The following is a 72,089-nucleotide window of genomic DNA, read 5'->3' as shown; positions in this document are numbered from 1 at the left end:
AAAGCTGAAAAGAAATTGTTAGAACAGCACAGAAGTCAACTCAGAAATTTAAAATGGCAAACCGAGAAACCTGTTCCTACCTGATTTCCCAGTATATTTCTTGGGAAATAATTTATGGGAAATTTAAGACATTCACATTTGGTTTGTAAAAGCAAAGTCTATGCATGCAATTGCAATTTAGATTAGCATCTGGAAATACAGAAACCTCTAATTTGTGGTATAGATTTCCAAACAATGCCATAGTACATCAGTAATTTCAGTCAGGGAAATGTGAGCCTTTGCTGAAAATCTAATACATGATGGGTAAGTACCCTGTCTAACTCAGTAGTACCTTCAGAGAGTATGGGAGGTGTTCTGCCTGTAAATGTACATTCTCAGCCTAAGTGCCTCTGCACTGAGGTCTCTCAGAGAGAATTGGCAAAATATTTAATAGGACTTTCTTCTTCCAAAAACACACACGCCGAGGTATTTTAAAGTGCAACAATAGTGAGTGTACAGGATTCCACACTGCAGCTTTTCGATAATTTTTTCAAACCAGTTATGAAAGTACAAGTCAACAGAGCCAAACTTTTTAAAAGATACATATTTATTCATAAATGGCATACTTGTAAGCATCTGCTAAAATATAGTCACAAGTAATTCTATCCATTTCTCTGATTCCTGTCCTATTTCTGAGATATGAGATAAGAGAGAAGTGCTTCTAACTATGGTTGGATTTTGCCTAGGTTCCTGTGGCTGTAAGAATGAGAGAGTACTTATGTTAAAGTCAGGTTCCTCATACTGCAGAGAAATGGGGTTGCTCCAGGGGCCATTCGATTTTTCTACTGGCTTACCTAGTCTCCAAACTGCCCAGTTTTTTTCCTTAGTTAAGAACTTTAAAACCTAGCACATAGCTCAAGTAGACTCTTTCATATACTAATTTTTGGACATTATACTAGTATCTGCACAGCAAGAGACTCATGACTACCCATCAGAATGAAATTAGGCAGGCTATAGTAATCTTACTTACAGATCCCTTCTGTGACCAGGAATTGCTCCATCCATCTCCACTCTCAGAGAAGCTTGAATTCCATATGTCAGCAAAGCCGTAGCACATTTCCAGTTTTCCTATTCATCCTCAGCACCACAGGCAAGGGAAAGTAATTTCATGAGAATGCCTGGATAAAGAGTAGTCACAAAATTCTAAATCCCTTGCTTCCTGCATCTATGGTGTTCTGATATGGAATTAATGCCATGTTTAAGCTGGTCTAAGTACTCCCTGACCACCTTACTGCCTCTGACTTCCTTACAAAGCAGGATGATGAATGGTACCAGCACTAATTAAAACAGGTCCATTCAGAGAACGCATTCAGTTCTGATCAGTCAAAAATATATCTCTACCTAGCAGATCCCTCTCTGCAGTGGTCACTTATTATGGGTGGCAGCTATTTCCTTGTGACTGTGTATGTTTTAAAATCAGGCCCTCTTCTGTACCAGTAGAGCAACTACACAGGAAAAATGCAAGATACTAGTATTTTTTAACTTTGCTTTTTGAGTCAGAGGAAATGCCAAATACTTTATCATCAACAGAACTATTTTTCAGAGGTGGAACCTGGTTATAATAAGAGACCTCTCCTACACTTCAGGTAAGAATAAAGGCCAGCTGCCATGTGGTCTCACCACATACCTCTTGAAGGGGTAGTGTCACGCTGGTGACATTCTCCTGTGAGTCTACTGGCGGAGCTGGGTGGCAGAAGAGAAAAAGGCATTGTAAGCTGTCCACCATAAAGACTCCAGAAGTCATGTTTTACATAGTCATGAAGGCCTGGTCAAGTTTTTACTCATGGTCCTCTAAAAATGAGTGGGGAAAGGAGGTGTAAAATGGGAAACAACCACTTCTTTGGAATTACCAAATCCTTTCATAGACAAATGAGCAACAGTGAAGCCAGCAGTTCCCAGCAATAATAGTTTCAGGAGAGATACATCCCCAAATTGCACTTATTCAGAAAATGCACTTAATATTTGGGTGGCTCTGGGTAAGAGGAGACAAGTTCTGAAATATGAATATCAGACAACAAAATCCCACAGGCATCTCAGAATATTCAGACACTGCTGATCCCTTTCTGGGACCCTGGAATGGGGAGAGCTTAAGGACAGAGCTCTTAACTTATACAGTGACTGGGACATAACCATCATCTTGCAAAGACAATGATAAGAAACCTTGAAGAACCTTTTTCTGTTACCCCAAACCATTGTGCAGACCTAGACATGACAATGTGAAACAGATTTCAGCAAATAATTTTTCCTTAGTTTTCCTCTATTACAATACAAAACATTATTTATGATCCTTCTAAATATAGAATTAATTGCAAGAACCATTAAAATTGTAAGGACAGACTTCAAGCCAGTGCTATTGTACATATAACACACATATTAATCATTTATTGTGTCTGGTGGTTGCTTTTAGCATCATGGACAGCCATAGCAAATACCAACTGCAAGTCAAAGAATTTGGAAAATATATATTAAGCAATTTAAGCAATTCAGAAATCTTACTTTTTTTCTAAAGCTACAAAAGAAGTCTGAAACCTTATGGTCGAGCTATGAAAGTGATAACAAAAGAGGTGATGGCAGTTACAGAACACTGCTGCTGCTGTGTATACCAGAACTTCAATTTGAACCTTGAAACTAATTGACTATGCATAATATTCACCTATCTTCCAGTTGCTCTCCTGTACGGTACCTAGTTACAAACAACTCTGACACGCAGTAACAACCCACATATTGCTGTTGCAAATAGATACACCCACATTAATGTAGAACATGAGACAACTCCTTTTATGTTGCACAACCTACTTTCCAGTTTCCTGGTGTGGACCATTTAGGGTTAGAAGCATTTTTTAATGGAAACATACAGAACTGGATATTACAGTCTTGTTTTAAAGCATGTGTTCTGGACTTAACAGCAAGAAATTCTGGGGCTTATTGATTTGGAATGATGGAAACAAGGTGGTTGGGTTTTGATGTCTGTAAGGTACCAATATGATGTTGTGGAAAAAAAAGACCATGCAATTTAGGAGTATATCAGATGAAGTATTTCCACTAGACATAAGCAACTTTTGTTCAATATAGATGAATCTTGAGAAGAACAGCTGCAGAAATGGATTCATAGAATAATTTATAGAGTGTAGAAGCTCTAACAGAAGGAAAACAGAAAAATGTGGCTGTTGTATTGAAGGAATATAATCTCAAGCACCCATTCATGTAAATTGTTTCTGACTAAACACAGGCTCAAAACAGAGATTGATGAGCATTGTCTCTAAGAGAACCTTTGGTAGCAGCTGTGAGAACAGAGGTAGTATTAGATCTAGATATTATCAAATATCTATATATATAAATAATAATCCAATCTGTTTGGGAAATTATAACTCAGCTACAATAGCAGAGTACTTGACTCAGTAACAAAAGGGATTTTTTTTAGTCCTTTATCTATCACATTACAGTTGAGCAGTTGGATTAGGTATACATCCTGTGCTAGATAATGGAATTTAACATAAAAGGACTAATTAAAACTCCTCAAGAGAGCTTCTACATTTGACATTAGCCAAAGTTTCTGACTCTGTATACATGCAACATTTACCCATATAGTGCAGAGCTACGAAAGAGGACAAACTGACAGCATGGCCAGTGGTCCTGCTCAGTGCAGTTTGCAATTATAAGCAAACAAACACCACAAGAGGAGCTCTCCTGCTGAGAAGGGCAAGCCCTTGCCAAGGCCTACATGAACTATCTGTCTAATCCCGCAGGGGGGTCTTATGCTCGTATTCAAAAATTTTGCAGCCTTTTCACAGAACTGCTGTGCAGATTCTACAGTTTGAGCATTTTGCAATAAAAGATATTCTTGCAAGCTCAGTAAGACTTATTATGCTTGACAAAGTACAAACAATTCTATAAAATTCTCAGTAAAACCAGGCTTCAGGGTTCTCAAATTTGTGATATCACAGTCCTGCAATGTGTGAGAGGTGAGATTCTTTTATTTTACTCTACTTTACGTGTTCTTTTACAAGACTGAAAGATTAAAAAGACAAAAGCAAACCCCATTCAAAAAAATAACTGTTCACCGATAGTACATCTAAGACTATTTCCAAGAAATCTTTTACAAAATCTTTTCAGCTAAAAGCTGAAAAGGAGAGATTTATTTGTCACAAGGTTGGTAGTTGGCTGAATTTCATGCAGTTAGTAGTGCACCATTTGAGGAATAAGATCTCAAATTCTGAGAAAGACTCATCCTCTGCATCCATATTTCTCATAAGTATCCTGCTACGAACCTATGCCACAGTTATGGAAATTCACCAAGAGCGATGAAAAACAGGCACTCAGACTCTAGTGTTCCATACAGGAAGGAAACAAACACACTGAAAATCCTTTTACAACCCATAAGCTCTACACAACTGCAGGTTCTTGGCTTCTACAAGAAGTTTTGTTGAAAACATCCTAATAACACCAAAAGGAAATTGATGAGCTAAGTGAATTCTGAAGCATTTTATCTGAAGTTCTTAGCTAAGAAGCATCATTCACAGTTGAAATGTTTTATGAACAAAACTTTTGTTTGGATATAGCTTTTCTTATAGCTAATGCATCTGTTCTACTTCATACACCTCTCAGCATGGATATATGTGAAGTAATAAGTTTACATCTGTTCCTGAGAAACTTGGCTTCTGAAATGTGAGCAAAATCTGTTCTAAAGGAAGGAGAGAAAACATAGAGAGGTGGAAAGAATTACTTTACTGTTTCTTTTTCTGCCTCTTTATCATTTTCTTGGAGTAGATTGGATTCATAGAAAAATGGAGAACATGCATATGGAAATGAATTTGCTTGTGTTGTTTACAACATTTAGATAGCCTTATGATGACTTGTTAGTGTATTATAGCTAGTATATAAACCCTAAGCAACCCAAGAGCCAATACTGAGCTCTACAGGGAAAATAAAACACTTCCCAGTTATCCTTGAAGATTCAGAAGAGACTGCTCAGGTTGTGAACAAGTTTGACAGCAGAGATAAAACAGACACAGCTAGTAGCTGGGAACCTGAGGTCTGTACTAATGATATGTCAAAAATAGTGTAAAGTTTTCCCTGCAGGTGGTCAGGCAGATGAAACGCTATAAATTAGCAAAAAAGAATTCTTTTTTGAGCCTTAACATCTCATGTGGAAGTAATTTTCTTCAAGGAGAACTGTGCAGCAGTAAAGTTGGAATGGCATGTCCAAAAGCCTTTTTGTCACCTCTCTACACATCTGCATTTTATGCAAGAAATATTCCCTATGACAAACATGACTAGCCTCTTTATATCACTGATATTCTAGTATCCTAGCTGATTTCTTAATTAACTGAATTTTAAATCTAGTTTTTAAAGCAAACTTACCAAACATGGAGGAATTAGAAGGGGTGCTTGTTTGGTTTTTTTTTAAATGGACAGTTCCTAATCATTATAGCTTCTTGCAACCTCCAGTCAAGTATGCATTATTGCTGTTCTGTGCATCTCATAGATTGTTTAAAGATGTTACTTTAGGTCAAATTGAAAATAGAGTGACTCTTTAAAAAAAAAAATTAAATGGAGTTGTAAGATTTGATAAAACATGGCAACCTTTTCCTTTCACCTCAGTTTTACAGCTACTCAGATGTAGTTATTAATTGATCTCTTTCTCTGGCCTTTAATAAAGTGTGGCTCTATTATGTGCCTGAAAGAATAGTTCTTAGAATAATTTCCAGTTTCTTTTAACTTTAAAACAAGTTCTGATTAATTAACAGTTGCTTTACATAATTTCTTAGACTGTGTTTTTGTTTTACAACAATAAACTTTTCTTTAAATAGATGGATGCTAACACATCACACATTCTTGAAACCCTCTATTACAGTGGATTTACCTAAATTAAATCCAGCTTCAATTCAGTAACAGCTACCAAGTGGTGTAACACTTTCATTATTTTGTATTGAGGTTTTAAACTTCTCTTCTTTACATGCTTAGAATTGTTCTGTGCAATTTTTACCTAATGTTCAGTTTATGGCTGGAAACACTGAGCTTAGGAGCAAGCCTCTTTTGCATTAACATAAAATATGAGACATTTAATCCCATAACATATTTAATTGCTACTCGTGGAAAAAGCAATACAATTGTTTAATTTTTGTTTTTGTAAATACCTATTTGCTAAATTAAATACTTCAGTGTGCTTTTATAGAGCACACTGGCTCAAGTCACCTCAGACTTCCAAATGAAAATGGCATTATCCTACATTCTGAGACTGATCCAATAAATTTGAGAGGGTGGTTGCTTTTTAAAACATCCAAGTACTCTGAAGTCTTACCTATTCCAGCAGAGCGAAACCAGTGATGAGAAACATTATGGACTCTGGGAAAGAGACAGGAAACTCAGCAGAGAAAGACACAGGTCTCTGCACTGAGGTAGCCAAGACAGTGTACCTCTGATTTTGCCTGACTCTAACCATCTCTCAGTCATCTGAGCCCATGGGTGCCCCAACACTGCGTCTGCAATGACTTATACACAAGCAGTGTCAGAACCTGGGTTTGTTCTGTGAAGTTTCATGGTTTCTAGATCTGCCCAGATCTAGGTCTTTCTATATGTTCCCAGTCCTGGGAGCTGGGGCAGAAATAACCCCAGTGTTAGGTAACATGTATAGAGGTGTCCCCTTCGTCTTCCTGACTCTGAAAATGCAGAGTTTTATCCCCAGCAGGACATACTGGAGCTGAAGAGAAATTAGGGTGTTGTGCTGCAGCTAGAGAATATGTGAATTGCCACTGATTCTGGGCAAAAATGAATAACAAAGGCTAATGTCTTCTTTACCTCCACAAAATACTTTCCCCAAGAAATCAGTGTCTGACATAAGTCCGGGGTTGAGATTTGCTCTGACCTAGAGCAATATAAGTATTCCAGGAAGAGGAACTAGTATATCCTGCCATTCAGAGTGAGGCTCCATGGTGGCTGAATGGCTCTTTGTAGCCCTTCATCCTCAGTCCAAAGTCTAGCCAAATCCTCCAAGGTTAATAACAGATGGGAGCCCCTGTCGTACCTACTGAACTAAGTGTTAAAAAAAGTAAAACCAAACATTTCACACTGGAAATCAGAACAACATCAGTGCAAAAAAAAATTGCAAAAAAAAATTACAAAAAAAGTAGAAATGCCCAGTGAAAATCACTTATTCAAGGAAGCAATAATTCTTAGCAGCCTCAGAGACTACAGAAGAGAAGTACTGGTACATCCAGATCCATCATGTTCCCTCTGTCTTCTGTATCTGTAGGATGGAATCATTGTGTGCAAATGAGAACAGCAAGAAGAGCTGTGCAGCTGGTGTGTGCCACATCCCTGAGGATATTCTCGTCTCCACATAAAGAACTGGTAACACTTGCTGTGACACTTACAGAACACTACTATAAAACAGGCTTCCCAGAGGGAAGAGGCAAGAACAGACACAATATTGGTTATTAGTAAGCATCCATAACTGAACTGGAAAAATGTTCTGTTTTGTTTTGCTCATTTAAAAGTCATTCAGTGTTGGTGAAGACACTGTGGAGATTACACAACGTAATTTCCCTCAACATTCAGGAAAAAGGGATCTGAATGTTCAACATCTCACTCCACCTTACGGAAAATTATGAGTCTAAGCACAAAAATGCACAAAAGGATAGTGAGAGTTCTCACACACCCTTAAGGATCACATCAATACCTTAAGGTCTACTGTATGAGAGGAGTTACCCAAAGAAAAATGACATCTGTAATTGTTAAAAGTGGGGGTGAGTCACTGTGAATTCCCCAGAAATTTCTGTATGACAAAGCCAGTCACTGACCCTGGTCTACCTCACACTTTATACTTGTAGGATCCTTGTGGCTTATGACTAATCTACCTGTAAAGAAGTAATAATGAGGGTTCGTCTACTCAGATTATAAGTATACTTGCCATGTTTACAGTATCCAAATCTGTTGCTACACAGTCACTAAGGAGGAGGTCCTTCCATGTAATTCTACTTGCAGAAGGCTGATATGACAGAAAAACACCACCAGATTTATGATAGAAACCAACAGGCACACTGATTGTCACTGATATCTCTCTTCTCTCATGAACATAGAGTATCCTCAGAAAGCACTGGAAAACCAGCTGACTATACAGGCAAAAAAATGCCTGCACAATAATGTTCTGCTGAATTGAGCCTTGACAAATGTTGGCTGCCTATATCTGCCTCTCAAGTGCATCTGTTTCCTTTCAAGAATTCAGATGTAATAAAAGTCAAATATGTCTTGTTCCAGTGTCTTATGTACTGTAGTGCCTTAGTCTTAGTAGTGCTAAGAACTTACCATTTACAACTCTGTAACCTTTTACCTAAGCCACTGAGGCAGCATTTCCAAGGCCTCTGTGTCAAAAGTTTTCCCATCCTATTATACCCTTATTATTGCTCTCACAGCCTTTCGCTTGCAAATCCGGATGGTGTTGTTATGACAGGTTCTCTTGTTCAATACCATGGGCATCACTGGCATGATAATCCTCCCTCTCCTAGCTCCCCCCTTTCATTCCCTTTTTTATTACATATATATATACACACATACACATAAAAATATATATATACATATATTAGAAAAATCCAAAGCACGGTGCACAGTTAAGTAGTTAAGAGTCATCTATGTATTCAAAAAAATATTATCCAATTTTTTATGTGCAGAGAAGCGTAAAAACTACTCAGTGTGCAACAGTGATGCCTAAACAGCATACTTCAGTCAACATTAATAACATTCTAATTGGGAACAACCCAGAGGGAGTTTGTGTGGATCCTAATGAAAAATACACATAGCATTAGGGGAAAGATGTCAAAAACTCACCAGAAACATCATCATCATCACAGCCTGCTGCACTTCAGAGAACCCTCAGAGGAGGATACTTGTCTGGGACCCTCTCCCTGCTATTCCCAGCTAGACTGGATAGAGTTTTTCCTTTTCTGTTTTTTAATTTTCTGTCTTTCTCTTCTTTTGAAGAGAGCATTTTTAACTGGAATATCCACCAAATGTGAACTGCCCCCATCTACAAACCTTGATTAACATGTCTCAACACCCTCCCTGTAACAGTCTCCTGGGCTACTCCTAAGTAGTACTGCTACAGTTACATGAAAGGTGTGTTTCTTGATCTCCAGCAGCAGTAGTATCTCTGTACACCTGCAGGTATGTATAATTCATAGACATTTATTTATGCTTGCAAGCACGTTATGCAAGGTGGTGAAAGAAAATCATAATATTCTTTTGGGGCATCTGTCTGTTTCAGTATGTCAGCATTGATGTTTCAAGAAGAAATCCTTCTTTGAAACATTTGGAATTTTCTCGTGTCCTCTTTTGTCTCTTCTAACTTTATCTCAAATGTGTAAAACAATTGACATCATATGTAATGCAGAACTTTTTTTTGTTTGCTGTGGTAGTCTTGTGAAAGTGAGTAAAATATGCATTCCTAAAATTTCCCACAGCCACGTATCCCTCTCTCTGCCCTAAAAAACTAAGTTCACTTTCTGTCTTCAAAGTTGTGGTTTTGCAGTGTTGCACAATTGCTGTGGGTTACAAAGGGTTTTCCCCTGGAGTTAGAAAGTGGTAACCCCCCAAGGGATACTGTTCTTGGTGTAGGGCCAATCAGAAGCTACAATTCGCTACTGTGAAAATCAACATATTACAACAGGCTGGAAAAGAAGAGGGATGACGTCGTTGAAGAAGAAGAGTAGCCGTGTTTTGAGACCATGAGGAGAGAGAGGCCAGGGAGCCCTGCTGGGGGCCAAGGCCCCCCAGCCCCTGGCTGGGGCTGCAGAAACTTGGAACAGTGTTAAACTGGGCCAAGTACTGTGGCCAAAAGTTGGGGGAAGTTTCTTCGCTGTGAGTGGACAGCCGAAGAAACTCAAACTGCAGTATGAGCAGCACTGAACAGAGACCTGTGGCTGAAAGCCAAGAAGATAACAAGCAGCAAAGATGGCATGGAACCAAGCTGAGAGACGCACAGCTGCCCGATGGAGAGAGAGAGAACCAAGCTCAGTAGAGACTGTTTGGGGTGAGACTGGCTTTATTTCCCCAAACCTTTTGAGACCTCTTTTTGGAAGGAGGAGGTGGACTTCCACTTGAAGGGAGTCCTGAAATGCAGAGACATCCTGGAGCTGGACCAGGACGACCAGAAGGAATGTGGGGGAAAGTGGCCTCCCTTTCCCCCCCCCCTTCACCATGCTGGCAGTTTGAGACGGATGCTTGGGGCAAAAACTGAACTGAAAGCCCTAAATGTTCTGACTCAGGAGGAGCGTGAATCCCCTGAGGAAGGGACTGTCATGATATGACCATGGTGAGGCGAGCCTTGTCCCTGCTTTCGCAGTCCACGAGAGAAAGACCTTCGGCTGGAGCCAAAGGACCAAGGGGTGAGAGAAAACTCCTGCATTGTAATGAAGAGAGAGAGAGAGATTTTCCAGCTACGACAGAGTGAATCTGCTGCTTGGAAGAGAAAAGATTGTGCTGCCTTGAGAGTGATTCTCTTCTTTTCTTTCTGAACTTTTATTTGGAGGCAAAGGAGGGATTTGATCTGTATATATATATATATATTGTTTTACCACAGGAGAGATAGTTAGAATTGTTGTATATAATGTATTATAGTATTTTTTGTGTAGTAATAAATTGTAATAAAATTCCCTTCCTCCATGCTGAGTTGTGTCATGTCTGAAAACCCTCTCACACTGAAACAAATTATGGGAGGCGGGCTTGGAAATTGGAAATTGGATTTTTGGGGCTCTCAAACCGCGACAACAATGAAACACTGAACAAGTATCTGAAGAGCTATGTTGTCTTGCTTACAGGTGACTGAAAACAACACATTCAAGCCCAATATATCAAATGCAAGTCCCACATGATGGGATGACCGCTGGAGGTAGTGGTCATCATCTGTTCAGGTTGCTACTCGTAATGATAGATCCCAACAATAGATCCTTGTCCTACAGAAATCTTCCCTTGCAGTGAGCTTTGTGCCGCAGGCTGGGTCACTACTGCTCTGTCTTTAAGACAGAGGTAAACTACAGTGGAAGGGCAGATTGAGTGGCTCCTAGCCCTTCATCTCTGTCAGTCACCTGTGTTCAATTGATAGCAGCACCCAGAAACAAGGAAGGTGGAAAGACTGAAATCACGAAGTGTTTTACCTGGGTATATGCAGCTGAGTCTCCACTATGAACACGACTGCAGCATGCCAACAGACACAAGAGACCTAAGTCTGAGGGTCAAAATCAAGCTGAAACCACAGTGAGGAGTCTCCTAACATGTACACAGTACCAGGAATAATGAGAAGGTCTTAGCAATAATATTTCTGGCAGTCATAGGAGAATCTACTACATATGCCTGGGAAAAGTCATTACAGCATCCTACCTACAAGCCTTTTTTTTCCACTGAATGTTTTTCTAAAATAATTTAGATGTAAATGAAATTGGCCTAAAAGTCTGGTAATATCTTGCCACTTCAGTGGTTCTCTCTGTGAGAAAAAGCATTGCTTCCTCAGCTGCTCCAGGGAAAGCAATGGTCACATAATGCATACTATTTGATTTAATAGACACAGAGGAATTGATTATCTTTCAGAAAAAGACCAGCTAAAAAATAGGGCAGAGGATAGGATTTCCACTATAAAGTCTTAGCTTAATTTAGTAGATTCCAAAGTAGTCAGTCATATATGAAGAATATAGAATTCTTTCAGATTTTCTCTGTGATTTCTCTGAGGCAAAGCTAAGACACTTGTTGTAAGTAAATGAGCTGTGCTTCATTTTAGATACATATACAAGAGAGGCAATTTAAGGTTAGATTTCTGAAAGATCTCTCTCTGTGGGAAAGGCCGTATTGTAATGCATCCTTCCCTGCCCCCTGTAGTATTTCATAAATCCTTCTCTGCAGGAAACTGTGTGTTTCAGCTGTCACATTCCAACACCTCTTAACTGCTACAAATTTTAACTCGATGATGATATACCCAGTCTTAACTATTCCTTTAATAGCAAAGCATATTTTATTACTCTCATATCTAAATATCAGATTTATAAATGTCATTTTTCAACAATGAGAGAAATAACATTGCATTTATGTTATGAAAATAATTTTATAGGGTTGTGGGTTTTGGGTTTTTGCCCAAAGGGATGGAAAACCAAGCCAAATAATATGATACAGAAGGCAGTTTCACAGAAAAAGCACTCCCCAAAATGTTCATAGCACCTCTTATTGTTTGATAATGTATCAAAACTTGATGAAGAAAGTATTGCTACACAATAGAAAAAATTCAGGTATATGGCTACTATAGATTATATTTTAAAATATACATCTGTGAATTTGAATAAGCCATACTTTAGCAAACAACAGATACACATAAAGCTGTCTTTTCAGGACCTTGGAATCTTTGAAACCTATTGCCTAAACCAGAGTTCACGTTGAAGACCTCATTCTGTCGCAAAGTAACCAAATCTATCAGAGTAGAATTATAAATTGCTACATTTCTGTTCCTAAGGATCAGTTTTCTCCCCTTCTTGGCCTACTCCTGTGAGTCCAGCTATATTTGAGAAATGCTCCAATTTAAAATCAACCTGAGTCATGGACACACAGAGTAGGAATCAAAGAAATATTCTTGCTGCTCAAAACAGAGAAGAGCAGCACACAAGAGATGTATCCCTCCTTCAGGCTGTTACCTCTGCCCTAACCTGGCTCATTTTACCTCTATTGCAGGGCTCAGATTTTCCTGGGAACGTTGTTCTCTTCTAGGGTTCCCTGACTATTTGCACTAGGCAGGTATCAGGAAGAGTAACCTCCTTACTTCAGTCCATAAGCTCCTTTTCTTAGGACCATTTTATTAATTTCAGTAACAGCTATAGTCAAACTGTGTCCACAACAGAAATATAAACCTCCTGCTTGCCGACAGGAAGTACTGCAAGTCCCCACTGCTCCCTGGCATGCAGTCACTGAAACTGTTGGCAAGAAATCCTGCTTAAGGCTTCAATCTCAAAGGACTTCAACTGCCTTAGTCTCTTTTGCTTCCCCCTTCTCAAAAGAGAAAACAAGAAAACGCAAACATATGAAAAAAAACCAAACCCACGACCAAAAAAAAAAAAAAACAACAAACCCCCAATGAAACAAAAAACCCTTCTAAACTAAGGTGGTGTGCCTGTGAAGGAGACATTGAATGCTGGTGGACAGAATAGACATTGTCATTGCACCCCTGTTCCTGTCCCACAACCTGAAACCCAATTCAGCTTCTCGCTATTTCACCTTCATCCCACAATTCAAATAAGGGGACATAAGAATTACTTGCCTCACTAGTAATGCTCTGAACTGTGTTATGAGCCTAGTTTATGCAGAGGTGTTGGATTGTTGTGGTCTTAGATGATTGTTTTAGAAAGTCAGCAGTATGACATGCTACACTTTCTCTGAGGGACAGCACTGAAAGGATAAGATGTGACCACATGTTTATATCAGGCTATCCTGAGGGCTCTGAACTTCCTTTAAAAGCAAGGTAGTTATTAAAAATAAAAATGAGGAGAGAAAAAACTATCTACCATTCTGTCAGACATATCAGCACATCTTTCGTCACAATGTTCCTCTCAGAGAAAAATGCACGGGTGGACAGCTGAGAAAGTCCTCTGTAAGAATGTGGCTTTCAGAAATCTTTTAAGAAATCATTTTCTCTTGGTCACCTTTTCTTTCCTTCTTTTTATTTCTTCTTCTTTGCCTTTTCCCAATCTTACATTTCCCATGTATTTAAAAGAGAGACCTTCTACACAAGCATAGTCTGCGCAGATGTCAAGAAAGCAGTCTGTGGTCCATCGTCATCTGCATTTTCAGGTCCTTTAACCTGTCTTTGGTGAATTTGGGAAAGATGCATAAACTCAGAGGACATTTTTACAAAAGAGTGCTGTAATTACAATTTAACTCAGAACATCAGTAATTTTTGTTTCATGTGTGGAGAACAGTTTATTACCCATCTTCTTCTTAGAAGATTTACCTAATTTGCTGAGGCAAACCAGCCAAGTATAAAATCAAATTATTTAAGGAAAATTATAGGATAATAAGGTAGTAGTCATTAGTATAGTGATCACTGTAATGTGCAGAATATTACATATTTTGTGTTTTATTGCAGAAAATACAGCAATATGCTTGCAGAATTTTCTAGTGGCAGAAATATGCTGGTCATGTATTTCTCTTTCCAAAGTAAATTTCCCTTTTAAACCTCTTTTACAAGGAAAGTTCTAAACCTGATTGCATCAAAAGGCATCAATTTACAGAACAAATCTTAAGTAACTATCTCCTGTGACTCATTCTGAAAGGAGTGAAAATCAGCAGAAGTCAACAAGAGGGATTCTGACAACATTTTGTGTGCTTTACATCATTACCTGTACATCCCAATAGATAGAGAGTCTGATCTGGAGTAACCCTTCAAAGGATCAGTGAGCCATCATCATCACAATGAAGTGAAAGACTAATTTTTGGAAACTTACTCCAGTGGAATATTTGATTGATGCCATTTATAGTACGAAAGGATCTTCTTAACCTATTTGCCTTGTACATGACATTAACTAAGTAATGGGCAGGGACATCATAGAAACAATGTGTACATGTGTACATCACAGAGATGTGTCATGTCTCTCTGGGGGACTGTCTTACTTCAAAGAACAGTTTTTAAAGTGTTCACAGAACAATAATTATATAATTAAGTATGTAAGAGCATTTAAAACACAACCATTACTTAGGCTGACCTTGTAAGGTTGAACACATGTAAAACAATCCTGGATGAGAGTTATGAATTCAATTCTTACATAGGTGTTGGGGTTTTTTTAATTGACTGATGTGTCACTTTCAATTTTTCTATTTTGAAATGAAGTACACTAAAAGTACACCAAAAAAGTACACAAAAAGGCGTAAGAGTTACCACTGAGTACCTCAAGACAAAACTCCCATTCCTGCAATTTGTTCTAGAGATATCATGAGATGTCTCTTCTTATGGCTTGCAAAAGTGCTTGTACAAAGATGTACACATGCATAGACAAACTACCCCGTTAGGAGTCTTAATACAGAGGAACTTTCAGTTAGACTTGTAAGCCACATGTAAACTACTTTATCCTTCTCCTAAAGTCTTTACAGAGTTATGGCAAAAGGGTCAATTTTCAGCCACAGATGCCCTTGTTGGCGGTATTCTTTAAATAAAACCATTCACCTCCTGAACTTCTCCATCTGTAGTACTAAACAGAAAACTCACACATGCACATAATATCTTACTATTTTCACCTAACTGATTCTACTCTTCATGTAAATATGTCAATTCCGGTGTGTTTTTCATCTTTTTAATAATCACAGGACAATTTTTTTGTTATGAAGTCAAAACTGGAGCAAATGTTGGAAATTTTTTCACAGTGTGCATTAAGGTTTTGGGAAATGTTATTGAATAACTATGTTTTAATTAATCATGGATTTACTAAGTAATATTTATTAATGTTTCTCATACCTCTTCAAACATGTTTAAATTAGGAAGCCTTTTCTCCACAGCACACTGAATTTCATTGCATTTATTCTGCTTATAACATAATCAGAAACTTTATCATCATTGCCAGACAGATCTCACAGACTTCACAGGGATTAAAGCTTTCCTGAGAGGGTTAGAATTACTTGTGTGAAAATACTTTGCTCTTTTGTGCTTACGACTTAATTTCCTGATCCCATAGATTAAAAGATTTATGTGTCAATATCTAATCCTAACATCCTGATCTACAGAGTTTCCTCCCTCTGGAAAATTTTCAGAACCTGAGAAATACTTGACCTAATTAGTTTTTTAAAAAATTGACAGTATGTGATCTGATCCCCTTTATCATTATCAATTATTGCAAATACTTCATAAATACAAATATATGTGTATACACACATATACATCTAGTTTATTTATACATTTATTTAACACACACATATATATATATAAGCAAAATATGTATGTAGATACATTTCCCAATGTTTTCCTTAAATTTGTCTCATCACTGTACCTGGAATTTTCTTTCACTTACTTTACCTGTCTTATCTGCTGAGTAATTTCCCTCTTTTTCATCTCAATGCTGAAAGAAAAGTCTACACTGAAAGAGCTAGAAGAGTGCCTTCATCATCATGTTCCTCTCTTTGTCTCCCCTGCCTGAGCTGTGTGTGAAACACACAGGGATGCCATGTTTGTCCTTATCTTCTATACAAAGATATTTCCTTATCTTCTATAAAAAAAACCAAACCAAAACAAACAAGGGTGGATGAAGTGTAGCAGCAACATAGAATCTCCTTAAGCCTCTCAGAAGCATCATACCTACCTCATATCACAAAACAATTAGGAGATGAGAGATGGCAAGAGCCAACACTGATTTTTTAATAACATGTTGTGATTCATTGGGCTACAGAAGATGTGAAATACACTGCCCAGACAGTCAATAAATAGAACTAGATAAAGTACAGCATGAAGATAATTTCTAAATAGAATTTTAAGCCATCATTGTTTATCATTTTGCCAGCTACAGACTCTAATGTCTTTGGGGCCTCTCTGGAACAACTTCAGGAATCAATCAACAGCTATCCATTAAAAATTGTCTTTTATTTATAAATAAAATTTACATGGATTATTCACAAGTCACAGAAAAATAGTAAATATCAGAAATTCAGTCCTGACCTTGCCTTATGCAAGATCTTCCCAAATAACAGACTTTCTTTTTCCTCTCCTCATCTGTTTCATGTTTGTTGATATTTTTAAGACTGTATCCTCAGTGTTTGATCTCCAAACACACATAAACTAAACCAGTTAGGAAACCCTACTGACAGGAAACTTGAATGCATCAAAACACGAGTCAGTTCCATCTCTAACTCAACAAAAAGGTTTCCCTTGATATCATAAAATGTACAATTAGTCCAAGAAGCAGCTATTACCATCCTGGCTCTTCCCCTGCATGCTCACAATAGCACAGCAATTAAATCTGCCTTTCCTCATCAGTCATTCGTGCACACTAGACATTTAGATACTTATTACTGAAATAATTCACCAATTCATTTTCAAAGTCAGCAGCAAACGTGAAAGCAAAAGAAAGGTGGGAGGGGGAGGGAAGGGAAGGGAGTGGAGCAGAGTAGGTCATAAGTTACATGGTGTGGGTATGTGATATCTGCAGATTTCTATTACCATTTGTATGCTCTTACTTTTCAGTGTCACAGTAACCTGACAGAAAGCTGAGAAAGTTGACCTTATTTTTCAACATGAGAAAGACCTGCCAGAAGCACTTCTGACTGCCAGGTCACTGTTTAATTTGTTCCCTCCTCCAATGTGGAAAAAGCTTGGTAATATTTTTTGTTCACAGTGTCTATCTTATTTTCTTTCTGTAAGCAGCATATGAAAAGGGAAAGGAAGAATTTGTAGTCTGGACTGACCAGGTAGAATGAGACATGTTAAATTACTTTAAAATACAACATTTTGCAAGTGCTACAGTGAAGGTCACAAGACAAAAGGTACTTTTCAGCAAGACAAACTTGACAGAAGATGCAAAATTATGTAGTGCTACAACTTTCATTTCTTTAATAATTTTATACTTTTGGAAACAAAAAGCATATGTAAAAAGTAAGACTTCTACTCTACTGACAGACTCAAATGCACTAGTTTCTTCTATTTCAATGTTAAGTGCCATAATTACATTTATTGCTCTATGCTGACTTACACAATGCTGGATAGTGTCCCATTAGAATTACAGGCAGCTGCAGTCCTGCTCAAAACAGGTGAGAGAGGGGAATGGGGACAGCGATGGGCTCAGTATGATGTAAAAAAATGATGAAATCAGTGTTTTACCTAAGGCAGCATGAGCTAAATAGAAGCAAATAAAGGCATAGCCTAGATGTGCTCCAAAGCTGAGACGAAGAGGCTGCAGAGGAAGGGAGGGCTGGAATAAACTGATAGTCCACATAAAACAGGGGAAGTCCAGCCTGAACTGTTTTTTTGTTATCCTATCATAAGTGTGTTAAATGTAGCTGCTTCTACTCACTAAAGTCTCTAGCAGTTCTCCATCTGCAGAATTTTTTGCCCATAAAGTTAATTTTGGGAGACTTCAGGGTATTATAAGTGCCCAAACATATGTTATAATAAATAAATAAATGGGTTTTTTACTAACTAAACCAAGAGCACAGCTCCTTCTACATTTTCAGGGGTTTGACCCAAAATTTCATAGTATCCTCCGTGCCCTAACTCAGGCACACTGCATTGGTAAGGAAAATGCATATTTTATAAGCTGTAATTCAGTTAGCTATCAGATAGATTTCTAATGATGACTACATAACAGGGAAGATTGCTAGAAGAAAGATTTAGAAATAAAACTTTGTATTCATAGTCAGGGAACTGGATACTTGGCTCTTCTGCCTTTATCTACCGTCTCACACTGGAAGTGTTGAAAATCACACAGGCAATTTTCATTTTAAAATGATACTGTAACAAGTGTGCTGCCATTTACAATTTAGAGGAACTCTGGAGACATCCCCAGCTAATGGTGGAGATTGAACCAGCCTCTTGCAATGTCAGCAATCATAAACACACATGGGGAACTAAGCTATCCTTGCATGTCCAGCCTCTCCATTGGTTTTCCAAGCTGAATAGATGTTGAGCAGAGCTGACCTAACCAGCTTTTTCAGAAGACACTAATGAAAGCATACTTTAGAAATTGAAATACTGTGAAAAGAAATCCTGTGGAGAAGTTTCTATGATCTTCAAGCAATTATGAACAAATACTTGTACCTACAGAAAATAAATTACTTGATTAGCTTCTATATTGAAAAGGTAGTTACTGGGTCATGCTGTCACTGCAGTAGAAAAGAGAGATGGTGCACTGGTAGGCAGCAACCTTTGGGTACAATACAGAACGGAAGATGGCAAAATTACCTCTTATAAATGCTGGCTTTGAACAGGAGCCTGGATGTTTGGGTAAAATTCTGCTTTTACTGTTATTAAGGCACTAATGGATTTTAAAACTCCTAAGAAGTCTTATATGAACAGAATAGCACAGATGTGCATCAGTGAAAGATTCTAGTGCTGCTTTCTTGGAGTTCAGTCTCAAAGCGGTTACTTGCTATGAATTTTAAAGTAGTTCAGAAAGCAAGAATTCCATCCATTATCTCTTAAGAGCATCTCATCTGCAAGCAGGCATTACCAATATCATTACCAATCTAATGCTATTCTTCAATAGCTTGCCTAAATTTATTTTGAGGGCTGTTCCTGGGTTTTATTGGTTTTATGTTGTTGTTTTTTGTTGTTGAGGTTTTTTGGGAGTTCCTTTTTTGTTGTTTTACTATTTATGTTCTCCTCCATTAATTTAGACAATGAATTTATGTTTATATGCACTAGGTTGGATGTCATCACATGGAGGGATAGTCACAAATGCTAGGGAAGATAGATGCCTCCTCTGGTGCATGAAGATAAACTTCCCCCAGCAAGTAGTAAGTACATAATGCTAATTTGACTGGACTCTGTAAAAGTTCATCTTCTCCGTTTGACTATAGTAAGATCCTATGTAGATTAGGCTTCCTAAACTAAAATACTTTCTAATATAGTCCATATTTCCTAGAGACCTTCATAATCATCTTAAGAACAATTGCCTTTTTAAAAAATAATTTTCTGTATAAGTCAGCTCTACTTTACATTTGATCTTTTCCTGTAACTGTTCAGCTGTATCTAAAAGCCTCCTCAATTGACAAGTAACACAGGTGATGCTCCTTGTGTTACACTAAGATAGGATGTATCGGTATTTACACTTCAGATATGCCACTGCTTTAACCTTGTACTCATATTCACCATTAAATTAGCAGACAATATGCATTCTAGTTTTACTTTAGAATAGCTACCTTTCAGGTGCTGCAATTTCATTGATGTTTTTCATTGAGTACATTTTCCAAGAAGTACATGCTTCCATTTGCCACATCTATTTCTGTACAGGAGTTACATAACTGCTTTTAACTTGCCACGTATTTCTATGTTAGTTATATCTGTGAATTAACTATTACGGGAAAAGACAAATGAGCATAACTAAAAAGCAATTACCTCAAAGTAGTTCACATGCTAAGTTTATCTGATAGCTTACCTCCCAGTAAAGTATTCATTTTTCACTACTCTGAATTGGATTATTTTACTGAGTTTAAAAATACTTGCTTATTTGTGTTTTTCATCAATTTCTGTCTTTTTTTTTCCCCAGAAAAAAGTTGTGTTTGGTCCAGTTACATCTATTGAAGGCCCAATTGATTTGCTACTCTATTATTTCTCTTCCATTAAAGCATGTTTGTGCATTATTTTTTGCTAATGACACTTCTAGGAAGTAACTATCAAAACAATTTGATCAGTTTAAATAATTAGGAACATGAGTTAAGGCAATTCTACTACCTTAGTCCTCACTCTATTATGGATGGATGATCCCAAACAAAAAGTGGTCATTCAAAGCATTCTTCAGAACCCAGTTTTAGAAATGCAAATAAAATGGAAAAAATCTGTTCATTTGTATAGTGCTGAGACAGACTAGCAGCTCCATAGCAACCCTTTTCCTAAGTCCTGTGCAGAGAAAAAGGACCTGTTAAGCACGAATCTGTACAAAGGATCAAATTAGTCTTTAGCTGGCTGCAAGACAACGGAGATGAAAATCTGCCTGAGGTATGTTTCAAGCTTTCCAAAAGCAGCAGCTACGGATGTGCACTTATAACCACCCACGACTGCTTGTATTTTTTCACTGAACATCTATGGCCTATATTACAGACGAGGTTAAATTATTCAACTTCATGGTCAGTTTTGGTGTTACAATTGAGAAAATCTATGTTAACAAACTGGCTGAGAGAAGACAGCTTTTGGCTTCCCGAGAAGGATAACTAATGACAGAAAATCGAGTAAAAGACTGGTTGCCTTATAGTGGGAGCTGTTTTAGTTATACTGATGGCAAATAATCAATAATCATAAGACACAGATATACATTAACAATTATTCATTCACTGTTAAGTAAATCTGTTGCACTTACCTCTGAGGAACATAAAACTTTTTTCTAGAGCACTAACATGTTTAATTTGAAACTAACATTATTCTTGTATGCTACCTGATTATCTGAAGTACCTTCATGCAATGGTAAAGGTTTCAAATTCTTGATTAAGTTCATTTTTGTGTACTCTTGATTACTCCACTATTCATTCTCTCCTGTCAGAAAATCATTAACTTTTACTTATATATTAAGTCATTATTTGTTTAGTATCCTGTACAAAGCCTTTGTACAGTTTGCTGTACAAAGCCAGCAAAAACTGTCACAGTTTGAAAACTGAAGTGTAAAAATGGATGTAAAGTTGGCCATCTCTACCTGTCTCTTAATTTTCCATTTGAGTAAGAGACAGATACACATTATTATTTTTCCTTTATAGCTCATAATTATTCGGGATTGGGAAATATAACAATTTTAAAGTTTTATTATAAAAATTACTCAATGAGTTCTGATCCTGTGAGGACACCTAGTGAGCAATTCCATATAGAAACAAAACAGTAAATATTCCTACAACATACATGATGAACAGACATTTTAGTGTAGATAGATAATATTCTATTTGCATTACAGCAACTTCTAAAGCTAGGCAATATTTGCAATAGGCTCCTTATATGCTTTTTTATAAGCATACAGAAAAAAGAAATCTATGTCCTAAAAGTTTACACTCTCAGGAAAAATTAGCTCACACATTTTCACAGGCAGTTATACAGACTCTGGTAATGTAACTTTTACATCCTGTTTGCAATATTTATCCTGTTATTATTCCTGTGACTCCCACAGGCCTGTGACTGTAGGCTTTGGCTAGAGCGGGAGCCTTCTGGAAGGTCTCTCTAGAGACAAGGTACACAGAGCCAGCTACCAGCCAGGTGCACCTGGCTCTGTGAACACTGCACAGAGACACTCTGGAGCAGCAGGGAAACCAGGTGAGAAGTAGGGAAAGGGAGAAGGAGAAGGTCACATGTTTTTCATGCAGACTGCACAAGACTTGACATGTCTATTTACAGAGGAAAGGAGAATGATGCTGTGACCCAGACCTTAATCAAAATCTGGATTCAGTTATAAATTGTTTGACATATGCAAGCTTTGTATCAGAAGAGCAACTACATTCAACAAATGATCAGCTATAGGCACAAAATATGTTGCATCATCTTAATGACATTTTTGAGGAAGGAAACAACATTTCAGAGAAAGTCTATTACGTTGTGCCTTGTAACATCCTAAAACTTGGAAGATTTGGTTTGGAAGAATACTGCATTCAGCCTCCAAAGACAAAATTTCATTTTGTACACTACATAAGTAATGTGTTTATTGAATTGTGTATTCAATTGCACTTCCCTAACCCTCTTTTTGTTCTCTGTAAAGGCAATAACCCTCTCCTTGAAAGACTGCATATAAGACTTTTCAAATTAGTAAAGCCTCAAACATTTTTTATAGCAGAGGTATTAATTGCCAAGGCCTTCAAATTCCATCTAATTATTGCACTAGTCAATTCCTCCAAATCCTCATAAATATTTAAGAAGTTGCCAGGTAATGTAACAAGCTTAAAGAAAACCATAGATGAGATACGGAATTTCTGTTACATCTCACGGAATGAGCATAGGGAATCTGAAATACCTGAAAACCCTGTGAAAGGAAAAACACAAATAGATAAATCCTTCGGTAAATTCATTGGTTCTGACATGTGCTAAGGTTTTGCATGCATGTTCTTTTTGAGTCATCCAGACACATTTACACTTTCAAGAAACTTCCAGTCTAGAAGTGGTAGCTCTGTCACTACAATGAAAATCACCCCCTTATGTTATACGAGAGAGCAGGGAAAAAAAGAGTTTTATGTATTTGGAAAAATAACAAGGTATTGTTGGAAAAATATCTTTCTTAGTCTTTCATGAAAGCAAATTTGCAGAATAAACAGTAACAGGTATGTGCAAATAAGCAGAATTTAAGAATGGGTATGGAAATTCTGAAAATACAATTATTTTCCTAGCATATAAGCATTGAACATCAAATAGTACTTACTGAAATGATTGAAAATATTTTGACAAAATTCAGAAAAAGATAGTTGATACTGACTTCATCTGTGTATTATGTTAAACATCTGAAGGACAATTGCCATGCTGTCTGATGAGTTATTTTGTAAAAAGCAACCTAAAATAAGCTTATTATCTGGTATTTTTTCTGCTCTGAGACTTTTTAAAGTCATTCATAGTACTTGAAAGAAACTAACACTTGGTAAATGAAAATAATTTATGAAAATTGCTGCAGAGGTACTTCTGGCATGAACAGTTGGACCACCCAGAAATGGTAATATCATAGACCTATAATGAAGTGAAAAGAAAACATTAGAAAGAATGGCAGAGAAAAAGTTATATAATTCTGATATCAACTCCAGCATCCTGTGGACTAGCCAATTGTCCAATCCAGTTTCCTAAAGGAAGAAAAATCCCTGTTGAGCACCAAAGCATCATTAATTCTGCCGCTCACAAAGTCTATAACATCTAAAAGAAACCTGACACATTTTAATAGCTATCAAGGGCAAGAGCTTACTCATTCATCAAAATAATTGCCTCCTAAATGGCTGCAAAAAATTCACCCTTGACAATTATTATACAAAATGCGTAACATATATAGACCTGCACATAAAAATGCTAATGTCTTATTTTATTCTGAAGTAAAGGTTAAAACATGACCTCTCATTTTAAATAACATCATTTACAAACTGTTATTTGATGAAAATACTACTTAACATCTCTGTTCTAGTGTTTTAAATTCCCCAGAATTTAAAATAGGCTGAATAAGCAAGGAGTGCTTTCTGTCAGAACAGCCAAACCATCCTTACTTCACTGGCTGATGTAGCCCAGGCTCTCATTTTTCTTACTGTTTCTGATTCCATAGCATGACCAGACATCCCCCTCCAGGCTCAGTCCAGCTGGATTAAACCATTCCTGCCCTCACTAACATACCTCCTCAGCTCTGTTTGAATAGGAGTCATGGTGTGCCACCCTTAGGCTGTGCAAGTCAGAATGGCACAGCTGAAATACTTACCTGAAGCAGTGGACAAAGTGCTCCCACCATCTACTTCTTAGTAGCAAAGCTGTGGAAGTTTCTAATACACCTCGCAGGGTGAGGAGGGATGGTATCATTTTTAAGCAGCAGACTACCTTGGAAGTGAAGCAGTTCAGGTAAGTGGAGCTTCATTTAGGCACACTGCTTTGCAACTACATCTTTGCTGCTTCCAGTGTAGGCTCAGATAACTTTGCATAAGACAGAACCAGGGGGATCCCAGAGGCTTTCTGCAGACTTCTGCACCCCATTCTTACAACTGACAGCGTTGGGAAGCACAGTGTGGGAGACTCTGCATGGGGTGACCGAGGCCAGTGGAGATGTCTAAAATCAGGTATGCCATCTCTCAGATGGTGATTTCCAAAACCTCCCTGAAGCCTGTTTCTTCATCTTGTCCCCTCACAACTCTGTGTCTGAAAGTTTGTTTAAGCAGGTGCAGTAAGTGCACAACAGCGCAAAGATCCAGCTTGTGTTCACTGCCTCATCTGCTTTTGCACTTCTCTTTCAGAGCACTGATGAGCAGAGAAAAAGGTATGGTCTTTCCTCCTTATGGTAGAAGTCAGCCTACATCTAAAGCAGCTGATGTTGCACTGGATCTGAACCAACTTGTTGTGACATCACCCTGTTGTAGCAGGGTTTTTTTGCTTGACTCAAAGGTGGCCCCGAGTTTACCAGCTTTTTCCCTACTCATGATAGTTAATTTTCTTGGTCAGCTTAGAATTTGATCTCATGCTTGAATCTGAAGAGCATGATCTGTATCACATGGTTGGAGAACTGAAGTGCGAAGATGAGAGAGGAAAACATCAGGAACTTTCTTGAACTTCAGCATTTTGCTTTCATCTATGTCTTTTACCTCATCTAGGTTCTGCTGCAATAAAACAAAATACTCACAGGAAAACAGAAATGTTAGAATGATGTGCTTCTAAAAATTGCTAATAGGTACGAGATATAACCACAAGAACACAAAACCCCCCACATATTCTGAACACTAAGCACGGAAAACTGGAGCATTTATCACTTGCTGGTAATGTGTCACAAGAAAAATCACAAAAGAGAATAGTCACACATTGATTGAAAAGTTGGACTTTTTGGTTCTGCAGAGAATAAATCTGAAAGCTTTTTACAGTTCAGAGAGTAAACAGAAAAATTAAATGCCCTTGAGAAACCATATTTTGAATGAAATTTTGTTTTTAATGGACTAAGATTTTATTTTAAATTAATTAACATTTAAACTCCTTTCAGGTTTTTGAGTAAAGTGAAACACAACTTCTCAAAACAGAAAAGAGTTGTTTCCGAGCAAAGTCAAAGTATCCTGTTCTGTAAATGTAAAAATAGAAGGGAAATAAATTGTTTTGTTTTCCTGGTCTTTTGTCTAAACAAGAATTCTATGATATGTGCACGCTTGCATGAAGTGTCAAACAAAACCAACCTTTTTTATAGTAAAATCTTCTGCCCAAAAGTTTCTGATTAACCCTAATCATTCTGTCTTTAAATGAAAGTAAATTAACAATCAGCCACATCCCAGATTTCAGATTTATAGAGACACTTAAATACGCAGCTAGGCCCCTGCTGGAATACTTTAGAGTACATAAATGTACATGATGCTTTGGAAAAGGAGAATTAATCTCTTCTGACACTTTTGAGAAATTAATTCAAATCTAATTTTGCTATCGCATTTTGAATTACCTATTTCCTTCTTTCTCAGCAAATACACAGAGAATTCTCACTTTGCACTCAACAGTTAAATTTTTTAAATTATATTTTGTTTAAAGAAAAATTGTTTGGGGAAATGCTAACAACTGTTTCCCAGAACAGAAGATAGGAAGGCTTCACCATTCGTGTTGGACTGTGTTTTGTAATTCCTACTTGAAAACGAAGAGTCATATCAGTAGCTGGACTAATGAATCATCAGGGAAAGATTGGGATATCAGCACAGCTGGCTCTGCTCCACTGCTGGCTGCCTTGTTTGTTCTATGTCCCATTTACTTCTCATTTTAAATATATGTATGAGAAGTTTCACATTTACTGTAAAATCTGACAGACTCTTTGCAGTGCCTCTTGATACAGAAATAAATACACTATAAGTGTATTATTCTTATTGTAAGTATTACACTGTAATTCTTAATGAGGTTAGGCAAGTCAGCAAGTTTTCAATATTGATGGAAAATAAAATGTACTTTTGCCTGCAAGCTCTCAAAAAACTGGGAAAAGAAATGGAATATTAGATAATTCTATTATTAGGAAACAAGGCTGATCATTATTGTACCGATTAGCTCCCCATTGAGACAACTTTAACACATTTTTTCTGCTTGATACACAATGTAGTTACTAAAGAGCTAGTCTTCAATTATGCAGGTTTTCTTTCTTTACTTCATAGCTTCTGAACAGCTCTAATTAGAATTAAAATATTATTTGGAAATCCTGTAATTAAATAATTATTAGTTCTCTGAGATAACTGGTTATTTAAAGACTTGTGTATGAATTTCTTCTTAAATCACAAAATTAATAGTTCATAACTGCATGAACACCAAGCTTGTCAGAGTCATCAGCATGTAAACTAGAGTGTGGTGGTATAAAGCAAGGTGGGAATCAGACCACAAATAAACTGCTCCACTTTCTCCTACTGCACTCCAGTGAGAGACAAACAAAGGCAGAGATAAAAATTTAATTAAAACAAACAACAATGGAATGAGAAATGCACGGTAACAGCAACAATATTAATAACAAAAGTATACAAAAAAGAAGGTGCTTTACACACAAAAGGTGCTCACTACCTTGACTCAGTTCCATGTGACCACCAAGAAAAAGACAAGATGGTGGATCTTCCTACATCCAGCGTCACATGGCCCCCCACAGACAAAGACAAGATGGCGGATGCTCTCCACAGCCAGTGTTCCCCATTTCTGACCTGGGACAATGAGAAACAATGACTGATGAACCCCCAAAAAGCCTGCATTGCACTGCGCCACCAGCTTCCGACCTGCTCTGCTCCGCTGGTGCGAGTCTACACAGCACTGTCTGCTCCGGACTGCTCTGCTCCGCTCCGCTGAGCTCGGGCTTGGCTTTGCTTGGCTCCTCTTGGCTTGCTTTGCTGCCACTTCGTTCCCCGTGGCTGCCTCCAGCACTGGCACTGCAGAGCATGAGCTCCACCGGACTTGGCTGTGTTCACCACTTGGAGTTACATTCTTCCTGAGGGACAGGAATGGACAGGTGGCAGTGGGAGAAGGACAGAGTCAGCAGCACCCGTCCAGGCAACTTCCCTGAGGAAGAAACAAAAAAAAAAGCACATTTCCAGTGGGTACCTACCTTTTTTTCCCCATGAAACCACGCTCTCAGAGATTACATCGGTGGTATAGAACAGCAACCTGGGGCCAGCCAGGCGCAGGGAGACCTGGAGGTCCCATCAAGGCCCTGACAATAGGAGATGAAGGCACAGCTAGGCAGGAGAGCCCATGTGTTGGTCTGGAACAGGTTTTGGGCAATTCCTCTGTCTTTTGGGCCCAGTGGGAAGAAAAACTTACCTACATGCCAGGTACAAGGTATGTGCATCATCCTGGGCAGAAATGTCTCTTTGCACTGGGGACAGTAAAAAAAGTTCATCCCTGCCTGGAGAGCTTGTCCATGCAGAAAAGAGTATAAGAGTCTGAGCAGGACACAGCTGCAGGCCACACCCTCTCCAAGAGAAAAGGGAGAATTTCTTTTCTTAAGAGTAAAGACACTTTATCTCTTTCACTCTCTGCAAACAAAGCATTGTATCCATTTTGAGAGGGGGGCAGGAAGGGCCGGAGGGAAGAATGTCTCATGAAGCCAGGTGTGGCTACGTTTTACCTTTTCTGTTTGAACTCCAACAGATAGCAACGGCAAGAGCCTTTTTCCTTTTGCAACAAAAAGAATTTACTGACACAATAGACTGAATAAAAAGAAACATGCTGTAAAATATAACTGCTTGGAACAGTTGAAAGGTTCCACAGAGTTTACTGTCTTTTTCTGAATGCCTCATTTTGTAGGAAAGTACCTCAAAACCAGGAGGGGAAAAAAGTCCAGACAGGAAAGGAGCTGTTATTCAGGGCTCGTGCCACTCATTACCTGTATTATTGCATGTACATATGCATATACATGGGGATGTGCTTCTGCACATGTTCTTATACATGTACATTTACATTTCTGATATATGATAATCTCAATTATAATTTTATTACAAAATAACTGCATAAAGGATATCCAAAAGGAAGTGAGAGAACAATACTCTCAATTAAGCCTGAGGCATCAGAAAACATTAGTATATGTAATACCTCCTCACAACTGTTACCAGAGATGAAGGCTGCTGGTGTAGCCTGTTTGCTACAGGGGAGTAGAGTTGTTCCACTTGAGATTGCCTACTGCCATCTGCTGGTGGTCTGTCTTACTGTCACACTTCATAAGAGTCACCTTTTGAGTAAGATTACTTAAAACATCACCTTAGTACACACTGACATTTTCAGAGCACATTCTGCATGCACACTAATTCCAGTATATTTTTTTTCCTAATATCCCATGAAATGGCTCAGGCTGCATCCTTCTTTTCAAGATTTGGTTCATTGCCAATTCAAATCCAAATTTAATTTGTGTCCATATGAGCCAAGCACTGGCTTGAGGGTTTAGGTAGGGTGGGATGGAAGACATAATAGATAACTTGAGCTAATATTGTTTCTACCCAGGTGTGCTCTTGCTGTAAGCATAGTAGATGGCCCAGGTATACCATGATCCACCAAAGGACTCTCCATCCCAGCCTAGATCACCTTGCATCTGCCCTTGTGGCAAAGGTACACAGGCAGTGTTACAAAAGACCATCACAGTGTCCCATAATATGAAACATCTTTTGTGTTGAGTCATAGGCAGCCGTTGCTCAGTAGTGTCTACATAGCACTGGGCAGGGCATCATACTAGTCCTGCATGCCACCTCTCACAGTGTGCTCATACAAAGTTCAGGCAGGTTTAAGGTTGAGTTGGAACCTGGTTTTTTCTCAGCCTTAAAAATGCAGTATAGTTAAGACTGCATAATGTGAAAATATTGGTATATTTCTCATTGAAATTAGAAGCACATTACTCAGAGTTTTCTTATGGCCTTCCGCTAGGGTGTATTGCCTCTGTTAATTTGTTGAAAATGACAAATCTGTTATAATTTGGCACAGACTTCAAAATAAAATACATTTCTGAGATATATTTCTTAAGGAAAAAAGTATTAATAATACTGAGACTAATTTTGACTCATTTTCTTAACCACCCAAAAAGAATATTCACTTTCAATGGCACACCTAGAAAAGCAAGACTACTACCTCATCTCTCTACTCTGAAACTACTATCTAGAATACCATAGCAGCAGCCATAACATTATCTTCCTCTATGGAATATAGCTGCCATTCTTCCCCTACTAAAATGAACAAAACCAGCAGTGAATTAAAATTTACTGCGTTCTTTCAGGCCCAAGAAAAGTAAACTGAAAACACTACAAGTTCAGATGCAATGATAGGCCACTTGCATTCATTGCATTTTTACAAAGAGGTTTCCCAAATTATCTTTTAAAACTCATGAGTTTTCTTCTAAAGAGTAGCATCTTTCCTGCAAGTTCTCACCTCGAATATTGTGTGCAATTTTGGTCTCCACAATATAAGATGTTAAGCTGTTGGAGAGTGTCCAAAGGAGGGCAACAAAGATGGTGAAGGGCCTTGAGAGGAAGCCGTGTGAGGAGCAGCTGAGGTCACTTGGTCTGTTCAGCCTGGAAAAGAAGAGACTGAGGGGAGATCTCACTGCAGCCTACAACTTCCTCATGAGGGCAAGGGGAGGGGCAGGCACTGATCTCTTTTTTGTGGTGACCAGTGACAGGACCCAAGGGAATGGCACAAAGCTGAGCCGGGGAGGTTTAGATTAGCTATTAAAAGAGGTTCTTCTCCCAGAGGGTGGTTCGACACTGGAACAGGCTTCCCAGGGAAATGGTCACAGCAGCAAGCCTGACAGAGTTCAAGAAGTGTTTGGATGACACTCTCAGGCACATGGTGTGACTCTTGGGAATGCTCTTGGTCAGAGCCAGGAGCTGGACTCAATTATCCTTGTGGACTTCCTTGTGTCCCTTATAGGACTTCAAATGGAAATATTTGCTTTAGTCTTTTTTTTAATAAAAAGTTATCTACTGCATTTTGAATTAATCAACCAGTGCACCTGTTTCCCAGTAATGCATGTCTTATTTTAAAGAGGAAGGAAAAACCTGTGTGCGTCTGAGGTTTCTTAGTAACTAGGGGTTTTTTTAACTACAGTCTATCAAAGGTTTTTCTAGAAAAAGAAAATGAAAGAAAGTAAATGCAGAAAAAGATGAACCTCAGATTATCATTTTTTAAATCCAAAAAGAATTAATACCATTACATAGCGAGGGACAAGAGTTATCGTTAAACTGCATTTGAGACATAAAATCACTTTGATAATCCCCAGTATGAAATTTTACTAAATCTATTATTAGCAATGGAAGTAACCTCAGAGTTTAACACCTGTCTCATCATGAGCTGGGCAAAATTCAGAATACCACAAACCTACTGCAGCCTCCACCAACAGGGAAGTTCAAGTGCTACCATTCAACCTACAAACACAGTTGCAACTTACTGGTGGAACAGTGATTCTTAGAGTCACTATTGACAAAATATTTCCAACTGCTTTTACAAACCTTTAGAAAAAATAAAATTTCTTTAGGTTAGAAAGGAAATTTAGAAGAAAGATTTGAAGAAAAAAGAGAAGGAAGTGACAATCCATTTTTTAAAGAATGCATTTAGTTCTGATCATGCAATTTGAAATTTCCATGATCTACTGTGCAAATAAATCCTTCATCCACTTCCCATTTTCTTTATAAAAATCTAACATGGTCCCTGAAAGGTGAATGAGAGCAATGCTAAATGCTGACATTGGAAAGACAATAGGACATCAGCCATTTCCTAAGCACTGTAGGTAGATGAAAAGCTCTAAAAGTTTAACTCCACAGAGCCAACCATAGAAATAATAAATATTCAGGTTTAAAGAATTAAAAAAAAATAGATCCATATTTTAAATCCATAATTTAAAAATTACGAGCAGAAATGAGAATAAGTCCTTATTATGTAAGTCACTTTATCAATGGTGAGTCATAACTGGTTACATCTGATTTCAGTGTTTAAAAGTGAAGATAAAAGCCTGAAGTTCAAGAGAGGTTAAACTAAAGAAAATCCACAGTGAATATTACAAGAAAAGGATCAAAGAGAAAGGTTAGACCTTTCTTCATTCTGATTTAAGTTTGATGATGCACTATACACGATGAGGGTATCTCACAACTCATCAGTAGGTAATTCATAAGGAGGTCAAAGAAAGGAAAAGGCCATAGAATCATGCATAATTTAGCAACTTCATCAATAAACAATTCTTCAATAATAAAAAAGAGCACTGAAAGAGGCATGTGGTGCCAGAGAAAGGGAATAAAAATACCACCAACACCATTTGCAAGCAAATTTCAACTTCGTGTGCATAGAAAAACTAGATAAATCATTCCCAAATTTCATCAACAACCACGATAAACATGCATGAAAATACAGACACACATATACTTATACTTTGTACATTACACTTGATCCACTTGGGTATGATGATAGCACAAAAATAAATAAGCTAAATAAATCATAAAAAAGAAAAATATTGGGGAAAAAAAACCAGTAAATAAATATCCAGTTACCTTGGTCTTTACAAACTTAGCTTTAGTAATGTAACAGTCAATATTAAGGACACAAAAACAAAATCCACAAAGAGTAAAACTCTGCGCAGAAGCACATGGCTGCAATGGTCTAATCAGACCTGGCATAGCTATTCCGATTCTTGAATTCTGTCATAGTGTAGCAGAGTGAATTTATGCTGATACTTTTGGTCTGTGTTTGGCCCTGCCACCTGTGAAAGCTTTGCTCTGTCCCTGCCAATTTATGGGAAACAAGCACTGATAAACGGGAAAGTTGCCCTTGAAGAGAGCTTCTTGTATAAACTGATTTAATTGGTGTTCTGTGATCAGCTAATTCTCCTCCAAGGTCGCTTGAAGGACAGATTGAGGAGGTGGAGGATGATGAAGGACGCCCCCAGACTCATTTGGAAAAGACTCCCCTGAGAACAGTATGCAGGCACAGGGAAAGCCACACGTGCACAGAAGAGGTGCACTTATATAACTAAGGAGGTGGGACTTAAGGCCTCTGGCTGGGCGGTGCTGGCCACACCTGGGAGGTTGTGGTCACTCAACTGTATAAAAAGCAGATAACGCTTTCTTGGTGGGAGCTAACTTCACACCGAGGACAATGTTGCCTTTGGCAGGGACGTCTGCCAGTTTGTGAATTTACTGACTCTCCAAGGATGCAGCTTCTGCTATGGGTAATTATAGGCATGCTAGGTCGGTAAGATAACTTTATGGGCAACAGCTGGGTAACTGGGGAGGTTGTGCTGGGGGCTTATTTCTCTCTTCCTTCCTCCCTTTTGGGTTTGTTCATTTTGTTGGCCACCTCTTGGTAATAAATATCGGTTTTGTTGAGCTTGCAACAGTGTCATGGTTTTCAAGTTTCAGCATGTTTCGAACCCCTCCCTAATGCACAGTCACAAAGGACTTCTCCCGATTCTATGTCGCAACCTATCAGATCTTTTTTTCATTGCAGTGTGGCAAAATTAATACTTCTAAAAGCTGTTATTAGCAATTATTATTTCAAATTACTGGAGAACAGAGCATCCCATGGTCAGATATTTTAATTTAATTTCAAGAAAAACTGTCATTCCAAACAGATTTATAGTAATGTTGTGGTTTAACCCCAGCCAGCAGTCACGCCCCATGCAGCCACTCAATCACTCCCCCACCAGTGGGATCAGGAAGAGAATCTGAGGGGTAAAAGGTGGAAAACTCTTGTGTTGAGATAATGGCAGTTTTATATGAAAAGCAAAAGACGTGCATGCAAGCAAAGCAAAACAAGGAATTAATTCACTGCTTCCCATGGGCAGGCAGGAGTTCAGACATGTCCAGGAGAGCAGGGTCCCACCAAGCATAATGGTTACCTGGGAAGTCAAATGCCATCACTCCAATCATCCACCCTTTCTTCCTTCTTCCCCCCACTATATATACTGAGCATGATGTCATATGGTATGGAATTTGCTCAGTTTGGGTCACCTGTCCCAGATATGTCTCCTCCCAATCTCCCATGCACACCCAGCCTCCTTGCCAGCATGGCAGTACAAAAAGCAGAAAAGGTCTTGCCTCTGTGTAAGCACTGCTCAACAATAACAAAAATATCTATATATTATCAACACTGTGTTCAACACAAATCCAAAACACAGCCCCTTACCAGCCCCTGTGAAGAAAATTAACTCTACCCCAGCCCAAACCAGCACAAGTAAGTAACACTCTAATGATAATACTAGAAATAACTATCAATATGCAACATATAGAAATATTTAAATTTTTTTTTATATATCTATAAACATTCCTTTTTAAACATCAGAGGCACTAATTGTGAATAAACAAAAACTAAATACAGAATTATCTGAATTTGTTTTAACTTTTATACTAGTTAACTATGATAAACCTACTCCAGTCAACCTTATCACCACAGATCTTTCAAGTGCAAAGGCTCACCATGCTAGATATTAAACAACAAGATAAGATAATAGACAAGGAGAGTAGGGATGGAGACAAGTCCTTTACTGACATAAATGTTCTTAGCTGTGATCCTCAAATTTCCTTTCCACGCTATATTTTTTTTCAATCCAAATATCATAAAGTGACAAGCAAAGGACACTAGAACAAAACTAGAATTGCAGCTATTGTCTGTCACGTTGGCTACCATACACTACAGAGATATGCAAGAATGGATATTTTTACAGAAATAGCATGAAGTAGTGTGTTAAGTGCATAGAAAAACAAAACCCAATTCTTTAAAACAAAGGAATACTAACTTTTTTTACTTTCATCTCAATAGCACATAAATTAAAACAAAAAAAACCAAACCACTCTAGCAGTGCCAAAAAGATTAGTTATAAAATTAATTGGACCAATGTAAATCTTTCATACTAATTTTATATAGATTAGATTTTTTTAAGTTTTATTTTATTCTGGATTATTTTCTGTTGCATAGGGATGACTGCACATACAGAACATTAGGTAGTTCCAGAACATATCAATGTGTGTTGGGTCTATTGTGACGGTCCCTCCCACCTTTTCCTTTTGACTTTTTTCAAGGGGAAAATTGTTAGCATTTTACATCTAGGTCTAAATTGAAATCACATAGGCAATTCCTATACCACTGGGATTATCCATTGAAGTACCATTTGAGCCTTTAGAAATCTTGCCACTATCTGAAACCATAGTGCTTGCATGCTGAATAAGAAAGACTTTAACATTCCTTCTTTCTCTCTTTTCTGAGACAATGACATCTGTTTTGCTTCATGCTTTTGCTATCTTCACCAGACTATGCAAAATCTGGGGATTCAATTTGGCCCATGGGTAGAGTCTGACAATTTTTAAATTTTGGTCATACAGATTCACATTTCAATTTCCAAGTTTAGGTGAGAGCTTGTTCTTCAGCCCATTCCTGCAGCTCAAAACACAAAACTATTAGCTCTTACTTTTAATTTTCACCTGCCTCTTCAGTGAAAATAAGTAACCTGAACTTCTTACTCAGAAAGTGAATCATGTCCTTCTCAAATTTCAGTTCTTGGAGTAGTTCTCACACACTGCAACAGAAGGACCTTGCACAGTGGCTTTCCCCTACCATGGGAGTGGCAGGGTGTAAGAAATCTTATTCAGAGGTAGAGAAGGAAGATAAGGAAAAAAAGTGAGACTTAATTAGCTGTCACAAGCATTTGGTAGCCATTTTAAATTTTTTATTTCCCACATACTCTAGGTGACCTATAATTAGCATCACTGTAAGCATTTTTATTTGGGGAAAGGGAAAGAGTAGTCTCTTTTATCCTTCTATAACCAATATGGTTGAGGCCTTTTGCCTATAAATAGCTCTTCTCTGTCCCTCCTTTTACACAAAACACAAACAATTATCTCTTGACACTTAAAAATAAGGAACAATCTATAACACATAAAAATTAAATGTGATATTTTATTCTTAAATAACTCTGGCTAGTTTCATACAATCTGGGTAATTATATTATTTAGGAGAATAAAGTGTGCATAGTATATATAAAAATGAGGATAAGTTATACATTTTTCCTGCATGTTGCCTGTATGTTGGGCTTTTTTAATTAAAGATCTGAGAAATCTGTAAATTGAACCCAAGAGGCATGACAACTATTATATTTCCACATGGAATCCATCTGTTCCTGAATGTTAGCTGCATGTTTGTAGTCTTCTCAGCCTCTTTACTGAAACAAAATTTACCACAAATATCAGCTCTAAATTTAGAGCACCGTTTACATTAAGGCACCATTAGCCTGATTTGGCAATGCTGTATAACTAAGAAATAGAATATTAGGAAATTTTTTTTAACATTATCATATTATTACAAAGGAAGCAAAACTTGTCAATGCTCAAATTCTTATCTATAGATACTTTTACAAGAGAAAACTTATTATACATATATATTAACTTTACATCAAGAGGTAGGAAACTTTGCTATGTTACTCACACTTCAGATTTTTTTTCTCTATTTGATGCCATTTGTGAATCCCATTATAACAACAGAAATTATATTTTCCTCTGAAACACCATTTTGACAAATTCCACAGAAAAAGCAAGCTAATTTCTGGAAAAAAAAATTCTAGAGAGAGTTATCTTGTCAGGAAACATCATGACCTATGCAATCAAATGACGTAAAATCAAAGTCACGTTATGAAACTTTGTTTCAGCAAAATTAATACAAAACCCCATAGCTTTAGTTACTGGAAGAAATATACCTGAAAGAAAGCTGCTGAATCTCATGTTAGTTGCAATGACAAGGGCAGTGATGGAGTAATATAACTTGGCTGTCATGAATCCATACAAAAGGTTTTATTTTTGCTAAAATCAAGATGAAAGTTCTACAAAGAGCATGAATATTAAATTTCATGTTTATATATAAATTAAGCTATCTGAGTGTGTTTTTCTAAGCACCAAGATAACACATACACACAAAAACTCACAAAAATTTTCAGACTTGTTAAGTATAGTATTTTTGCATAACTTCTTGTCACAATGTCATTTAGAATGGGGATTTGTTCACCTGTTAATGACACACATTATATGAAATGGTTTATCTTCTAATTTACATATTCTTTCAATTTTGAAACTGGAAAAAACACATGCTTAATTAGCAAGTTTAATATCCTCTTTTTAATTAATTAGCATGTTTACTTTAATATTCTCTTTTTAATCACATCATAATATCTGATCAAATCAGGTAGAAAATATACTAGCAAAAATACACATATACTTTCTGAATCATGAAATAAAGCTAAGTAATTTGTTATCATAATTGTTAGCATGCTACCAAACATAATCATGAAAGGAAATAAATATTACCTGTTGAAAAGTCTTTCTCAGCTGGTTCATATTGTTTCAAACCGTTATATAACCCTGTTAAAATACAGTGCTGCAGAGAATGAGCAGAGAGTTCAAAGATGGAGACTCCACAATTCTGTGTGCAATCTGCTCCAGTGTAACACACACCTTTTCTGTAACCTCCCTTATACTTTAAGTGGCTTTTCTGAAGAGTGGTAGCAAAGAATGACTTTTGTAAAACCTCATTTATGAAAGAACTAGCATCTTCACATCTTAGGTTTGCCTTCAGTTAGTGTAATCACCTATTTTTCTTTACCCATCTTGGCCAACTAACCTGTAAACACAAATGGCCTTTACCCAAGTTCAATTTGACTTGAGACATCTGAGCTCACATACCTAGGAACTAATTCTGTCTCAGAAAATAGGCCTCATCAAAAAGACAGTTTGGACTTTTAAAATATTCTTTTAATTTCTGTTTTTTCAGCAATGTTTTTATTCTGGTTTTGTTGTTTCTTTCTACTTGTGCAGGGTCTTGGGCAGAATTAATGGCAGGTTTGTAGCACTAGAAAGGAATTTAAAAGTGTTGAAAAAAACCATAAATACATAGAAAAAATATAAATATATATATAAACATATAGAAAAACACTAATAGTATTTTATAAAATTGTAACATCAAATAATAGTTTAATTATAAACAGGAAATACATTACTTTTCCATTTACTTTCTTACTATACTTTTGCAGAAAGCAAGAAATTAAAAATCTTCCTGTCCTTCCTGTTTAGGCTATCTCCAACTCCATTTAAAAGTGTTGTATCCTGAGCAAGGGTCTCAAAAGACCCTGGAAAAAGGTCACCTTCTCCCTTACTCACAGTTCACTATACCAGTATACCATACCATTTAAGTATTTTTATTTCCTTAAGAACAAATCTACTGAAAGGTGCCTAAAAGTAGAAAAAGTTAGAAGCTGAATGGAAAACTGGCTTGAAGAACCAGACCTGAACATCAGAGTAATTACAATGTGAACATATATAACTGCACGCAAGAATAGACAACATTTGGAATTTTTTTGCAGGTCACATTTAGAACATAGTATTTAAGAAACATCAAAAAACTATCAAGAGCATTCCTTTCACCCTCATCTCTCTGAAGAAAAAGGTTTGACCATTTTAATAATGCATTTATATTTAGATAAAACATTTTTTGTCATTTCAAGAAGCCATTCCATTTAAATTGCAGTACATACTAAAAGTCCTAAAGATAACTGAGCAGCATTTATTTTTTCTGTGCATTGAAAAATCTATATTATTCCTAGATAACTAAATTTCTTCTCTTAATTTCAGAGCAATATTTAATATTAAAAATATAAAACCTATAATTAGATAATACAGCTAGAAATTAAAATCTATTCTTTAAAAAGGCAATACATATTAATTAAAGAAAACCTTAGAAGAATCTCTCAGGGTTGACTTAGTTTCTTAATCACAGCTTCTAATTTTCTAGGGTTTATTATTTTCTTTGATTTCTTTTTTTTCTTTCTTCTTGGAAAAACAGTGTATTTAATCCCAGCCTTTTGAGGTCATTTCACAAAAACAATGCCATTCTCACCATCATCTGTCCAGGCAAAGTAGGCATTTTTTCTACTGGTATGTCTGTCTGCGTTGACTGAGGATGATTACAGACTCGATTCAATAGATGCTTGGTAGAGGAGCTTTTCCCAATCTCTGGCTCAGCTAACCATTGCTTCATAACCTTCAATTCTTTCATGCTGGTTTTGAAATTAGCTGACATATTTAACATAGTTTCATCTTCAAAAGCATTCATCTCCAGAGCTGAGATTGATCTTTTAATCAAACTTGTCTGTTAAAAAAAAGAAAACTTAATTTATTTAGATGTTCATTTGAAATAAGATTTATATACCACATTTTCTTAGTTTTAGTGGACTGGATTTTATTTTATATAAAATTGTAAAGAAAAAAAAAGAGTGACATAGGGACTGCGTTGATTAAAAAAAATTGTATTTAATGGGAAAAAAGATCTGCATATCTCAGGATATGTGTCAAAGCAAAGGGATGTGAAAAATTAATTCAAAGTTATTTGAAGCTCATAAAGAGCTGAAATCAGTCTTCCCTAAAAATTATTACAAGAAATTTAAATTAAATAACCCCAGACCTTGTAGGAAAGTTAAATTTTAAAATAAAAAAGTATGCAACTGATGCTGACATTTACAGAAAAAATAAACTGAGGGATATTCATGAACCCAGAAGAAAAGACAGGAGGACTCTGTACCATGTTTACAAGTACAATTGTATTATATGGAAACATAGTTAATATCTGACTGTAATTATGCACTCTTATATTTTGTGTCCCCATCCCTGAATCACCTGATGAAATCAATACCTAAAGAATAACTGTTATCCCCTGGTGTTTAATTGTTATTAATTATTAAGCAAGTATTTTTTGCAATAACAAATTATTGCTTCTCAGATGTTTTGTGAATTCCAGTTCACTAACCTGCACTATAAACTAGGCATAACACATCTTTGTCAAATAAATTAAAACACAATTTCATGTCCACTGCCTGAAATGTACAGAGGGAAACACTTGTTACTAAATTAAAATAAATGAAAAAATAAATGAAGTATTGAATAATTTTTAATTAGACTCTGACAGAGTACGGGAAACTGAAAGGTCCTTGATTTAAAGTAACCACCACTTAGCAACAACTAAAACATCAATGCTCAATATCATATATTCAGGTATCCATATAGGTATGTAAATTGAAACACATATCAAATGGAACATTTGATTTTTCTCAACGCACTGGAATATGGCAACACTGACATCTACTGGTGTTAGTCAGGTTTGGGGGAGCTTTTCTGCAAACAATCATGAAGTTTCTTGTGCATTCATGGAATTAAAGAGTGTTACTTCAGTTAGTTGCAATTCTACTGACAGAGTAGACTGCTAAAGTGGACTTGATTCTCATTTCTGCTAATTGCAATGTATTTCCATTTAAAAACCTATTTAAATTTTCAGAATACTGAATAAGTAGCAGTGGGTGTCTCAGCATAACTGAGAACCAGCCATTTGATTTAACAAACAAAATGCCTTCTTGAAGTACATTTGGTCATTAAAAAGGAATTCTTAAAATGCAGCACTTACTCATAAGTTGTAGTTCTTACACAGAGAAAAAGATTGCAGATCTGGGAGTAGTTCTTGAACTCTTTTTAGGTTTCATTCTTCAAATGGAAGCTTTGATCTATTTCTTAAAGAGAAGAAAAGTAAGAACTGAAATCCAAACTTCTGACAAGCATTTGGCCTTCCTAGTTTTTCTTTATATCGAAGCAGTTTGTTTTGTACCGGATTTTTGTGGCAAGGTTTTGGTAGTGGGGCAGCTACAGGGTGGCATCTCTGAGAAGTTGCTGGAAGCTTCCTCCTTGTCTGACAGAGCTAATGCCAAACAGCTCCAAGATGGACCTTGCACCGGACAAGGCTGAGCTCGTCAGCGATAGTGTGAGCACCTCTGGGTGCTCACAGAAGGGGGGAAAAAAGCTGAGCAGGAGCAACTGAAGACAGCGAAGAAATATGTGACAGAAACAGCTGCAGAAACTGCAGACACTGAGTTTGGTGAAGAAGAAGAAGGGGGAGGAAGTGCTCCAGGTGACAGAGCTGAGATTCCCCTGCAGCCCATGGAGGTCCACAGAGGAGCAGTGACCCACCTGCAGCCTGTGGAGGAGTCCCACACCAGAGCAGGTGGGTGCCCAAAGGAGGCTGTGACCCTGTGGGAAGCTTGTGCTGTACTAGGTTTTCAGCAAGACCTGTAGACCTGCAGAGAGGGGTCCAAACTGGAGCAGGTTTGCTGGCAGAACTTGTGATCCATGGGGGACCCACACTGGAGCAATACATGAAGAATTGTAGCCTGTGGGGTGGACTCCCTTTGGAGGAGTTCATGGAGGATTATTTCCTGTGGGAGGGACCCCACACTGGAGCTGGGGAAGAGTGTGAGGAGTCTTCTCACGAGGAGGAAAGAGCAGCGGAGGTAACACATGTAATGAACTCAATCCCATGTTCCCTTGTGCCACTGGAGTGGAAGAGGTAGTGAATTCCGGAGTAAAATCTTCGGAAGGAGAGAGGAGTGGGGGGAAAGTGTTTTAAGATTTGATTTTATTTCTTATTTTCCTACTCTGATTTGATTGGTAATAATGTATTTTCTTTTCTTCCAAGTCAAGTCTGTTTTGCCTGTGATGGTAATTGGTGAGTGATCTCTCCCTGTTTTTATCTCAACCCATGAGCCTTTCACTATATTTTCTCTCCCCTGACCAGCTGAGGAGGGGACTGATGAAACAGCTTTGATGGTCACTAGGAGTCCAGCCAGGGTAAGTCCACCACAGGTGGTTCTGACTCTTCAAGGTGGTTGCCTGCATAAAAGGAACGTCAAATGAAGCTATACAACATGCAAAAAGGTATAAAACAATCAAAATATTTCTTATCATTTGGTGGTTAAAAGTGTTTTAAGGCAACAATGTAAAAAGAGCTGTCCCTCCCTAGGTCACTTCTGTCACAAATCATTTTCAATTCAATGAGTTTATATTAAATAATCAACTGTGAGTTAATGCAAAACATCAGACTTTTCATTTCTAGAACAGAGAAGCAACATGGACTAAAGCTCCAAGTAATAATAATACTGATTTAATAATATTGTTTCCATCTGCTGGTAAAAAAGTGTAAAATCAGAATGTCTTGGGGAGATACAGGCATTCCTGTATGAAGGAACCTTAACAAACATAACATGAAGCTACAAATCTCATTAAAATTTTTGCAGGATATCTGTGAGGAAAAGGTTTGACAATCCACATATAACCGTCATAAAAATATATTTAGCTTAATACTTGTTTTCATGGCTAAAAAAAATAGCTTTTTTAACCCTCAGATTGATGCTTGCAGACCATGCCAGGATTAAACAGGAGTGCAAAACAAGGCACCTTTGCTATCTGATTAAATAAATTTAATACAGGCACTCTCAGGAGAGAGTTGTACCTGACCTTGGGAAGTTTACATCCTGATAAAATGATGCATCCTGCTCTGCAAGACATTTTTTTTGCATATGTGAATGAAAAGTTATATATATTTTTAAGCCTGTGGATATTTTTCATAGTGAAGGCAAGACTTTAAAGCAAGAAAATTATTGCTTTCTTGATCTGATTTACCACAAAATCCTACCACTGCAGGCGTCTTTGGACTTTGTTATAGTCAAACAAGATTCTTTCACAGAAGAACTCAGAATTAGAGAAAAAAAAAATCTATCGCTATTTATATGGTTAAAGTAATTTCAATTTCACCATCCACTACACAGAAACCATGCATACCCCCAGACAGAAAATTTGCATTTGTGAAATTAGCTAAATGAAGGGAATTGGTCGGTTATGAAAGGTGAACAGCTTAAACGGACCTAAATTAGTGTCAGGTAAACGATATCTTCGACCTTCAAGGCTCACACAAGGCAACCAGTTTTAAAAATGAGAACCAGGTGATTGTAGATGGTGCCACTAGATGGCAGTCCTCCAAAGAATTTAGTTCTCCTGATTTCGGGGATTAAATGAATTCAGCAAAGAATTTTAGTACAGGCTTCTTTTGAAACTTTAATTCTCTTCCTGTCTGGGGAATGTAGCTCTAAATCTAAAACTTTCCTCCCAAAAATTTCTAATCATTCCTACAGCTCAAGCACCCTCAATTTCCTGAACCTGTTGGCTACTTCTTGAAAATCAGATTCTCAGCTTCAAATTCTGTCCTCCCCTAGCTTCTGCAATTCAGCTCCTCTAGATCCACTCCCAAGTAACTCTTTCAACTTCCCGGGTATTTCAAGGGGTTCTGTCCTTTACTCTCTTCTCATTTTCCTCTACCCAATGTCTAGTAACTTTATACTCAAAGACACATACAGGTTCCTTCTCTATAGTAATGAATAGGAGCGTGATTCACCACTCTGTTCTGCACCAACAGAAAGATCAGATGATCTTTCTCTTAGGGATGTCAAGCTGCCAGTTCTAGCTCAGCAAGGCTGAAAGGTAAGGTTCTAATGAGCCTTGGCCTTTTCGACCTTCATGACCTCTCCACTACTTACTTTTTTCATTCACTATGGCTAGCACAGACTCAGAACACAGGTGATATTCATAACATTCTAAAATTAAATGCTTTTTCTAATTTCTCTACAAAACTAATGTCTGATATCTAATTTCATATCTTGCTTGCTGCACCATCAGTTTCTTAACCTAGACAAGCATCATCTTGTTCTGTTCACAGTCATTCAAACTGCTACTGCAAAGACCATAGTTACTTCCTTGGAACACTATTCTATCCTTTGAAGTAACAAAAAAAGAAAAGCTCATTCAACTACAAGATGCTCCTCTGCTTTAAAAGCCTTCACAGCCTTTCCTTTTTTGTCATCTCCAAAGCAGTAAAATGATAAGTTCTACTTTTGTGACTTCTAACTCAATCACTGACTTCCTATGTTCAGGGGGGTTCCTTTCTGAACACCTTTTTGCCACCCTTACACGGCCTCTCACATTCCTGAGAGCCATTGATTTATTGTCTCAGAATTTCCTTAAATTCTCTCCCACCATGTCCTGCAAAATAGTTAATGGCTGGGTTTCTGGTATGCTGAGACCTCTGCTTAAATGCTGATTAGCATCCTTATTCTAATTGAGTCCTTATATTCTCTGTATGTATCTGTTCAACAGACAGAAGTGCTGCTGAATCAAAAGCAAATACTCCAACAAAGACCATGAATCATATTCATGTGCTACCCAAGTTGCTGACCAAAGCAGAAGTTCACAAAAACCAAAGGGAAACATCAGGGCCTAATCCTGTACCCTGAAATAATGCCATCCTTGATGCTTAGGACAATACTGACTACATCAAAAGAATTCAATTACTAAAAACTTTCATAAAGCGATTTATTGATTCATATTTTAAGAGCAGAGAGAAGCATCATTATTAGCCTGACCTTCTAAATAATACAGACAATAAAATTTCATCAGTATTCCTGCACCAAGCTCATGATTGGCTGCATGAAACCCAGGTAACACCTCAGAAAGAAATCTAGTCTTGATTTGAAGGGAGTAAATAATGGATAATTTCAGAATCTGCTACTTTCATTGCTATACATTGAAATCTTACAGCTAGTCTCAATTTGTCTAGACTGAAATCTCAACTATTAGGTCTGTTAACGTTTTCATTTAGCAAATCCTCTTTCATCAGAAACTGTACCATACAGGTAACATATTCAGATCAGCACTCTCTCTCTCTCTCTCTCTCTCTCTCTCTCACTTTTATAAAACCTACATAATGATAAGTCTTAATACAGAACTGGTAGTCAAGAAAAAGAGAGAACACATACAGGAATTGACCCTTCTGCTTGCTCCCTTGTAACTTTATTTGAAACACTCTGTTAGTAAATTAAGTGCACAACATTCCTAAAAATATTCATATGGAAGGATAATCACATATTTAGCCAACGAAATCTGCTGACCCTCTCTGGAACTTTTCAGGGGCTGCAGGCAGATATTTCTTTTCATTTCAAATCCAGAACATGGAGCCCTCTTCTAAGGATGGATGCATCCATTCTTTCCAGGAGGGGCAAGGTGCATTTTTTTTCTTTTAAGAGTAAAAAGCAGAGATGTCATTTCCACCTTTTTTTTGTTAATACATTATTGAAGCACGGAACCAGGAAATGAGAATTCATTGCTTATCTGAGGATTCAAACCTCACTTACCATTAGATTATTTGAGCATTCTGGGTACAGGAAGTTGTGTTGCTGAGCAGAAAAGAATGCAAAAGTCATGCAGACAAGAAAGACAAGTGCTGACATGACCATCTCAGTTATTAGAGCACTTACCTGGAACAGAATAGCTCTGTATAATATTTCTAATCCCAAAACTTCTTTTCTATATTATTGCTAATGTCTCACTTCCTTTGTTTTAAGGTAAACATGTTTAATTTATAGTTCAGAGAGTATTACAGAGACATCTTCTGCTGCTTATCTTTCAAGAATGTAAAGCTCCTTTCAGAGTTACTGCTGCTTTTCAGGATACAATCTCCCCTCCTACAAAGTATGACCCTAATTCCCTATTCTTATCCTTATGACCTTGCATTTGGCTGCACTAAAATGCATTTTTTTCAAGTGAACCCAAGTTAACAAGCTACACAAATTGCCTTGTAAAACTGACCAAGCCTTATCCTTATTTACCACTCTACCATTCTTTAGTCACTATGGACTTTAGAAGCAATAATTTGGTATTTCTAGAGCTGGTGATACTCAGAAACTAGAAGTAGCAAACCACCAGTCTGAAAAACCATCAGAAATAACTTGAGAGTATTAAGGCTCCAATTCTGAATTTTTTTGTATCATTATAGAAACTAGAAAGACACAAAAAAGCAAAGTAATAAGTAGTGAAAAATAATATGCTTCATATTAATTCGTATCCACAATATTTATTGCAAAACAAATAAAAAATTTAAAAACCCCAAATATTTGGGAATTCACTACAATCAAATGTAACAATTGGTAATATAGCAACACGATAAAACTGAGTAGGCCTATTCCACAATTAATTTACACATCCTTACTACTTCTTATAGAACAAATTTTTTGACAGATCTCTACTTACCTGCTGTGTCAGCCTCAGAAAAATTAACTATAATGCATTTTCTTCTTCTTCGGCTCCTCATTTATTAAGCATCCTGCAATTATCACATAACTACCTACTACATATGCAATGAATGCTTTTGACTGCAAGTTTTTCTAGGTGCCAGTTATGTATGTGTTTCCTTTTGTGCATGTGTTCAGCTCAACAGAACTGCACTCAATTGCTTAAAGTTATGCTTGTTCCTAAGTGTCTGTAGAGTCAAGACTGAGGTAAGACTCTGTGTGTGATAAAGGGCCGGTGGGTGTGTACTTTAAACCTTTTACTATTGCAGAATTTTACATCCACAGAAAACTTACTGTATTTGCTTAGTATTTCTTGTTATTTCAATGGGATTTCTCACGTGAGTAGAATATATTTATAACCTAAATTGAGGCATAGAACTTAAAACATGTCTACAAAATGCAATTTATTTTTAAAAACATACAATACTTTTTACATTCTAAGCAAGAAACAAGTCTTTTAGTAGCCTTGTTCTAATTATTTTAAAATACATCCACCAAATAAGAGAATTTTTTCAAATCTTTTTCTTTTCCACTTCTTTAAAATTACAAAATCCTGAAACATCATAAAAGTTATTTCTCAACACGTAATACTGTATGTTACAAAAGGAATTAAATCATAGTAAGTCTGAAAATAATAAGTTCATAACTTTTCCTTTCAGCTTGCTCTTTCAAATTAGTATATTGGTTCTTCCTCCTTATGGTCCATGTCTCTCTGCACCTAATATAAAAGGCCTCTAAAAATGAAAATAAAGAAATCAAGAATCTTCATATCTATTCTCTAGATTCCAAAATACATAATTTATCCAATACTACATCATGACATTCATCAGACCATAGGATGTAAACTGCAAACATAAATACTTGGCACAAGGTGACTAGTAATTTCTACTAAAATTATTTAGAAAAGAAAAACAGGTAAAGCTAAATTGTTGGTAATAATTTTAAAATAAAAAAAAAAGCAGGAGTCACAGTTTTCCTCTTGCAACTTAAGTAGATCTTTCCTTTGTTGCACTGAAAACTTAAACTGAGCAATGCAGAGTTTTCATCTTAAATTGGGTATATGAATAAATGTTGTGTAAAAATGCTACACATATATTCAAATTCTCTCTCAGCAGAGAGCATCTGTTAATACCCTTAAAACTTTGAATTAGTTTTATGACATGCTGTCACTTGAACATCTTCCTAGCTTTTCAATTCAGCTATTGATTTTAGAGGAAATGTGAGGTCTTTGGCTATCTTTGAAAAGTTAATAACTACAAAATTCTACCATTTAACTCTCCAATCTAAGTTGTACTGAAGGTGATGAAAGTCTATTGACTTCCACAGGCCACAGATCAAATTCTAAACACAGTCCCTGGCTACTGTATGAACTCTACAAAGTTAATAAATGTCTAACATGCAGAGAGTTACAATGTGAGGGGCAGTATACGGAAAATGTCTGAGAGGTAAAAAACAAAAATCAGAAATGACTCCGCAAATATAGGTTACTTTAATTAAAGTTCGTAAGTACCTTCATATTTTTAGGAGAATGAAATGAAAATGGTAGAAATTCCACTTTGAAATTACACTAAACAGTTTTCAGGTTTAACTATTTCATCCCAGGTTCTTCTGGGACAATGACACTTTCAACAACTTGACTTTTTGTTATAAGGACCTATGCCTTATGTTATAAACAGGGAAATCATCAAGAATTACAAAACTGCGTAAAGAAAAACATAAGATTGATTTATCATGCAATACCTGTTCACATTACAAAAATATTTCATATTTGCTTACATTTTTTGGAAAAAAAGAAGACTGAAAAAAAAATAAAAGTCACACTTGTAAAATCAGCATAATAGAACTTTGACTCACAATCGAAAAATGATCTGAAGCATATATCAGAATATCTCCACTACATTAATTAATATCTCCACTACATTAAGTCCAGAGGCTTATAGGCACATGACAACCTTACAGAAAATAGTGTCAATAAATCTCTTTATTTTAGTTAAAATTACTCAAAATAATTTTTTCAAGTCATACAATTTTAATGTATAGAAAAGAGCCTAGTTACTTTATGCTTCAATGAGACAGTTTCACAGATCTTACAGTCCAAAGTCTCTACTGAAATCAGTGGGTTTTTTGCGTCAATGAGAACAGGATTGAGGTTATGAATAAAATGTGAAAGTTAAACATATGAATGAAATATCCAGTTTGAAAAGCAGCTCAATTACACAATATATAAGATTGATTAGGATTTGAGGCATGCTTACAGCAATCCCATTTGACGCAAAGGATTTTTTTTTAACTAATTGAATAATTTTACAACATGAACAGAAACAAGTAATTGTTCCAGATTGTGAAATCAGAGATCGGTGCTTTAATAAGAAAATCATATTAATTTAAAATTAGAAAGAAATATTTCACACTACTTTTTTAACTCAATAAGAAGTATATAATCTTCATTAATGTTTACAGAAATTTAGGATGCTGTAACACAATTCATTTTCTCTACAATGCAATTACCACACAACCAAAATAAAACAAAAATAGATGGCAAATAGTTTAACTTTGAACTTACAATGATTTCCAGAAGTGATGGCTGGCAAAACAATTTTAAAATTTCCAGGAACTTTTTCTGTAAGTTTTATCATTTACTTTAAATAAATAAAATCAATTTGAATGTTATTTTAATTACATTACCAGTATTGCTCTTGTGTAGAAGTTATCATTTCATTGAATGAACTAAATGAATGCTTTATCAATGTACACTGAAATATTCAGGGCATGCTGCAGGTAAAGGTGAATGTTTTTACGGCACACACTCTCCTAAAATAGACTATTTATCATTCTTTGAAAAGGGGACATAAAAAAACAATACTATGTGTGTGGCCTACATTACCTTCACTTAATGCACTAAATACAGGTTTTTTAGAAAATTGTGCAGTTTCTGCGCCATTGATAATCTGACAGTAAGTATTTATTGAGGGTAAAACACTCATTGTCTGTTGACACTATTTGTTTTAATATATAATCTTGCTAACCAAATGATCTTTAAGCAATGCAGATAAGCAATGGCATGCAAAGGGTCACTTAAATGCCAATTTGACTGTTTCATAAACTTAAGCATTCTTTTCCCATGACTATTCTCAGCTACTTAATTGAAAGTATTATCCATTTACAAACTTAAGGCCTGCCATAAAAAGGCTCTCTTCTGCATCCAATAGACCTTTCAGAACCCTAAGAACAACAAAATCTAATCAATAAAGCTTCTCTTTTCTTTTCCTCTTTTCTTATAGGGAAGTGAAGAACTAACCTATAGTACATCTAAACAAAGCTATCTGTAAAGATCTTATTAGCAGTGGAGACCATAAAACTGAAGAGTCTGACTTGGTGTGGGATGGACAGGATCAGTTAAGTTAGGACATGGTCTGTACTACTTTTGCAGTCTGCACTCCTACTACAGAATGACAGATACAACCTACGACAAGAGCAAGGTAATAAGCAGTTGTCCTTAAATTATAGCTCTACATGTAAAATCTCCTGAATTTCAGACAAGCACTGACTGTAATACAAATTCAAGTTAATGAATTTTTAATACATCTTCTCTATTTAAAGATGATGACTTACAGCTGGCATTGCTTATATTAAATTTGTGGTATTTTCCATTGTTTGTTTTTAATTATTTTGATTAGATTATGCTTGGAATTGTATAGACAAATTCAACCCCACATAAGCAACTTCAGTTTCTGATGCAGCCAAGTGAAGTTTCATCTACATATAACAGGACTGAATAGGCTCTTTGTATTTTAAAAACCATATCAGAACTATTTCAAGGACTTAAACAGAAAGTTAAAGCTAGAGGTACCAAACTAAACCTGATAATTTAGATTTGGAATTGTAAGTGTTCAGATCCAGATTTGGGGGATGGCATTATTTCTTCTCCAAACTCAGCTATCACGCTATGCACCAATAACTTAATATGTTTTCAGTAATTTTCTCATAATAATGAAATAAGATTCAAAAATTACTTGATATTTGAGGCCTGAGGAGCCAAAGATTGTTGCAAGTGATGTTCTTCTTGTAGCTCTTTCTGAACTTCATCTAGTTTAATTTTTTTATAGCACTTTTCCTTCTACCTGTAGCACATCCCAAGATGGAGCCTAAAATGTTTATGAATAACTGATAAATACAGTATTACAAACTGTTAAGTTACAAAGATATTTTCACACCCTCTCTGGAGAAGTACAAGGAGCAACGTCACATAAGCAGCTCTGACTATCAGAACACAGTTCAATTAAACTACAACAGTTTAGACCTGCTGTCACTACACATATCACAGCGGTGCCTACAGCTAATCAGTATAAGGAATAAGCAGAAAAGTGTGATAAAACAAAATTTCCAGTGTGCCTTACCTAAATTATTTCTCTGAATAGTGTATAAGATGAACGTATTTCAATCTATTACAAAGATATAATCAAACATGCATCAAAATCATATTAGTATGTAAAAATAATAAAGTAAGAAGAGCACGAACACATATGCAATTTTTACTGTATTTTTAAGCAAATTCAAGCAAATGTATAGTTTAAAATATTATATTTTTAGGAAGCTTCCTCAAGGTTATGTTTTTTAAATACAGGAACTTCAGCAGGAGTACAGATGTAAGGAATTCCTACTGTTTCCACCCACAGCTGCTCATTCCTATTTATTAGTTGTGCTTAGTTGCTCCAAAAATTGTTTTTTTCACACTGTGAAATAAATCAAATAACTGATCCATGTTGAAAAAAATCGTAGTAAAAAAAAAAGATGTGGAGGTGTCCTAACTGTAGAGGCTGGGACCAGTTTATCACTATGTGGGTATAATCAAAACTGTATTCTACACTCTCCATGTCATTTCTGAAGTACTGTTAATAATAGATAATTTGCAGCAGCTGCCCAGGGCACACCTGACACCTCAAGCTACAAGGTGGGTGTTAAAGAACTCTGGGAAGAGTGTTTCTTTGTCTTCACACCAATGATTCAGCTGTGATAACTCCCCTCTGGGGAGGAATTAGCACCTTTACACCCAGCCTGAGGGGTCATCTCTGTTAATGGGCCATACTGGACTGGCATAATAGGCAGCTCCAACAACTTAGACCATCAAGGACTCCAAAAATATCCCATGACTCACAGAGTTAAATAACCCTGGGGGAGGTACTGGACATTCCCAGTTGAACCTGAGCACATATAATCTTGGGGTTTTGGGATTTCCAGTACCACTTGTCAGATCCAGAGGATGACCAGAACTTCAACAGGACTGCAACAGTCGCTCTCGACAAGATTACGATCATCACTTCAACAGAACTGCAATCATCATCCAGACCATTTCCTTTTATTTTGCCTCCAAGGGGACCACATGGTGGTCAGCACAGGGGTGGATGAACACCACTGTGTTCTTGTCCCGGGGTGCAGGGCTATACATCTGTCTTTGTGGGTTAAAACCAGTTTTCCCTGTATCATTGCATTTATTGTAATTTTTTTTTTTTAGTAAATTGTAAGTCTGACTTGTAATCTCTTGAGTTGGGTGCATTTTGTCCATCAGTTTACTTTAAAACCAGCACAAGAGGAAAGACAGAAATTAATCTAAGATCTGTGATTCTCTTTGTAGAGTGCCCCCACATAGAATTTTTGTCTGGGACAGCTCACCATAATCCAGTAGCAAGAGCAAGTGGCAAGGAAAAGGAACTACTGAAGCCATCATTGCTGCCAAAATGTCTTCATCTGTTACATGAAACTAAGCTTCAGAATCTATACCCTTGTACTGCTTTTTCCATACTGTGATGACTTGCAGAGGTCCATTCCAACCTTAGCCATTCCACAATTCTGTTTCCTGCAAACTGTTAAACGTCCTTAAAACAGAGTAGCAGTGCCATCAATAGAAAGGATTCTTCTGAATTCCACTTAAAAGCCTGTGCATGTAACACAACAAATCAGGTTCAAGAAAATAAACAAGTATAATCATAGCGTAAGAAAGACAGGCAAAACCAGAACAACACAGTGGGGAAAATTAATTTTAAGGTGTTTGTCTTGAAAAAAATGTCTATCTCAATATGAAAATTAGGTCCACTTTTGGGCCCAAGTCTTCCTGCTACACCAGGGTAATTAATTCTACAAGTCTGGTCAGGCTGGCTACCTTAGTTTATAAAAACCCAAAGAACACAATTATTGTGAGTGAATGCCTTTCTAATTTAGTTTTCAGTCACATATCTTTTTAAATGAATCATAAATATAAAGAATTTTACTCTTCTTTGTCCATTTGCAAGCTTTATTTATCCCAGAACATAACTGGGCACAATGTTTATGTTTATTGATAACTTCAGCAGTATTTAAATTTTTAGAAGAAATCATTTCAGGAAAAAATGAGATAAGTTTTTAGCTCATAAACAAGTGCATAAACCACCAAGTAAAAGATAACTGAGAACTGTCATCATCATCATGGCTAGGCTTCGCGAACGAAGATTTGGGAAGGACTCTACCCACATTTGCTACAAGCGCATTGGTGGCTGAAAAGGCCAATGCAAGATAGACAAGTCTGATTGCAAAAGGCACAGAGGAAAGAGTCCTTAGGTGGTATCGACTAGACATGGTTCCTTCTGCATTGTCTTTTCTCCTTGAGAGTGATCCTACATGTGTTCTCAAAAGAAGCAGCACCATTAGAGAGAGTGTGTCTCCAGGCCTCCCGACTGGAGGACAGACCAATATGATGATCAATATGACCAAGGCTGAGATGTTGTTTCAGGGAGTCCTTGTATCTCTTCTTCGGGGCTCCTCTCTTGCGGCAGCCAGTGGCAAGTTCACCATAGAGCAAGATCTTAGGGAGGTGGAGGTCCTTCATCCTGGAGACATGTCCTGCCCAACACAGCTGTGTTCTCAGCAACATGGCCTCAATACTCATAAATGCTGCCTGTTCTAGAACAGACGTATTAGTCACATCATCTGACCAGTGAATGTTTAGGATTGTATGGAGACAGCGTTGATGGAAGTGTTCTAGGAGACACAGGTGGTGGCAGTAGATGACCCATGATTCAGATCCATATAAGAGAGTAGACAACACTATGGCTCTGTAAACACTGATCTTTGTACTTTTCTTCAGGTGTTTATTACGCCATACTCTTTTATGGAGATTTCCGAAGGCACTATATGTGTCTGTCTATCTCTCCGTCAATCTTACCCTCTGAGGAGATGAGGCTACCTAGGTAATTAAACTGCTGGAATGATTGAGCTCTGACTGGCCAATGGTGATATGGGGATGATGGAAGACTTCCTGAGGTGCAGGTTGATAGAAAACTTCTGTCTTCTTCAGGCTGACTTCCAGCCCAAAAAGTTCAGCAGCCTCAGCAAAGCAGGATGTTAAACACTGCAGAGCTACTTCTGTGTGGGTGACAAGGGCATCGTTGTCAGCGTAAAGCAGCTCCCAGACAAGACGATTTAAGGTCTTAGTGTGGGCCTTCAGTTGCCTTAGGTTGAAAAGGTTTCCATAGGTACAGTATCAAATGTAGATACCATCTTCTTCATCAAGGTCTGCCATGGCCCTTTGGAGCATCCTGCTGAAGAAGATTGTGAATAGGGTTGGTGCAAGAACGCAGCCTTGTTTCACACCATTGGTTATTAGAAAGGGCTCAAAAAGTGCATCACCACATCTGACTTGGCTGTGCTGATCCTCATGAAATAAGATGATTTTTTTAAGGAACTTGGGGGGACATCCTAAACTAAAAGGATATTGAGAATTAAACCATTTTCCAGGAAGATATCCACTTGTTAAATGTAGATTAGGAGTCTATTTATACATTGTTTCATTTATAATCTTCTTTCTGATCTCATAAAGAAAAGCCTAACCCAACAACTGACCGAATGAACCTTAATTTGCTTTTTCCTCTAATGTTAAGCTGCAAGAGCAGTATGAAGACCTGTTTTATAGAAAACCTTATTTTAAAGGACAGGTGGTAAGGAAACAGTTTGCAGACCTCTGCATGTTATAAAGCATCAAAACCTTAACCATGGGAAAACTAATATTATCTCACAATATACTCAACTTGCTTACCTAGTTCACCTGCTTATTATCTTAACAGCTCATCTTTAGGCCCAGATTTGTTTTGTGCTACTTAAGATTCTTTCTGAGTTTCTGAGAGAAAGTGGGAAAAAAATGATGTAAAAGATGAATGCACAAATTTTTTTACAACATTTTTGTCCTCCTTTCAGATAATTCAGCACAATATTTATTATATGCAGTTATTCTTTCAACATCCATGAAACACCTAGAACATTGTATCAATTTTATCTTAAGCCAACTATTTCCTCAATAGCCAATTAGATTTCCAAAAATAAACATAGTAATAGGAAAAAGACCTACAATGATTAACACTAAACAATAACATTTATAGAAATATCTTACCAAAGGTCTGGTCCATTTCTGCTACAAATCGCACTGGTGAGAAAAAACTGCAAAATATGAGAAGAAACATATATGAGAAATTTATATCAACAGATTTATGATCCTTTAAAACAAATAATGCCTCGAAACATTAATCAATTCCCCAAACATACCCAAGTTCGAATATTTGAATTCTGAAAATCATTTAAATGAAAAGTATAGAATGATGGGCACTAGTATTTATGAATATAGGCAGATGTCTTATAATTCCACTTCCCTAATCAGCATGCTACTCAATAAAAGCAAAGTTCTTTATAGACAGCAGCTGGGAAATCAAATCTCATATGAAAAGGAAAGAACAAGTGACACAAATACGAAAGAGAGAAAAATAAAGGTATACTTGTGATTTATAAAGTTTATAAAATGTTTTCAAGGACTGTTTAATTTCCTTTCCCGGTTTATCAGTTTAAAATATGAACTACCTATCTTAACAACTCTGCTAGCAAACAGAAGCACTATTAACTTATTATATTTTAACATTCTCAGGTAATTCAGAATGTTACCAAGCTTGCTTGGCGAAAACTTGGCAAGACTTGAGATTCATTTTTATTTCCTCATGTTCACTTGGTGCTGGTTGTATAAGCAAGAGAAGAAAACTAGTATAGAAAAAGAATGCTAAAAAAAAATTGTAATACTACCCTACAGAACAAAACAACATCAAAAGAACATATATGCATAAATTAAAGTTTGAGTCTTCATTACAGGAATCAGTTTGAAAGAAACAAGTGTATTCAGAGACAAATGATCTTAGGCTCATCTTTTGCAAACATTTACACATGTGCTTAACTCTCTACTATAAATAACTCCTCCACGGAACTGCTCATAGTAGAGCAGTAGTAGAGAAGTTTACAAGCTGAGTGCAATTTTCAGTTAATCATTTTCTACAGAGATGAAAATTATAATTCCTCCACTAGCAGGAAATCAATTACAAAATTTGAAGTTGTTCTCACTTCCCAGATATACTATTATTTCTCATCAAAGGAATGGTTCAACAATTCCCCTTTTGGATACAGGATATCCATAGCAGGAAAAAAAAAAAAGACAAAAACATCAGACTTGAAATGCAGCAACAACTCTCAAAACAGGTGGTAGTTTCAAGGACTATGTGCTTCCTAAGCACCTGGTTAGCATATATGCACGTAACTCAGCACACATGTGCTTTACCATTTGTGCTATACACTGGTTTGAGGAGCCAAGTTTTAAAGATAACAGTAACAAACAAGTATCCCACCTAAACTACATTTCATTTCAGAGTCCTGTTCTTTAAAACTGCTAGAGAAGTGTTAAATATTTCTGGGGAAAGTATTTCAGAGCCACAAGCTGATGCAAGAATGCAGTAAAGCTGTGAGTTGAACAGACTTCACATCGTCCTTTGCTGGCATTACAAATATCCACTTGCTTTTTTCGTGTAAGAATCTTCCGCACAGTAGAATATTTATTCCACTGAGAGTATTGTCCACCTAGCAATCCAAAAATACTAATTTTTTTAAGGCCAGGGGTTTTTTGCATTTGACTTTAGTACCATGCAAGAACTATGTTCTGAACTGTAACATTTTTTTCTTGCATATTAGAAAATGAAAAGAAAAAAAAGGAGTCTGTTGGCCAACACGAAGTGATAGATGCATGTATTACCACAAAATGTAAACTAGAAAGCAATAAAAAGCTATGGCCCTGCATGTACATGTACATGTTGGTGTTTTGCTTTTAACCAAGGCCTTAGTAATTTATCTACCTCTGACAGAAAAGACAGCTTAAGGAAAAAAAAAACAATTCAAAGTACATATTTTTTCATCACCATGAGAGTAAGGAACTAAAACAGAAGAATGGAGTAACAAAGACTAAAAGAAACAGACACAGCATTGTCTTCTCAGGCTATACCATTGCAACACATGCATGTTTTCAAAAATGGTGATTACTATAGACTATTAATTATTACAGTCCATCCAAGCTGTCTGTGGTTTGTTCACTATGCAATTTATTGTCCAATTCATGAAATCAAAGGGAAATTTCCACAAAGCCCTTCGCTCAACCAGACTGGATCAACTTACGCTTCTAAAGCATTGCATAATATGTAAATTTTACATATTAATTTTCCTGTTCTGTCAAAACCAACAGAATTATATGAGCAAATATTATCTTAATTTCGTTTTAGACACCTTTACATGGTATGTGATTGCTTTCCTTCGTTGGGTGCAATGTTTTCTCTTTTGTCCACTCCCCATGGATGACTCACAGGCACAATGTTATTGTGTTATTTTAATAAAATTATGTGTACTATCCATGTATGTACTATGGACCATGTGTTTGCATTAACAAAAACAAGGTCAAAGGGGTGGATAAAAACTTTGGGAAATAAAAATGTTGAGAGCTGTGACAACTCTTAATTCCTGCGGGGAATCTGTTCTTGAGTGTTCAGCCCATTCTTGAGGAAGCTGTTTCCTGCACTGGAATTTTAACCTCATGCTGGAAATTTCTAGTGTGCCTTTAAAAAATACCTTTATTAGGCATAGCCTTTCTTCCACAGTTGTAGAAAACTGTTTAGGCATCCAAGCAACTTGTTAGTTATTTGTAAACCATTTTAATATTTTCAGTCATTTTGGTATGTCTGTGGTATCTTTTGTAGCTGAAAAGACTCATTATGAACCCTGACATACAGAAAACTGATGTTTTCTTATTTTTGTTGTTTAGGTTTGGTTTTGTTTGCTTTTAATAATTACCTCTAAATATATTTACCTAAATATTTTTATCTGGTATTTCTTTGATTCCTCATTTGATAGTTACATGCTTTATAATGAATTATTTCCCTCTCTGTTTTTGACAAAAAAAGAGCTGAAAAGACCCTGACATCACTAGTGCAGAAAAGACTCTGACAAATGGTAAAACAAAGTCAGTCTAGGTGTGTGAATATACAGATATGTTTATTTGTATAAATTCACTATGTTTTGTTTATACACAAACATTATTTATACATAAATATAGCTAATGACCCTGCACCCCTTTGACAAAGCATGAAACTCTGAGAGATTACAATCTATCTGATTAAAACCAATTTACTTTCATATTATAACAGCAGCTTACGCACCTAATAGGAATTAATCTCCAATTTTGTAAGACACAAAGGTAAAAAGATGCTCCTTGTTCCATAAAGTCTGTAGTATTTTTAAGACAGGTATAAATTATTTGGGCCCAATGATCATAAGGAACTGGGAAAAGATTGTGATTACTACTAATTATTTCTTTTAAGTTGAACAAGAAACAGTTTTCTGGCTACAGAAACTTCTTTAGCCCTCTTCCCATCTCCCTGAAGTATTTTTGTAATCAACTGGCAAATTTTGACCAAAAAAACCAGTCCCAAATTATTAAGTTCCTAAAATACAATAAAGCAACGAAAAGGGATCATCCCAATGCTGCCCCACTGAGGAAAATCTTCTCTTTTTTCAATGCCACTGGAAATACACCAAAAAATGTACAGAGTGGAGACACTGTGAATGCCTCAACCACACACAATAGCTCTCAAAAGAAAATCAAATCAGAGAACATAAATCTACTGTAAATGCAGTTCTGTACTATTGTTGCTCATGGTCTTAAGCATTTAAATTAACTTAGTTCAGGTGGATTTTTTTTTCTCTTCTAGTTTCTGTATTTAAACAAAAACCAGTCAATCTCACATTAAGGGAATGTAAGTTTCAGCTGTTGTGGAATTGAAACAAAACTATCAGCATTGCTAAGGGAGGACAAAGAGCCATCTGATACTGAGTTATTTATCTAGTTATATTAATTGGCAACCTTCTGGTGAAAATCTAGGAAAGTTTTCTCTAGTATCTACCTGATGCCTCATATTACAGATATCACCTGCTGTAATTAATTGAAGGAACTCTCTTACAGCTTACATCTTTACATAATGTACCTACGACAATAAAAATTGTTTTATCAAGATTTCACAAGCTAAACAATAACCAAAGTAAGCAATACTTCCAATGATATTCCAAATGCATTTAATGCATTTTTTCATCTGTCAGACTGGAATATGCCATCTTTAAAAGGGAAAGGAGAATAAAAATAGGTATTAAGCTTCAGGCAGTATAATAAAAATATCACCCTGAAAAACTTATGCTTTAATTGGCTCATTTTAATTTTTAAGGGACATAAAAAAAACTGTCAGAAGAGTGAAGAATAGTGTATGATACATTAATGTCTTTATACATGTGTTTTGTCTGGCTTCTGTGTTGTAGCATAGTAGGAGCTGGAAAAAATATACAACTCTTGTAAAATTAATATTTACTCAAGAGAAAAATATTTCTCTTGTTCTGGTTCACCCACTTCCATCTTTATGTTGTATTTCTGGCCAAGAACACTCTCCAGGAGTTCTTTGATCATCTGGTCTGAGGGAGATGGAGAAGTAGACTGCAGGGAAGCAATTATTTCATCAATAGATCTTGCAACCACTTTCACAGTCAGCGCTGGTGTGGAAGTAGGCTCTTCAGGTTTACTCTGCTGGAAGTTCTTGTATATTTTTGAAATGTCTGGTCTAGTCACATCTCTTGCCTCTTCCAACTGTTCTTGAGCAGACCTCACACTTAGCTGCTTGCTTCTGCTTGCTTCCTTTCCCCAGAACCCTTCCCAATTCAACATCTCGCTCTTGTTGCTTTGCTTTTTAAATTATTCTGCTTCTCTTCTTGCAGCTTTTCCCTGGGGATTTTTCCCTTTCTCGAAATGCTTTTACTTGTATCAGAATCTGTAGAGCTAAATTCAACACTATCTTTAGTACAGTACCTATTTCTTCAGGTTTTTTCTTCAGTTCTTTTTAAATTCTGAGGATCCATCTATAACATACACACTCTATCCTTAACTTTACTAACAGCTTTTGTTTTATCTAATGAGATAGGGAACTATTAACATGAAAATTAGACCTGCGGTAATTTGACTTCTGAGGTGGCAGTGGGTGCTTGACCATTACAATGTTCTTTTAGTGTTACCCACAAATGATGCTATTACTGGCAGTGTTACAACTGTACTTTCATGACTAATGTTGCATTTTTTTCTGTTGACTTTTTCAGAGCAACTTCTCTGATTTTTGTGAGCACTGTCTTCTACAGATTTGGTTTTACCTCTGATCATCCTGAGATCAGGAGTTTGTTTTTTCATGACTCCTACTTCAGAAGATATCCTTACTTTCTGTGAATTTCAGAACACCCAATGAATTAATTTGGAGTATTTTTATTTATATTCATGACAGCCTCATGTGGACTCTTGGACCTCTGGAGAGGATAATGTTGTTAACTCATGAGATTGATCTGGTGTTAAATCTTCCAATAAGGGCTAAATGCTCATGTTTCTAGGAGCAGTAACTATACCTTGTTTGATCTTCAGACTGTCCACTGTGACTCCCCGCATATAGTCTCATGTTCCTTAATCGTATTCAGTGCTTCCATATAACACAGTCCCAAGTACTCATGTTTTCTAGTAATTTTCTCTTACTGTACGAAGCTTATAAATTCAAACAGAAATGAGGTTTTGTATTTTATATGGAAACACAGAATCCAACCTTGCAAGGGCTACTCCATTTTCCTAAGGACTCCAGTGTTAACAAGACTGTTCTAAACATGTATCATGAATTACAAGCAATGGCTATCAGCATTTTATATCAGGACACAACTGAACAATTTGTCTTTGGGAGTACAAATTGAAAGTTGGACTGAAACTCCAAAGAAAAAAAAGAAAATTAGAAAGACTAAAGCTCAACACTTTCTCGAAGAAAGCACAAAGAGTTTTCCACTTACCAGAAAAAAAAAAAAAAAAAAAAAAAAAAAAAAAAAGAGTGGCCATGGTCCTTCCAAGCCGCAATGTCCCGCGCACTCGCGGTCTCGCAGCACCAGGAGGAGCCGGCAGGGCAAGGACGCGCTCCGTAACCGAGCAACGAGCTCCCGATGGGAGGGAGAGAGAGAGGGAGGGAGGGAGGGAGGGAGGGGCCGCTGCCACCCCTAGCGAGCGCTCTCTCCCGGCGGGGAGGGCCCATCCGGGACCACGCCGCTCTGGGAGACGGGAACGTGAAGTATTTTATATGTGGGGCTGGTGAAAAGTTCCTTCCTTAAGTGAGCTGAAACGCGTCAGCGTCACCAGATGTCATTAGGAACGTGCTCCTTCCAGCTGACCCACGGGCTCCTCAAGGGCGCGGGATGGACGAGGGAATCTGTACGTTTTTAGCCTCAGTTCTCTCCTATGCATAGCAATCCTTGCTCTGCTGTCAGGGTCTTCAAAGCTTTGCCATGAAAACCAAACCTATGAACGATGCTCCTGGGAACTTGTGCACCATGCAGTGCAATCGCTTCCTAGATACAATTGCAGACACATTTTTCCTATCAAACTAATTGTCCTTATAGTCAAAATGTCAGCTCCGAGATGAAAGCCCCACTCACATGTGAGTGGCTCGCTCATCATCATCAATAACGTTTCTGTTATTGGGATTTTGTTTTCAGTACTAGGTATTGTCTGCAACAGGAGAGACTCCATTTCATACTCCATAAACCAACCAGCTTTGCAGTATCAAATGAGCAAAAAGTTTTAAACCAGCTCTTTGAGAAGAACCTGGGACCCATGCAGTTTTACTAGCCAATCCTTCAGAGAACAGAGGCGTCAAACATATTTGACATATTTTAACAGTAGTTCTTTTCACATATGAAGTATGGACCATAAGTGAATAAAAAAAATAAATATTACCAACATATGCCAAAAATCATCAAACTTCAGGAAAGAAATAGAAAAAGTTACATATAAATTAAAAGAAAATGTGGAAAGTCCAGCTAAATCATAACTATGACACAAACCTACAGGGTCACATTGATCAGTTTCTCAAGAAGTTTGGTCATCTAGAACACAAGCAAAGCAAAGCAGCTTATAGCAGTAAGGGAAAAAGAAGTCGTTTCCTGCATATAATCTGAATGCAAAACACTGGAATTTCCATGAATCTCTGGACTGCAACAGTTCACAGTTTTGTAGTTTTTTTTCTCCTGCCCAATTGTATTCCTGGAGTTCAAGGGGGTAGCCAGTGTCTTTCTTGCAAATAATGCATCTTACACTGGGCTAAATAGCCAACTTTCAGCTTAATAATGCAACTAAAAACATTGAATATGAAAAAGCCATTAACAAGTCACAATACATCCCAATTAGTAGAAGTTTTTCTTCTTCTGATAGCAAGGCAACTGATTAAAGTCCTGTAATGCTCCACAGAAAGCCTATCTATTTGGTGCCTAATTTGCTTCTCCCTCTCTCAGCAAGAATCTCAGAGTAGCTGGACGAGCAGAAGGTAGAATATCAAGGAGTTGATCTGTGTTGAAGGGATTCCTGTTAGCAGTCCAGGCCATTAGAGCAGTTCAGAACAGGAATGAAGTGTTCGATTGCCTCAATGAAGATGAATCCTATTAGCAGTTTAATGCAGATGTAAGCCTAGAGAACAGATTCATTTCAAACTAGTTAAACAGTAAGTAAAGCTTCAATGATTTCGTTTACCTAGAACAGTTCCTCTCTGCAGGAGTCACAGTGGGATTTGGAAGAAAAATCCCTGCATGTGAAGAGGTATTTGCATCAGGAAGTTCTAGTAAGAAGCTGCTGAATGACAAGAAGGATTTGCATTTAAAAAAAAAAAAAGGTCTTAGGAGGAAGGAAAAATACCTTAGACATGAATTTCCTCTTTAGGTTAATAGTTGCGATAAAATGGAAAATAAGTATATTGTGTGCTTGCAGAAGAGCAGGGGCAGGCTCCTGCAGAATGCAGTTAGGTTGCAAGAAAGGTTCAAGCCTTGATTCATATACATTTCCTGTGTTACAGCATTTAGACTCTAAGTCTTGTAAGGAAAGGGAGTAAAGCACCCAAGGAGATCTGATGTCAAGTTAAGTCCCAAATGATGTATTTTTCCCCTAGTATGCCACACATATTGCTTAGCAGTCATTCCAGGAGAAAATGTTGCCAGTATATCCTCTAGATTCTCAGCCTGAGCTCCAGAGATGACAGCTGCAGAGATTCTTGAGTCTGATACACAGAAAAACAGGGAAAACTTATTCCCCTTTCCCCAGGAATTCTTAGCATGCACCTCTACCTTAATGATCACAATAATGCTTAGGGCCTGAAGGTGAGTTTTTTTATTAACATTAAGTATTTATTTAAACTGGCTAAACCCTATCTCTGTAGATTGCAAAGTCCAAAATTTAATCAGTAGATGAATCCTTATACTTAACAAATGGATCTAGATTTGGAAAACCTTCTGCAAATTCAGTCCCTGGGTACACATTATTATTTTTCATAATTAGACCTCACCAGATCACTAAGCTTTCTAATGTCACATAAATTACATTATCTAAGTTATTAGTCTATTAATGTCAGGAAGGTTTTTTCTTTTTAGGAATAAAAGCAGTCATTAAAAAATAGTTCCGTTGGCTGGAGAAATTAAAAAATGCAGTTTCTCTTGTCCTAAATCGCCTGAGTCCATGCCATGCAGGAAGTCCCACCCCCAGTGACCATCTCTGCCGTGATCCAAGTTCATGCTGGAGTGAGACTGAGATGCCCATAAGTACTCCACAGCCTTCAGGAGGCAATTGGAACACACTCAGGAGGAGTTAATCATGTTTCTGATAGCCACCTCCACCTAGGCAATGAAGAATCAGGACAGCGTGGTGCATATGAAATATGTACAGCCTGGTATGGGCTGTCCAGAAAATACCAGAAAGAGTCCTTAGAAAGCTGAAGAGCAATTGTTTAAAGGAAAAAGAAAAGTAAGAGCATAACTAGTTTGATAGCTCTGTGGCTCACATCTAGTTTGTCACTAGATGTTATGCCTCGCCTGATATCCTTTTCTAGCTGGCTGTGAAACTTCTTGCAATGTCATAGTCCAAAGGCTCCCCAGGCATGCTGGGGGTGCTGCATTCTCCCTTTTGCTGTGCTACAGCCAAAGCTATTCTAGTCTTCCTCAAAATGGCAGTACATGCGCTCAAAACTATTCACTGATGCAATAGTTCTAGAAAGGATAAGAGCATATTTACAAATACAGCTTCACCATGATGTCCAAGTAGCATTATTCCAATTTAAAGACCAGGAGCTAGAACAAAGAGAGTTTGAATGACTGTCTGAAGTCCCCTAGCAGAACTAGTGGTAAATTTATAACTGAATCTGTGCTTCTGACTGCGAGTAAAGAGAAAATCAGAGGTATGTATCCTCAGCCTACAGGCTACTATTGTTTGCTCTTCCAGGGCATCAACATTTTTAATATTTCTGCCAGGTATATATAAAATGGCCATAAATACTTGGCATAAATCAATTAATTATAAGCTAAAATACTGAACAGTGAATTATGGACTGGGAATGTAGCACAAGAAGTTCTCTGACAGTTACACTGTGCGGACAGCAATCTGTAGCAGAAGAGCAGAGTAAATGACAGAGGAGATATCTTTTAAATCAGAGAGTGTCAATACTGAAAAGGTTTTTGTTAGTTGCATCCAGCTGAGCTGACGGAAATACCTTTTTTTTTTCTTCCCCAGTGATCAATCTATATTGAATCCCTTGTGCAGTAAGCAGCCACGGAAAGGTTTTATGGAATTAGTATTATAAATCACACATCCAATCCCTTTGTGAGTGTTGAAAGCATTGTCATTCTTCTAATCACCATATCCTATCTTTGATCCATAACAAATACACACACCCAGCTCTACTAATCTCTATTATGATTGTGAGATATCTGTATTTGTCAGTACTATACCAGAAGAAATAGTTAACATTTTTCTTCTTCCTATGATTTTGGGCTTTGCTTTTTTTTTCCTCTCCCTACTCAAACACATTTATATTTCCTTTATAATTCAAAATAGATAAAATAAAAAGTTGAAAACAAGAGGAAGCCCTTTTATTTAAAACTATATTTATAATGAGATCATTCCAATGAGAAAATCATGTGGTCATTTTGACTGATCATAATTCATAGATTTATTTTTAGTATGACTTGACTGTAATATTTCCAGGTATTATATAGCCCAGGAGAAATTACGTGAGTTACTTCTAGAGGTCCATTACACATAGCCGTTAGTATAGGCACAGGGTCAAAGACACTCCTGGCTTTGAAGAAGGCTGTAAGCAATAAATGGAGGAATTACAGCTATACATGTATACAAAGACCTGCCAAAGTCTTTGCTGAGCTCAGGCCTTTATTTGATTTACTTTTAAAATCTGATCATATTTGATCATATCAGAGATATATCATATCTCCTCTCTCCATTATCTTTCAGTTCATACAGCAAGTTTCCAGTTGGCCATTCCGGTCTTGGTCTTCTGTTCTTTTAGGACAACAGCTTGAATGTGGATATATATAGATGTAGATATATATTTATGTGTTTGTTGGTCTCGTAGATTTTGCAACTGAAGACTCAGTGTTGGTGGACATAGAAATCCCGTTTAATCACAAGAATAATCTTCATATCTGATCAGTTTCTTCGGCAAAAAGAAATGCCCTGCAAAGGGTGAGTAGAGGTGTATGCAGAGGTTGAAGTTCCAGCTACCTCTAAGAATAATATTAAAAAAGATTTAAAGGCTTTTTGGCAATGGATAGACGGTGAAGCAAATATTCATAGATCCTGCAAAAGGGAAAATGGTTTGTTCAGTGGGCAATGGCAAAGTCACCTCATGAGCTATGAAATTGTTTAGATGGAAGAGAAGATCTCTCTCTTTAGGGGAAACTGAAGGAAAGGTCAGAAGCTGTGTTCCCTTTCAGTCATTCCACCTTAAGTCAATGCCTAAAAAGGAGTAAACCTGAAACCACAAGCAGTGCAGAAATACTTAGGCAGCTGCCTTGTTGACTGGGGAGGGATGGAGGAGGAATGAATTAAATTTGATTCTTTCCTTGTGCCAGCAGTAGCTGCACAGGGAACTGAATCCAGATAATGGCAGAAGGGAAGCCACGTGGTGATCTTAATGAACTTCCTGATGTCAGTCCCTTAAAACTTCTCAGCAGTTTTCAGATTCACCCTTGAAATGCTTGAAGCAGAAGCTTAGACTGGTTTCTGGGAGGACAAACCACTCTTCAAAATACTGAACAGCTGCTTCCCCTGAGAAGTCCTAAAATGTTACTAAATCCAGACCTTCCTCTACTTTTCCATAGTCACTAGTTTACTGTACTGTTTTATGGGTCTTATGATTTTAGGGTGTAACCAGCTGATGCTCACATTCTCACATTTCAATGTAAAACTACAGAATGTGTTACCTAGGGTCTCTGGGCATCCTTTTCCAGGGCAAGCATCATTTTCGCTATACGCAGGTTAGCGTATGTCCTCAATGGAGGAAGTGGCCAAAGTGTTTCTGTGTATGTGCGATCACACTGCCACACACTCCACAATTGCTCTCTGTCCAAGTTAATACAGCTCAAGAAAATGTGCAGTTAATGCAGCTTGAATTCGTTTATGATCTAGGAACTGCAAGCTGGGTTAACGCCGTGGAACTGCTCCCTAGGGAGGAATTCAAATAAGCCAGCTTTTATTTTGTACATTTGATTCTTCAGAGCTGAAGTCAGCCAAGAAAACCATTTATGATGGATACTGGTCTCTCCCAATGCTTTTCTGTAGAGATAGATGCTACTGTAGAGACAGAGGCAGGGAAATGAATAGTTCTTTGCAGCTAAAGGAGAATGTACCAAACCAATTGAAAATATGTTGATGTGCAGTGAAGGAAGGGTAGCATTCCTTCACTCTCCATCGTGCAAAATCAAGTCCACCTTCTGCATAGGAAGATCAGTTTGCAGAAAAACTGAAGTAGTATACTAAGAAGAATATTCCTAAGAGTTGATCAGCTCTGAATCTCTCGTCCAATACATAGATATTTGGTTTACATCAGTAAAACAGGTGTTCTCAAAGAGAACTCACTGCAGGTTTTGGAGAAGCAAGACTCTTGGAGAGTGGAAATAGCTTTTATTCAAGCAGCAAATATTGTTGGGACAGTGTAGGTGGATTTTGGTCCATTAAGTTACTTGGACATCTTTAACAAAGAAGTAATTCTAGAATTCATGCATAAGTGTCTCTTCTATGAAGCTTTGTTTCTTATAGCAGTATATTTAGATTAACTGCACTCACTGTCACAGTTTGCTTTCTTTACATCCTACAAAAATCTGCAAAAAATTATATATCCTGAAACACCACTTTTGCAATTTGGGTGAGATTCTGTAAAGTGGATGCCATTGAAGTGCATGTGTTTATCTCTGTGCATAATTGAATTCCCATATCCTCTGATATTTTTTCTTCCATGCCACAGTACTGCAGCTACTTTAAAGCAAAACACCCTTTAAAACAAAACAAACCAACCAAAACTTTAAAAAATATATCAAGTAATTGAACAAGAACTGGCACACTGATTGAAATACACAACAGAAGGATTTACATTTATATTTCAGTGAATCATAACATAAATAAAACAAACTATAATTGAAATTAATACCTACATGGCTGCTCTTGAATCAAATGAAAATTATCAAGTGTACTTATAAATAAAACACACTTGGCCAATGACATGCTGAAGTGTGGGCATTCCTGCCAACTGGAGTTCTGCAACAGCATACATAGACCTAACCATATTAACAAAAATAAAGTGGTTGTATATGATGGATAATGATTTACCTAGTTAAGAACTCTTTTGTTATACTGTAGAAAAAAGAAACCACCACAAAACAGAGGCTTCCTTACTCTTATCAATGCAACCGTTGGATATCAACATTCATAATTTTTCATTTCTTTATTTGTGTTTCTTTCCTCTTTAATTGGTCTGCTACATGAGTATTTTCAGGTGGGTAGGATATTATATTTTGTGTTGCTTGTGTCTTATGATATCCGTTCTGCAGGATGACTAGAAAATGAAAAGCCGTTAATTGGACTGAAATAAAGAAATAAAAAAAATAAAAATCCAGCAACGGAACATCACTAGTGCAACGAGCCACGCAATGTCTCTGGGGGCTCATGGCCTCATACAGCGTCCATGGAGGGAGCACCGCTTTGAGTATGACCCGTGAGAGCGCGGCAGGCCTGGCGCCCCCGGGAGCGCTGCCCGGTGCCCCGAGGGTGCGGCCCCGGCAGGACCGGGGCCTGAGAGAGGCCACGCTCCGCCGCGCTCCTGCCGGCGGCAGGGCGGCACTGCCTGGGGTCCCAAAGCCCCTGCTTCCGCCAGCAGCGGCTGAGAGGGCTGGAAACCCACGACTGAAGAGCCGGCAGCGGGCAAGAAGGGCCCGGCAGGGAAGCAGTGAGACCCTCGGACCTCTCTGCCGTGGACGGGGTGACGGGAGGGCAGGTTTAGTCCGCCCAGGAGAACCAGACCACGGGTCCTGGGGAGGAAAAAGTGCAGAAGGAAAAGAGGATGCCCTCCTCCTAGCTCGGATCCGTCGGGGAAAGGGGGTCGCTTGATCGTGACGGTTGGAGATAAGAAAAATTGACGCAGCTAAAGCTCCGAAGCAAGTGGTGACCCCATGCAACGCCCCCATCTTCCCGGGCCCTGCTCTCGAGCGAGAGGAGGGTAAAAGCTACCTTATCGCATCGCACCTGCCCGTGAGCTCCGGGGTCAGCGGTGCGGGAGCGTCTGCCCGGCCGGAGGGTCCTCCAGGCAGTGGGAGCCCAGGCGTGTCGGGGGGACCCCCGTGGGCTCTTCTAAAAGAGAACTCTGAGACAGGAGCACAGAACCAGGGCTACATTGCCTGTGTGAGGGGGGAAGGAACGGCAGGAGGGAAAGAGGGAGGATTGAAAACAGCCCCCCGACTCGGCCGTCATCTCGGAAGGAGAGACTCTCCCGGCAGCCACCGACCCCAGCTCCCGAAGCACCCGACTCTGGCTCGTTCCCAGCCCGTTACTGTTTGCCCTCTTGGATGGTGGAAGATTTCGGGCTGGTAACAGATGGGAAGAGAGATTTCCCACCGCGGGGAGGAGTGGATGAGTAAGTATAGCAAGAGGGTGGGAGTAGCTGACGGGGTCCCACGGTGTTTGAGGCGACCCGCTGCGCAGGCTTGAGCCCGCCTGGAAAGCCGGGTACGAGCGACCCTCTAAAGGAGACAGATCCAGGAAAACGAAGAGAAGGTTGTACAGTGAAGAACAGGGAAGGCACCCCGATGCGGAGATAACCTCTCAGCTCCTTCTCGAGCTAGGCGTCTGGCCCGCACAAGCACTGCCGAGAGATTCTCGTCTAGGAGACGATGGAGTTTGGGCAAAATAGAGTAAGATCCTGCAAGTTACACCGAAAGGCCAGCAGGCGCTGTTCTTGCCAGGGGAAAAGAATCGCTTACACAGGACCGAACTGAAACGGTGCTCCACAGTTGAAATTAAAGCTCCCGCGGGTTGCATCGGCCGCCCGCCCCACGCGTGGGAGGGTATCGGCGGGCGGCGCTCCCGGGCAGCTCTGGGCAAGGGGCGCCGACGAGTTACTGGGCCGTGGAGGCTCACCGCGTGGGCAGCGCCGTGCCGGTGCCAGCTCCGGTGCCCGTGGCGCTGCCGGAGGTCCCTTCCAAGGGGCGGGGCCCCTCGGGGCCCGACAGCGATACGCTTCCCAAAAAGCAGGCGCTTACGGAGTGGTCTTCGAGAGGCCCAGCTTTTCCTGACAGCGCTGGGAAGACAAGCTCCCCTGGATGTCCTGCCCCCGCTCCGCACACCCCCGCTCCACACACGCATACTTTCCGTATTTTTTAGGTCAGGTTTGCACCCTTGGCAGCGCGCACAGGTGGAGCCAGGAGCTGAGACCTTCCTCCCATCTAGCTGCGGAAAGCATGGCTCACCTCAGCCTGCGCTTTCCTTCAGGCTGCACTAAAAGACAAAAAACAGAAAGAAAAAAAAAGCCCACAAAAGAAAAAAACCAAACAAAACAACCAAACAAACCAGTGTACAGCTTGATCAAATACTAGAGCTACTCTACTCTAACCAGAGTTGGGGAAAAGCTCTGTGTTGTTAGAGCCAGTGCTACTGTCCTGACTCCTGAAAAACACATAAACAGCTAAATGCACCTGGAGAGCTCCTGCCTACTAGACCGCGTTCCGCATCCTAGGAGAATGCTTCCCTTCTGCTGAACCTGCTACAAAGGGTACTGATAAATCGCGCTGGACTCGCGGATCATCCTACATAGAGTTTCGCAGAGACTCAGTTGCAGGGCAAGGGCAACTACCAAAATACCCTTTTCCTGTGGCTATGGGCAGAGCTGTCATGACACTCTTCTTCACTCAAGGAAAGCGTTTCTCCACCAGGGTTGCAACACAGCAACCGGGGCTGAAGGGAATTTCCAGCAGCGGCTGGCTCTGACTCGGGGTTGCTGATTGTACACCAAGTCGAGAGGCTCTAAGTACATTACAGAGGGGAGCCTGCTATGCTCTCACCTCTGGGAGCAACCTCAGGAGGGAGCTGAGCTCGCAGCCGCAGCCAGACAACAGGAGGCGCTGAGGCTTTGCACAACCCTGGGCTCCCCTCTCCTCCAGAGCAGCGGGCGTCCCAGCGAGGGCGGCCCGGGAGGAGGCCGGTCCGGAGAGCGGTTTTGCCGGGCGCCACGTCCGCTCTGCCCGGCGAAACGCCTTCGCGGTTTGTCGCAGCATCCGATAAGCTTGGCCAGCTTCGTGCCTACCCTTTTTTCCAGGTACGGAGTGACCCAGCATAGGCTGCCCGGCGTCCCATCGGGTGTTGCTCCCGCGAGGCTGGGCTCTGGGAAGCGGGACAGCACCGCCCCGAGGTCACCCAGCGGGGGGGTGCCACCAGTGGGGTCGCTGGGGCAGCTGCACCCCTGCCAGCCTTCCCGCTTGCGGCTGTGCTGCTGGGGGCGATCCGCACCCCACAGACCTCAAGTACTGAAAAGAATAAGCCACCACCGAAGTGGCTCTGTTTTCAGACATACACACCGCTTCCACTAGGTAAAGGGGGAGGGTGCATTCATGAAGACGGCAATTTTAATATCTCTTAGACATTCCACTGGGTTTTGTCCCAATTTCCAGTAGTGTAGTTTGACCATTTGAGAAAGCAGGGGTTTAATCCAGTGCTTTTATATATTTTATTTCCTTCAAGACACATTTTTATCCATTCTTCTCCTCTGCTGACTGCAGAGTTGTGTTCATTTCGAGGATTTGACTTAATTCTGTTGCCAGATTTTTTTTTTTTAAAAAAAAAAAGGATGAGGAGGGAAAGAACAAAGAATGGGGTAACAGAAAATGCTTTTAGAGGACAAGTTAAATATATTTTTAGAGGCAGAGATATGCCATATCTTGTCATTTGAATCTTGGGTCTCTGTATAAGAAAATTTAAAATCTTGTTTCTGAGGGTGACATTTCCGCAGATCACTCGAGAACAAACCACTGTGGAAGCAACTGTGGTCGTGCTGAACGATAAACATGTCAGGCCGAAATTCAGACACAGATGTGTATTATACTTTGTGTGTATGATACGCAAGCCTTTTCCAAAACCCCAAGAAGCTTTATTTACCCTTCAAATTCCCATTGTCAGGAAAGTTGTTTGGGTTGGAGGGGGGTGTTGGGTTGCTGGTTGGAGGTTGGGGGGTTTTTTTGGTTATGTGGTTTTGGTTTATGTTTTCCACTATCAGGCGATAAAAGTTCTAGTAGCTAGGTAGAAACAAACTCGCAAGGGATAGATAGAGAAACCCAAGAAAAGTCTGTGGTGTTGACATAGGCTCGAAGAGCCGGACAGGACAGAAAATGTTTGATCCATCTGCAAAGACTGAGATATTCCCTCCATAATAATAAAAAGATTTGTCCAATGTCAATTTGTTTTATGGGTGTTTTTTACCTTTTACCAGTCTGTGCAGGTTCCTCCTCCCCTGTTCGTTGTGAGAAATCGGGTCAATAAGCAAGAAGTTGGTAATGAGATACCCGCTACTTATTATTGCTACTCCTGTCTGTCATCAGAGAAGGCTTCCAAATGAGCCTTCTGGGCTGGAGGCTTTCCACAGTAAAGATATAAAATGGTTCTAGTGACTCACCTGATGTTTGCCAAGTGGAGGTTAATATCAGTGGATCCGCATTCAAGCCTCTGTCCGTATTTATTGGGTGCCTGTAGTATTATGTCTCTGCACGGTGACTCACATGGTTTCTAAATCTAAGGCACCAGAAAAGCAATACCATTATCACCATCTACATAGGACAGCACCACGGCTGAAGAGCTAGTTCAGACCGGGTCGAGGGGGTGGGGGTGTCGGAGGGATTTGGGGAGAGCCCCTAGGGCGATGGGAACGTGAGGTGCCGCGATAGGGCCCGGGAACACCGGCGCGGTAACCAACTTTGATGTGAGGGGTGGGAGCGGGAGAGAGTCTGTCGACTGCAAGACTCGGGACTTTGGAACACATCCCGAACATAAAGGAGCATCTACCGGACTTTAGTAAATATTGCCCCTAATCTCAGGGCTTTAAGGCTGGATGGCCTTTTGCGTTCTCTTCAAATATAGGGGGCTGCCTTTCCCTTATCTTCTTCGTTTTATTTCCTCCGATCCCTCCCAGCATTTGTTCTGTTCACCTGAAAGGGTGGTCGTGTCCGTCTGTCCCCCGTCCCGTCCCACCCTCCCTCCCTCCTCTCCCCCTCTCCCACCTCTATCTCTCCTTCTTTCCCCACAAGCTTAAACCAATTACGCCGCTTTGCAAATAAAGTGCCGCCCCGGGGGGAGTTGCAGGCGAGGGGGACTGCCTTGTTTGCAGGTGCATCTCCGGCTTTGTAGGTGCGAACGCCTTTGTGCGGCGGACAAATGGGGAGAGGAGGAGGAGGAGGTGGGTACTTTTGCGACGTAAGATCCACATCAGCTCAACTCCACTCACATCCCAGCCGGCACTTCCTCACTTTCTCAACTGTCTCGCCCCACACCGCTCCCTGCCTCCTTTTTGGCTGATTATAGAGGAGAATTCAGCACCCCCCGCCCCTCCTGAGAGCTGGCTTCCTGCTAGGTCGGGCTGTCGGGCTCTTTTCCTGCTGCCCGTCGCTCGCTTGCAAGAGGGCTGAATGGTTACACCGGGCAGGTTGGCTCCATAATGTTAGGGACTGTGAAAATGGAAGGGCATGAAACCAGCGACTGGAACAGCTACTACGCCGACACTCAGGAGGTGAGTAAATCCCGCAGTCTGGCTTCGCAGCTGCCCCTCTGCAGGCGGAACGGGGGCCTGGAGGGGGGGGCTAGAAGTCTGGGGGGCAGCAATCGGAGGAATCGGTGTGCAGTCCAGATCCTGCCAGCGCAAACGTGCTTCCCCCTCCCTCCGGCGCCGAAACTGGCCAGGTTTCCCTAAGGAAAACATTGCTTCCAGGAGCCCTAGAGGCGTCTGGAGGAGACTCGGGGTG

General features: G+C 38.4%; 1 protein-coding gene and 1 long non-coding RNA gene across 3 annotated transcripts in view; both read left to right on the top strand.

Moving 5' to 3' along the window:
- Positions 1 to 40,939: 40,939 nt before the first annotated feature.
- On the top strand, positions 40,940 to 50,738 carry LOC108641338. Its single transcript, XR_001921903.1, has 3 exons — positions 40,940 to 41,001; positions 48,611 to 48,808; positions 50,568 to 50,738. It is a non-coding gene; the product is annotated as an uncharacterized LOC108641338 (long non-coding RNA).
- A 20,732-nt stretch (positions 50,739 to 71,470) lies between these two features.
- The window catches only part of FOXA1 (forkhead box A1), a 5,552-nt gene continuing 4,933 nt past the window's right edge, over positions 71,471 to 72,089 (top strand). The window contains exon 1 of one of the 2 annotated variants that reach the window (XM_018083007.3): positions 71,471 to 71,527. Coding sequence is in view for 1 of the 2 variants with exons in the window: in XM_029964296.1 (XP_029820156.1) it covers positions 71,786 to 71,857 (72 nt within the window). In the remaining variant the exon portion in view is untranslated. The other variant, XM_029964296.1, reaches the window with a different exon arrangement.

The sequence above is a fragment of the Manacus vitellinus genome, unplaced genomic scaffold (assembly GCF_001715985.3).
Source record: "Manacus vitellinus isolate BGI_N305 unplaced genomic scaffold, ASM171598v3 scaffold_6_pilon, whole genome shotgun sequence".
NCBI lineage: Eukaryota > Metazoa > Chordata > Aves > Passeriformes > Pipridae > Manacus > Manacus vitellinus.
This window is presented reverse-complemented; position numbering and strand designations above follow the sequence as displayed.